Below are 72,089 nucleotides of genomic sequence, written 5' to 3'. Positions count from 1 at the left end.
TGTGTTTAGCACACTCTTACACGTAGATTATCCAATTTTAAAGTTCTCGGATTAATTAATTGACTTCGTTTTTCGCATTATTACATTTTGCATCGAGGTCAAATGTAATAATTTCAAAAGAGTTAGTTTTTATATTTTGCGTTATTACCTTCTGCGTTAATCTTGACGTAAAATGTAACAACGAAAAATCTAATAATCTCAGTTTATTACATTTTTCGTCGTTGTTATATTTAGTGTTGACGCATACCATAATGTTTAGCTACGACAGAGTATCTTAGACAGTTTTCAAATTTTTGGTAATCTATCATTTTAAATATGAATGACCATATCAAGAATCTAAACTACAAATCAATGATGGCTTTAGAAGTTGGAACTACATTTTTTTTCTTTACACTTGCACACCATTACAATTTTTGAGATCCATATCAATATTATATTAAATGAAGTATGTTTTCTTTAACAACTCTATAATATAAATGACATTTTCACAGAAAAATGAAGAGAGACTCTGAGTTGTTTAGTAATTGGTGGAAGATTCCTTGGGAGGACATCACACAGTCTTCGAATGTAAACACCAGATTCTCAAGCCTGTGTCTATCGGAAGCAAAAGTAAAATATTTTTTTTACACTCTGTAGGAGTTTTAAATGCATGTTCTCTGAAACTTTTTTTCATTATCTATGACATACGGCTAAATTGAAAACCTTTTTCCAAAGTAGAAAACTGGAACTGAATAAATTGTGTTTTGTACTTATCACATTGTATTTTATTCTTACTGAAAACTTAAAGTAAGGCTACTTTTCACTGTAAGCGTTACCACTGTGAAGAGTACAGTAAGCATGTTAAAATTTGGTAATTCACTTAAGGCCCTTTAAGTCACAAATAAGGGAAAAGTCTGTCTTGGAGCTCAATCAATTAAAAAATAACATGATTATAATGAGACAGATGATTTAATGATCAAGTATGCTTTATCATTTTTTCAGTTAAAAGGTTTATCAGATTGTGTGAGCATTTTGGATAAAGAAGAATTACGTATAGCATACTATAAGGTATGGTTTTTATTTTATTTTCTAAAACTAAAAACAATTGCTTGGTTTATAAGCCAAAACACCAACAATATGAGAACATGTTCATGCGCGTAAGTCCCTGGAACCAACGCAAACTTGGGGACACCTCTTTACGAAACATGCAGGGTTATATTTTATTGTAGTTGACATTACTTTCATTTTTGTCCACTGGTCATGAGTGGTAGGGCGTTCGCTTCATGATCGGTAGGCCCGGATTGGCGTAAAATCTAAGACTTCAACGTAGATAGTGACTGTTACTTTGCCTGGCATCCGGCGCTAGAAGCCTTCAGATGAGACCTCAAAAATCGAATTCCCGTGTCACGGTATAGGGGTCACTCAGCACGAAAAGAACCCTCACTACTAAATAGCTCTGAGTGCCGAGCATAGATCTTAATTTAAAGCCCTTCACAGGTATATGGTGATGTCTTTATATGAGTGAAAAATTTTCGAATGAGACGTTAAACATTATACAATCATTCAATTAATTTTTGTCCACGGATTTTGGGAGTACTCTTCATATGCGAGCTCCACCTGAGGCATGAGGCATTTTGAATCTCAAGTGAACATAAATGTATTTATATACATGTATAACAAAGACCTATGTTGTAGATGGGCTGCATAAATACATATATTTACATCCACTGAATATTTTCTCCTTTGTTTCTAAAGAAAACACTTGCCATTTATCAGTTCGTGAACAACACTAGGCATATCACCTGTACGGATTTCTTGATCAGTGGTTGTTCCATCAATTAAACGTACAATGACGTACATATCAATAGTACAATAATCAATCTTTTTAACCCTACTTTAAATGATTATTTATAAAGATATAAATATAAACAATAAATGTCTTTCTTGGGTTGTTAGTACGGAAATTAACGTCGCAGCTATTGCAGTGTTACGCTTACGCGGATTATGTATTTTTTCTGCAATAGCTGCGACATTAATTCCTGTACCAAAGAAAGCATTTTATTATATAGCTAATAAATAGTATATAATGAAAAACTACTAAAAGTCTAAAGAATTTTAGCGTTCAATATCTTGGCGTTTTATTGAACGCTGAGTTTGTATTACGTAAATGAGTATACCCGAAACATTCCAAATACGAGCGTTCAATATCGAAATGTAGATACAGATATCTTAATAGAAACACTTGATTTTGACTCATTATGTAACTTTCATTGGTCTTTTTTTCCTACAGGGAACCAAAGTTTCATTATCAAAATCAAAACGAAAACATTTTACAACGAATCGGAGAGTCTTTATGGAATTATTACAGGTATTTTTTTCCTCCTAAATGAAAAAAATGTTTATTTTAAGGATGTCATTTACTCAGGGTTTTAGTTGACAAATACGGATTCGTATAAAGTGCAATATCTTGCATCAATCTTGTTGTAGATTGACAAAATAACTACATTGTATGTAATAAATCAATATCCAAATTTATTTTAGATTTTATATTTCATTTTGTACGATTTGAAGAAAATATTTTAAGATCAAAGGTAGATTGGACAAAAATCAATAGTTTTTCATTTCATTTCTTTTCTTTCTTTTTTTTCTTACAATATTATTTTAAAAGTTGAGTTTCTTTGTGTTTTTAAATATCATTTTGCAAATATAATGTATGTTAGACTCAAGTGTTATTTCCGATAATTGGAATGACAAAAATCTAAAACAAAAACCATTCCAGACAAAATAGAAGAATTAAATAATTGATTGGGGCTATGAATCCGTGTGGGTTAGAGTTCCTTTCTTTAGATTATTGTAATATTAGACTAAAATTGGGTAGACTTTAGAAAATCCACAATGGACTCTGTTAATTAATTAGCAAGTTTATTGTACAATCTCTAATTGTTAAGTCATATTTATTAGCACTATCCTATTTTCATCATATTGCATTATCCAGATAGTTTTATTATTTATTTTCCTAATCAGACCTTTGGTGTTTATTCCAATTATCACGCAAGCCAATTGCTTGATCACATCATAAAAAAATAGACAGTTGTTCCTAAATTCAAATCAAATAGGTGATATCACCAAATCAAAAAGGTGATACCACCTATACGAATATGTGATATCACTTATTCTAGTTGAATGAGTGGTAATACTCTTTTGAATAGGTGAAGTCACCTTTTTGAAAGGTGATATGTGATATCATTATATAGCAATAAATACCAAAACGGCGCCTTATAGATTTGTTTTATTTATTCCTGTACCAATTAGGCAATATTTTATTTTAGCTTCGAGATGTAAATTGCCACAACCTGGCGAAATTCATCGGACTTACTGAGAGTGATTCAGGAGTATTTATAGTAACAGAATTCTGCTCACGTGGTGAACTAAGAGTAAGACCACACATTGTAGAAAAAGAGTTATTGAAAACTCTATCCACTGTACTAACGATTAGAAGTAATTTGTCCATTTGTTAAATTTTGTTTGAATTACAATAATCTATACTGTTTAGTTATGTAAGTTCCTTTGAAAATTTGCTATACTTAGATTTGCATCAATACAGTTTCTCTTAAAGTTAAATTGGGATGTTTTTATTGAATATTTAATTCACTAAACAATAATGTATCTTACTTACTGATAATAATAACTTAAAGGTACTTATTTTTCATGTTGAGTAAAATTTCGGATCAATCTAATTCTTCAGGAAAAAAATCCGTGACAATAAAAAGAATATCAAACAAGTTTATTATTGCCAAAAATATTTTCTATAAATTGTGATGTTGTACAGCAAGAATTAAAAGCTTATAGATATTGAATACGGTATTACAGAAGTGCAGATAGAAAATATTCAGATTAAAGAAAGACCATACCATAAACTTTTCTCTTTAGCTGATACATGGTACACACTTTATTAATGAATGGAGGTTCTCATGAAGTTATCATTGTGTGTATTGTCAAATTTTAATACTGAAATGAAAGCATAAGATTTTTCTGCTATGATGAAATTTTCTGAAAGAGACTTATAAGTCTGGCTTATGTTACCAAGATATGTAAAGAAAATATCTGACTTGCTACATGCTGTACACAAACAGAAAAAAACAACACATCTACTGCCAATATTTGATGACATTATTGAAACAAAAACATAATTACATTTTACTACTTAATGTTTGAAGCAAACATTGTAGTTGCCTACTAAGCTGATGATGACAGTTTCTGTGTTATATAATCTCTTATTTGCATTTTATTGTTTGTTAAAGAATCTTCATAAGTTTAAACTAGACTGAACATTTATCATACTGACATATAGGTACTTCATTTATGACACAAATTTGTAATTTTCCAGGATATCCTGAGCAACGAATCTTTCAAATTGAATGTGGAGTTCTGCATTTCTCTGATATGTGATATAATTCAGGTAATATATAATTATTCTTTTAATACATTGATAAATAAAACATATTGATTTTGATGAATGATTTACAGACAATCATGGAATCTGAAGAGACGTATAAAGATTATAAATATGTTGTATATTTATAAATTCTCCGTGTTGAATTTCGTTTATTAATATACATAATCTGATTGTCTTAATTATACTTATGTCAGATAAAAATATGTGAAGAAAATTAAGAAAAGAAATATTACTTTTTGCTTGCCGATGAAGATAATTTTATTTTTCATCAAGGCAATGGAGTATATTCATTCCTAAAATATGTGTAGAAAATTAAGAAAAGAAATATTACTTCATGCTTGCCGATGAAGATAATTTTATTTTTCATCAAGGCAATGGAGTATATTCATTCCTCTAGTATACGATTCCATGGTCACCTTAATAGCCAGAATTGCGTCATCGATAGTAGATTTGTTCTCAAAGTCACAGATTATGGGATTCGGTCCATCAGAGATTTCGATATTGACGATTGTCGTGAAGGTGAGGGTTGTAATATATATAACAAAACGGTACAAACTTTTACTATGCAATGTAATGTAAAGGACAAGGTATGGAAATTTCCGGATTTAGCCACTTTTTTAAAACATAAAAATCAGGGTTAAAATTCAGATAGCTTCGGACTTTGAAATGTAAATGATGCTTGCTTTATAGTAAGAATTTATTTTGATTCAAAGCATACACAGAAGCCAAAAGACGGTGATAAAGTAGAACATTTTACCAAATAACCTCAGTTCTGATGACAAATCCCGACTGCGACTGAGGTCGATAAAAAATAGGTAGCAACTGTTCCTTTGACAGGTGCTCGGCACTTTGAAATGAAAGTTTAGGGTCTTTTGGATGAAACCTTAAAAACCTAGGCATACGTTGGCACGACAAAGATTCCTCGCTGCTCATTGGCCCTGAGTGCTGAGTAAAAATCTAACTTTGTAGCCGTTCGCCGGTATTTGGTGACGTATATGAGTGAACAGTTCTCAAACGGGACGTAAAACAACATACAATCAATCAATCAATTCTGATGAAATTTCATTAAATTGGAGATATTTTTTATTTTGGAAAACATAGAGACAGACTTCCATGTTTGCTCTGCTCCCAAATTGTTGTTTAAATGGACTTTGAGATTGAATACTGTTCGTTATCTCCATATTTCATCTGACACTTGTGCATGAAGTGTTTGAATTTGGTAGATATGCAAGCTTGTTATTTGCGTTTTCTAAAACAAAATACTCTTCAAAATTAATGAAAATTCAAACAAAAAATGAGTAAATTAAAAAAAAAAACTGACAGATTTTTCGACCTTCTTGTGACCTCTTTATATCATCACTTAATATCAATACTCAATTTGTAACAGAGATGACAATATTTTCTTTTATTCTGAACAATTGTATCGTTCTGAGAGACACCCCCATACCAAGGTCAAAAGGAGTTTTAGTCTTTATTGTCCTTTCTCTTTTGAAAATGTTTAACAAACTCCAAAGGACGTTCCTGTACAATGTAAAGAAAAATATATATATAAGAGTGTATACTTGGCAATGATAAAAAAGTAGAGAGATTTCTTTGAAAAAAAAAATAGCGTCAAATCAGTGTAGAACAGAGACTTTTTTAAAGTAAGGCGTTCATATCAAATATAAAATTTTCTCTTAAAACACAATGAGACAAATCAATTTGAATTCCATTTTCGTAAAATCTTATTTTTAGAATGTCTATGGTTGGCCCCGGAGATGCTCCGAAAACATTCTTTAAAGAGAGAAATTTGGGAAATGCAGAGCGCTGACATATACAGCTTTGGTATAATACTGTATGAAATTCTGTCTCGGAAAGAACCGTTTGAGGATGATAAAGACTTTTTGACTTTGGAAGGTGTGTGTGTACATACATATTAACAAGTATAAATATAAACATATAATTGGGACGTATAATTTATGTTACTTAGACGTTACAATGCATTATTTCTCACTTTTCAATTTAATATCCTGAAAGTGAAGGCACTACTTTCTGCAGTTTTTAAAAAGCTTAATATCCTTCATAGATGATTTGTGATCTGTTTGAAAGACTGCAGCTAATAAAAAATCCTAATTGCAGAAATGTTTAGTCAAAAATACGTTATGCATACCTTCAAAGTTTATTTATTTATCTTGTGTTTTAAAAGGCTTGAAAATTTACCGATAGAGAGTGTTAAATCCTTGAACATAAATAATTTGCCTGAAGACACGTAGCAATGTGTTTAAAGTATTTGATCGTTTTAATATTTTCAAAAGATGTGCACCTAGCCGACAAAGAAATTCATAGACGGTCATTGAGAATTTTTAAAAAATGCTTTTATTGAACGTTTCTTAAAATAAAGTTACTATTTTCATGCTTTGTTTTCATAATTTTCTCCAAATCCATGATGTCAGGAAAAGTCAATAGAAAAAATAGAATTGAAGTTATACCGTTAAAATATTTTCATTATTGTATTCCTGGACAACATCGTATTTTTTGCTTTAATTTGACATACCGTTTTCAAACATATTCTATAGATTTATTTTTACTTTTAATGCATAAAATAAAGTTGTTCTAATTCAATTTTAGCATTATTTTGAACATGTCCTCTAAGTATATATTGGACTATATTAGGAATGATTCAAAACTGACAATTAATTTCCGTTTACTGTAAAACAAGTTTTATTGAAAAACCTGATCCCTCTAGTTCTTCAGTCACTGTAAGATTACATCAGGATGTAAGAAGATTAAAATTACAATGCTTCATTCAAGAAATATTAGAAAAGCTTAAAGACTTCGACGAAACACCATTTCGGCCGAGACTAGATATGGTGGAAATAGACAAAGACATGGAGATGTTAATGAAGAGGTGCTGGGACGAAGATCCTAAAGCGAGACCCACCTTCGCTGCCATTCGAAAGGATTCACGTAGATTACATTGGTAAAGCTGAAAAATTCATATAGACTACATTAGGAAATCTGATTTATTCATTTACTTACTAAAAAAAGTGAAATAATATACGTATCATGTGTTCGTCCTGGATTTGGTTACATTAAGACTTTCTTGAATAAACTAATTTCCTAATCACTGTAAGATAATAGTTAATTAGTTTCAAGTTTTTTTTATGCCACTGGTCCTGAATATCAAATACTTTCTACGTATTAATTCTAAGTCCTTCATTAGTCTCCAAATTTTCTTCTGAAGGAATAAATCTGGTGACAAGTTACTTGACACCCTTTTGTCTCGGATGGAGGAGTACGCAGATAACCTTGAGGGTTTGGTAGAGGAGAGGACCCAGAACTTGATAGAGGAGAAAATGAGATCTGAGGAGCTACTATACCAAGTTCTGCCGAGGTACCAAATTCAGATTGTCAAATTTTCATATTTGGAGAAATAAGAAATTCAATAGCATCAAAATATTTAAATATGTCCATCAAGCACTACATTTACAGGATTTGTCTATGGCCTGTCTATCCATGGTTTTCTAAATGATTTCAAATTCTTTATAATTCATTGACATAAAAAGCCAAGGAATACAATAAAATAAATTAATTTAACACCTCCTGGCAAAAAATGGTCTTCTTTGCTTCAAACTAAACATAAATGAAGTCAGTCTTTATAATCAGTAATCTCCCTCCTTTTATCTGTCATCCCTCAACATTCATTTTCTCTCTTTCTCTCACTCCTCCTTTTTTCTCTCTCTCACAGAAAAATAATGCCACAATGACAAGATTTATGTTCATTTCATATATTTTATGTTTGTATTATTATGTATTGTGTATTTCAATTAAAAAGATTGAAAATAAGGTTCTGTCGTTTTGAAATATCATATCGGATTGATAAAACAATAGTGCTCAACAGACTTAGCCTACTTCTCAATCTCAAGAAGTGTATATATCTGATTAAAATATTTAAAAAAAACTATAAAAATAATTTCATGCATTCTTCTTAAATGAATTGATGTCATTAATAGAAAACAGAGAATCCACTGACTGAATTATCTTATTTATTTCAAACTGTACGATACAATTTCTATGAATATGATAATTGTTAATGAAGGTTTACTAAACAATTATTCCAAATCATAAACCACCATGACACATGTATTTTTATTTGATAAAACAATAAAACTGACATGGAAGCTAACTTAATTATTTATTAGCTTTGAATTTGAATGTTCTGGTACTAAAGACTAAAAATGTTCTTAAAACTTCTTAAAACATTAAATTAAAAAGTGAAAAAAATAAACATTAAAAAAAATCTTTTAACATAATTACGATTGTTGTTCATTTTAGAAGCGTTGCCATTGAGCTTAAGAGTGGTCGAGTCGTAGATCCAGAAGCTTTTGCATGTGTGACCATATATTTCAGTGATATTGTTGGTTTTACCCAACTTTCGTCTGAGAGCACACCCATGCAGGTCACTGTAGCATAAATACAGAATTCTAGCTTGAATTTGTTCGATCATTTATTGAGAAAAATAATCTTATCCTTTACATGATACTTATTATTCACCGAAGAATAAATTTGAATAAATGAATATATAAGATTTTTTTTTACAAATCTAATGATGCTATAGGTAAATCATTTTTTTATATATAAAGTGTAAGATTACAAAAATGATTTACAACAACAATGATTTCTGAACATAGTTAATTTCTTCTGTAGGTAGTCGATCTGTTAAATGACCTGTATACCTGTTTTGACAGAATTATCGACAATTATGATGTTTACAAGGTAAGAATACATATTATAAACACAGTCAATTGTTTATGTGGTCAATATCTGAAACTGTTTTTACCTGTTAACTACGTAATTTCACATCATTCTTTATAAAAAGAAAATAGAGAATGAATGGAAAATATCATTTTGACAATGTTTCCGTAGATTTTCTTCCAAACTCTTTTTCCTTTTGTATTATTCATGCTTTAGGTTGAGACTATTGGCGATGCCTACATGGTTGTGTCTGGTCTGCCCCAGAGGAACGGTGACCAACATTCAATAGAAATAGCGAGAATGGCTTTATCTGTTTTAGAGAGCGTAAAAAATTTTAAAATCAGACACCGACCAGACATGCCTTTGCGCGCTCGGATTGGAATACATTCTGGTACACAGTTTTTTTTAAAATCACTCCTAGAAGCCAGATGTACTACATGTCATTTGAAATACATACCATAATAGAAAATTTCTTACTTTTGAAAGAATATGTATTTAAAGAATTTGTTTTTTTAAAATTTGGTTTTGATTTTGAATTTTTCCATCTATTTTTTGACATGAACGTTTGCTGTGGCTTTTAAAAACCCTTTCTTTAATATCTTTTTTTCAAATTAAATAAATTAAATAATAATTCAAATTTTACAAGTTTAAAGAACGGATAAAGTGATCTTTGGATCAACAGTAACTAGTTGTCAGATAAAAACTGTATATAATTGCTGTAACTCCAACAGGACCAGTCTGTGCTGGAGTGGTTGGTCGTAAAATGCCTCGATACTGTCTGTTTGGGGACACTGTCAACACGGCGTCACGAATGGAGTCAAACGGAGATGGTAGTATTAGTATCAACTTATAATCAACTTTGCTATTAATGTGAATAAAAGAAACAAAATTTTATTTTCTACGTCCGTTTGAAAGGCTATCACAATTGAAAAAAAAGTGACATTCTTTTTGTCTAGTGCATTCATATTCCAAATTCTGACAATTGAGATTTGCATAGTTATTAACTGATTCACTTTTTCGACAACGTTTTCTTGATAACGTGTTAATTAATCAAAGCGTTTAGAAAAGGGGAAATTCTATATAACAACTAATAGAAATATCTTTTATTTGCAAATTGAAAAATTACTGTTTAAATCTAATTTTGCGACCAATATCAGAAGACACATGTCATTTAATTATAAATAAGGTTTCAATTATGTAAAACTTATTAACTGACAAAATTTTAGTGCCATACAATTTTAGATTGTGAAGAACATAATAATTACCTTTGATATATACAAAATTGAAATTAAAATGTTTAATTTTGGAATTTTTTTAATAACAGCAATGAAAATACATATCAGCGAAAGCACAAGAAATTTATTGTACAGAAATCCCGAATTCTTTCTAGAAGATCGAGGGGAATTACAGATTAAGGCAAGGGTTTCCATCTTCATATCCACACATTAATTTTAATTAAATGTGAGGAAATAACTTCCAGATACAGAATAGTGTTTTTTAACATAGAATAAATAATATTTGTACTGTACGTATGTATAAATCTTATGAAATATTTTGAAATGTATGCAATCACACCTTGCATAAAGGTTACAAGAAGTTAGCGCAATCTTCAGAATAACACAATACGACAAAAAGTCTTCCTCATGGCTGCTTAGTTGGTAGAACACGAAGGTCGTGGGTTTGGGCCCCGGCCGTGACGAACCTAAGTCGAAAACAAAGAATAAGGAGCAGCCGTTCCTTTGCCAAGCCATCAGCGCATTGAAGTGAAAGTTGCGCGTCTTTCGGGTAAGACTTTAAAAACGAGACCCCATGTTACGACAGAAATTGGTACGACAAAGATGCCACAATGCTCCAATGGCCCTGAATGCCGAGTATAGGTCTAAATTTGAAGCCCTTTATCGGTATCTAACGTTGTGTCATTTGAGTGAACTAATCTTAAAAGGGGTGCAATAATACAATCTACCTTCTTCTGAAGTTCTTAAGATTCCGATACCAGTGCAAAGATTTTATGTTTATAGAAAAAATGCTAATTTGATTAACATAAAAACATTTCTTGGTGACTCAATAAATATAAATTTTCTCAACATACCATTTTCCCTGTAATTAGTAATGGTAAGCTGAAATAATACATGATTGTTAATATAAACAAATAAAACCTCTATGCTTACAATGCGTACATATCATTGTATTTCAGGGTAAAGGTATCATGAAGACGTATTGGCTGATACCTCCTACGTCACAACCAGGGATAATTTAAAGGCTCCTGGAATTATTGCGAATTATCGCATATAGTGTTGGAATAAAGACACCAGAAGACAACAGATGATGAAAAGACTATTGAAATACTTTTTTAATAAATGTTTTTATCAATTGTTGTTGCATGTTCTACATTGTGATATTTTAAGTTAATACATGTAACTTGTCTGTGACTGTAGCTTTTCGGGCTCTTAATTGTTGATTCGTAAAATCATAATCATAAAAATGAAACTAAATATTCCTAAAGAAAATACAAAGTTTTTCATTATATACATTGAAATGCTATAATTATATTTTTTTGCCCAGAGCATAATTAGGGTTAGGGTAATTGAAGTTTTCAGAAAAATTAAGCTCGTTTTAGCTTTTGAGAAGTGTATTGAAATAAATTATATTTTTATTCTATCGAGTTAATTCACTACAAACATACAACCAATGCTGGCTTTTAAGATTATCAAGATTAAAGAAGTCTTTGATATTTTTTCAAATTATCGAACCCGACATGTTTATATTTATTTTATGTACATATATCTACTATCATAACATTGAATAAATTGTTATGAACTCCTAAGCATCTCTATAATGAAACAATGCAGATGAAAATGGAATAAAATGCACATGTTAACCGAGTTTGCATAATTTGAAGACCCAAGACTGAAATACATCAATTAGGGTTGATTTTACCTTTAATCTTTTTAATGCGTTCTTCTAAAGTTCTTAGGACATTACCTGTCAGGGTTATAAAAATAAAATGACTAAGATAAAATTGGTCTTAGAACATGGTAAAACAAAGGAAATCTCTCATAAAATGATAAAGAACTATCAAGCATAGTCATAAATGACTTTTGATAGTTAATGAACACAGTACCAAACAACCTTTTTCATAATCAAAATTAATGCGAGGCTAAAGCAATAATAAAAGTGTTTAGAACAACTTTGAAGATTATTAATGAACAACTCATCCAATATCAACACTACAGATACGTTGTTATGACCCATTAATGTTGAGTCAATTTTTATGCTTCACAACAAAGGGTTTCTATTTTTAAACTTTATAGATAAAGCTTGTCTTTTTTAGATTTCTTTTTTTATTTCGTCTGTCTGTTTATCTGACCCTCTGTCTGTCTGTCCTACTCGGTTTATCTTAACTTTTGTAGATATTGAACTGAATTTTGTTATGTGAATGCATCTTGATAAGTGACAGATCACGTTTGCATTTCGTTCTGCTTCGATAGTTTTTGATAGAATTACACCCTTTTTCATTTTTAAGGAGAAAAAGATTACACATGCAAGTAGGGGACTAGATCTACTTATGCAATAATCTTAGAATGCTTACATTCCTAGTTAAATATTTCTAAGTTTTGAGTCCAATGTGAGTCAATCATTAAAGAATGTATTGATATCTGAATGATTTGACTTTCAGGCTGGTAGATCTGGACAGTGACCTTCGGATTCTAATTGAGTGCCAGAAGTAAAACATAAAACAGCTATCGTTAAGACACAGGCATGATAGTTTCATACACAAGTCAATAGAAAGTAAGACGCTTGATTGAAACTCAAGCTCAGAAAGACTACCGAAAGCTCGCATATATTATATAAAACTCCTATTTTAACGCCAAAATAAGACTGAAAGATGCCGCTTAACAAAAGTTTCACATTTAGACATGAAATTTTCCAAGCACATTGCTGCTATTTATTTTAGCTTCAATGTTAAATATTGAACGAATCTACGGGCTCGACGAATTCAAAGCTCTATCCAGATAAGTTTGTATTTGACGTTTATATATATTGAACAGCTTAAGACGGCTAACATTAAGTTGATTTTTTGATGTTGTGTTGTTGAATTCATCATCTGAAGTGTATGGCGATAGTGGACTTTCTTCGAAACAAATGAATTATGAAATTAAATGGCGCAAATAAAGCCAGCACTTCATAATCAGCATATGGATCAGTGTATATTAAGACTGATATGACTAATCATGAACCTGCACTCGCCAGAAGAGAATTTTTAATAAAATATTTGAAATACACTGCTATGTAAAAATTTGAACCCCCCCCCTCCTAGTAATCCCATCCTATTCCCGGGGTCTGAATTAAAAATCTGGGAATACACCAAGAGAGCATCATCGCACATTCATCAATGAACCATTTCCTTCGAAAAATCAAAACGTGGGGAAAAATCGAAAGAATGAACCTTCGTAACGCTGCTTTCTCGCCCCTTTTTAAATGCAGAATTTTTACCTTTTCAAATCAGAACATTGTTATATTATTGCTAAAGTCTTCAAGTATAGTCTGTATAGATACTCATAAAAGATTTTTTGGGGAAAGAGACTTTCAGTATACACATTATATCGATTAAATAAAATCGTATACTTCACTGTAAAATCCCGGTTTCGCCATTACAGCTATGTAGGTCATTGTATTATTTGAATGAGAAGGCGGAGCGTCTATCAAGCGTGCGATTAGTAGGAATACATTAATTCGTTAAATTATTTATACATTAAATACACAATGGAATTTGGAAACAGAACGTATAACGAAGGATACACTATTTTTCATACTTTAAAGAAACTTTAAAAAAAGAGAGGGAGAGAGATAATTAATCCATTTAAGCTTATTACATAATTAGAAATTTTTCATACATATATATAATTTTGCAAAATCCGAGTGCTACAACAAATACACGTAGGCGGTTGAATTATGATATAAATCTACACTCAGTGTATAAAAAATAGATAGTTAAGAAAGTGAAAATTTAAAACGTCAATTAAACGTCAGTTTATCGTCAGTATCATGGTGGATAAAGAAACATCAGTGTCAGTGTACTTTGTACAGTCCAAATAGCGGTTGTTTTTTTTTTTTAAAAAAATCCTATTTATTCATGCCAGAAAAGTTCATATGATCTTCCTCATTTAGGAATTCATTAATTGTCGAAATTCACTCCTGTACTTTTTGATTTTAACCAACTCTCTCCCTGTAGTAAGATAAATAATAAATCACTCCGAGGTATTTTTAACGCCCTTTTTCATTCGACTGATTTTTTTTTTTACTAATATCTACGTTGATCGTACATGTAAAAGGGTCATACAAATGCATGTTCTTGCTTTTAAACATTATGCTTTAAAAATACCTGCGAACATGGACTTTTTTTGACATGATCTAAAAAAAAAATAAATTGTGAAATTTTGTGCCGATGTAAAGAGTTATAGCATTTGCGTCAGAAGAAACCTGAAGCTTCCCTCTATTCAAATTAGGGGTGCTTTTTGTGCAAATGTATTCATCCAGTGACTTTTCATCCGATACACAGGTTTTTGAGCGCTCCGTACTTCAATTTCTTTCCCTTAAGGACTAAAGGTTTCTTCTATTGGAAGTATGCATTTGTGCACTTGTAACAAACAATTTATTTTTCTAAAGATATGATGAATCGGTGTTTTTCAAATAATGGACTATAAAATTAATGACAGTTTTAACTAAAAAAAAAAAAACCTTTCATATCTTCCAAGTCAATGAACGGAGCACTGATGTATATTTAGGAACAAGGGCAAATGTATAATATATACCCACAATAATTTAAATCTTAAAATTCTGTATTTATGAGACACAAGCAGTAAGTGCAAACTATATGCTACAGGACTTCAATATAAATTGATAGATACAGAAAAAAATCAAACAAAATCGACTGAAAATCTTAACGCATCTTAATCAAAAAAAAGTTTTCTCCCAGAATTTTAATTACCCATTTGAAAAATGATCTGACCATCGATAGCTTGCATACACTAGACACGATGTCGCATAGGTGTGCTCAAAGCGTGGAAGTGAATAGATTTGAGTCACGTGTTCAGTGATTTGTTATTCATGAGGTCAAAGACGGGTTGAAATTTGTAAACAAGGTGCCTTTACTATGGAGACAAGCACCCGTGATTTTGCACCTTTTTGGAAAATAACAAATGAGCGCAAGACAGTTTCAATTTCTTTCATGAATGTAAATGACTAGTATAACTCTTTACTTTGACCGTATTTACGACAACTTGAAACACCCATGCGCTCATATAAAAAATGGGCTTGCAAAATGGGGGTGTGGCCTAAAGTCTATGAGAAATCGATGTAAACAACATACCCCTGCTATATTAATCACATAAATACCTAATTACAGCGCAAGGAAGTAAAAATTGAAATTGAAATTAATAAACTACAATGTTTGATGGAAAGATTGAGGCAAAAATATGTAGAAAATCTTCAATTTAATTTTTTGTAAATTATAGGGGGGCCAGATTTGGACGTTTAAACGATTCATCCTTTCGGTGTTAAATCATATACTTTTCAATCGTCAACTTCCCTTACTTATGTAGCACTATACCCTTATCACCTGCTTATGGGTTTTTGTCTCCGAGTTGATTTGATGAGCAAGAGCATGCTCTACGTATGAACAATTTCTATTGACAAACAAGTTGATGAAACATGGATATCAACAGTCTCGTTTGAAGTCATCACTTTGCAAGTTTTATGGTCGATATAATGACCTTGTCATGAAATACAACCTCTCATTAAGCCAAATGCTGATTGGCGTTTTTCATACTAATTGTTAGGCCATTATTTACACACTGAATTCTCTAGGGATTTTTTCGTTTGTTTGGTTTTTTTATCATGACAATGAGCACACGGCGAGTGTGACCGTGGATGCTCATTCCTCCATGGTACCTGATCCCACCTCTTATGTTTTTGGGGTCCATGTTTGCTCTGCTCCTGTTTTATATTGTTTTAATGGACCTTGAGCTTGAATACTCTTCGTTATCTCCATATTTCATACTGAAAAGTTTTTGAAAACACTATTTATCATATACACAAATAAACTGTTATTCTGTTGCTTCTCTTTTATAAGTAAAACAACCTGAAGCAGACAAAAAAGCAAACATTAATCTAAAGACCAAGACCCATATCGATCATTGCCATGTTATTTTTGTGTTTACCTTAAGGAGGCTGGGGGGTCAACAAATTAACCATCAGATATAACTGAATTTTTTAGATATGATATCTTAAGCTGTGAACTATCATTTGGCAAAGAAAAATCTCATACATTTTAGTTTTAAAATTTGATCATTTTTGTATATCTTCATATGGAGCTCTTCTTCTAAAGGAGATCAATATAGTCTGAAAATGGCCACAACCACCCAACCCTCTTAAGTTTATTCTTTGAATTTGGAGAACATCAATCGTGTATATATCTATAAAGGTCCTGCATCTGATGTGATAAGGAAATTTTCTCATTAAATCTTAAACTTCAATATGCCAACAAAGGAATTGACGCGGTTAATATAAGTAATATTCTTAATCACAAAAGGGTCCAGTCTTGTATTCCACCATATTTCAAGTTAAAGACTACACCTTGTATTTCCTACAAATATACATCGACTATTGCTTCCAAACTTTTTAATTACAAGAAAACTTTACAGGGCCTGGATATCGAATATCTGAAACATAATCCTCCATCGTGTTCATGTTCTTCTTCGCCCTATAACTATAGTCCTGCTGGACACGTTATTACTGGTGACGTAAATATAGTTAATAATGAGGACCTTAGATCACTAATTTTAAAAGGTCCTAAATTTAGGGAACCCAGATCCTTCAACTGGCGTAAGAATTTCATAAATATCATGGATTCTGTAGAGGACTACGCCAGGCGATGGGCCAGACATGAAAAAGAAGACCTTGACACTTTGTCAGAATGGATTAAATGTATCAGATGTATGTTAAAATCGCGCATTAAAAAATTGAGAGGCAATATGAAAACCATCTATCCTTCTGTATTCAATAATCCAGAAGTGAAAAAAGAATTAGATAGATTACATGATCAGTACGTACTGGTCCCTGCTGACAAAGCAGGTAACAACATTGTCTTTGTTTGTAAGGCTCATTATATTAAATGTATTTTAGAGGAACTTGGATTTAATTCTACAAGTGGTAATCCAACTTATACTCATAGTTCCCTTTCTAAGGAAGAAATTCTTCAAAATCATATGTCAGTTTTGAATATTTTTTAATATTCCAAACAACCAAAATGAATTCGAATTACCATATTTATATTGGATTCCGAAACTTCATAAAAATCCTTACAAACAAAGATACATAGCGGGTTCCAGTAAATGTTCAACCAAGCCTCTATCTTTACTCCTCACTAAGATATTAACACTGGTGAAGGAGAAACTTCAAGAGTACTGTGCAACAATATATTCGAGAAGTGGTGTAAATCAGATGTGGATACTTAAAAATTCCAAGGAACTTTTGGAAAATTTGAAATCACAAGATTTTACCAAAATCAACAGCTTAAAAACTTACGACTTTTCAACTTTATACACAACCATTCCCCACGATAAATTAAAGTCCAGGCTTTTTGATATCATTGACAGCTGCTTTTTCAATAAAAATGGAACTCGTAAATATACTTACCTTGTCATTGGTCATTTGCAAAATTATTTTGTTAAAAAACATTCTGATTGTACACACAAGTACTCTGAAGTTGACATTAAAAAGATGCTTGAGTTTCTGATTGACAATATCTATGTGGTTTTTGGAGACCAGGTCTTCCAACAATCTATTGGAATTGCTATGGGTACCAATTGCGCCCCGTTATTAGCAGACCTTTTTTGTATTCATATGAAGCAGAATTTGTCCAAAATCTTGTACGTGAAAAGAAGAAAACACTTGCTGTGGCGTTCAACTCGACATTTAGATATATCGACGACGTATTGTCAATCAACAATGGCTATTTTCATTCTTATGTCGATACGATATATCCTGGTGAACTTGAGATAAAAGATACCACAGAGTCTGACACATCTGTTTCATATTTGGATATTTTACTTGAAAAAGACGTTAATGGTAATCTAACAACCAAGCTTTATGATAAACGTGATGACTTTAACTTTTCAATCGTCAACTTCCCTTACTTATGCAGCAATATACCTTCATCACCTGCATACGGGGTATATATCTCTCAGTTGATTCGATATGCAAGAGCATGCTCTACGTATGTACAATTTTTAAAACGAGGTAAATTATTGACAAATAAGTTGATGAAACAAGAATATCAGCTGTCTCGTTTAAAGTCATCATTTCGTAAGTTCTTTGGTCGATACAATGACCTTGTCAGCAAATACAATTTATCATTGAGTCAAATGCTGACTGACGTTTTTCATACTAATTGTTAGGCCATTATTTACACACTGAATTGTCGACAGATTTTTCCGTTATTTCCCGATCATGACAAGGAGCACACGGCGGGTGTGACCGGTCAGCAGGGGATGCTCACTCCTCCATGGCACCTGATCCCACCTCTGATGTTTGGAGGTCCGTGTTTGCTCTGCTCCTATTTTGTATTGTATAATGGACTTTTGAGCTTGAATACTGTTCGTTATCTCCATATATTTCATGATAGCACTTATTAACTATCAAATATAACCTTTCAATTTACAATAAAAATCTCGTCTAACATGCAATGATCCTGAGAATTAATCTAAGGTAAAACACCTTTCAAACACATGACTGTATAAACTTCAATAAAAGTTCTAATAATATCATAAAATAGATTATTGGCATTGTAAAACATTCCCGTAGCGTTAAAAATATTCTTGATGAAATACGAAGACAACGAGCAAAAGTATTTTGAAACAATATCGGAAGCAGAGCAAACAAGGACCTCTTAAAACATCAGAGGTGGGATCAGGTGCGAGAGTAAGCATCTCCTGTTGACCGGTCACACCTGCCACGTGTGCTCTTTTGTCATGATCGGGCAAACTGAAAAATCCGTACACAATTCAGTGTTTAAATAATGACATAACATTTAGTACGAGAAACGTCAGTTAGCATTCGACTTAATGATAATTGTATGTGCTGACAAGGTCATTGTATTGACCATAGAACTTGCGAAATGATGACTTCAAACGAAACTGCTGATATCCTTCTTTCATCAACTTGTTTGTCAATAGCTTGCCTTTATTTAGAAATTGTTTGTACGTGGAGCATGCTCTTGTGTATTGAATCAGCTTATGCAGGAGATAATGGTTATATTGCTACATAATTAAGGGAAGTTCAGGAAAGAAAAATTGAAGTCATCACGTTTATCATAAAGTTTTGTTGTTATATTACCATGAACGTCTTTTTCTAGAAAATATTCAAATATGAAACAGATGTGTCAGACTCTGTAGTATCTTTTATTTCAAGTTCACCTGAGCTGAAGTTCAAATAAAAAATTACTGTATTAAGTAATCTTTTCTGAATTCAAAATGAAAAAGTCAATTTAGTTGAATGATGAAAAAGATATTTTTGGTGACAATCCATTATGAAGAAGGCAGAGCGAGCTTTAATTTCATTTCACCTAGAATACACGCAAGTAAAACAATGTTAGCATTCAATAAATAGTTAAACTATGAAGAAGTTGCATACAATGAATTTTGCTATTTGTACAGAGTATGCATGGGTTCATAGAATTCATTAAGGATCTTTGTTTGAGATATAAAGAAACTACTCTAGAAAGATTGGAAATTTTTTTAGTAATCTATTGAAGTATGAAAATAATAGCAGTACACAACTACACACAGTACAAAATCAATTTATTCGTTTTCCAGAAAATCAATAAAAACTTAGGAGAGAGAGTCAAGCACAAGATATAGCCCATTTATAATGAAAAAAAAAAGTTTTACATTCTTGTAAATAATTAAACAGCTGTTTCAAATGCAATATCCATTTCTTTAAAAAGACAAGATACTCTGAGTGCAAAATTGAACATTTGTGATATCTGATTTACAAAATACTAGCTATCATTGTTATCATTCGATCTTTTAAGGACAACATAAAATTAACAAATTCCAGACATTCCGTTTATCCTTTAATGTTAACAAAATTTGCAAATATGAATAAATAACAACACATTTTAAAAAAATCATATAATATGGATAATTCAATTTTTTTTCACACGAAATCTTTTTCTTCCCTTTCCTGGCTTTGCATAAAAATATGCATAATATCATAATGCAAAATGGCTAAGGCAAACAATAAAATTGCACTCTGAGACAAATAATTTAACTTATATGGTAAATACTGACAAAACAATATTATCATTTTCTTAAGACCAAGAATTAATTAGTTTTTGATATTGACAGTGAAAAAATATCCCTCTGTCCATCAGATAACAATTAAGGACCAAAGCCTTCAAAGGCAAAGATAAGTCTACCTCTTAAATGTCTGGAATAGGTAAGCATTAATAGAATGAATAGAATAGAATAAAATATTGTGCATCCATCAATTTCTAAAATAATTCACTTAAATAATTTTTATCATTCCTTTTTTTTCCTAGAGGTCTTTTCAAATTCTTGCATTTTCACACATTTACTATCATGTTTTTTTACTGTCAGGTTTCATTTTTTTTCTCATTATTTTCATTGCAAAAACCAATGCAAGAATATACTTTAGCAAAACAATATCAAACAACAGCATACAACATGAGTCACAACACGATCCATATTTGGTATGATGATTAGAAGTGTGAAAAAAAAAAACCCAAAGTACATGTATAACCCAAGTTTACATTGTGATCTTCTTGTGACCCTGAGGTATACAGAATCTGATTCAAATTTTGGTCTTTATATAGGATAAAGAAATATCTTGCAAGGTGTCTTTTCAGTAAACTTCAATGGAAAATAAATTTTTTTTTATCAAACTTTGTCACGTGAATTTCGGAATGGTTCCTTTTATAAATACCTTAAAAATGTGCTTATATAGGATAATATACTGCCTATATCAAATACAAGGCAAAGAGTAAAATTAAACTGAGCTTCTGCTATTCAACAGCTACCATTCATGTAAAAGTTTGAATATTTAAAACCATTATTTTATTTCATTTTTTTAACAAAATTTAAAACCATTATTTTATTCAATATTAAAAAAAAAAAATTCTAACATCACCGAGTTACATATTTTCTGTTTCCTTTCCAAACTTTGTTTCACAACCTTGGATTTTAAATTATAATACATGTATCTAAATCATACATGGTCTAGTGTAGATCAACATATGACCAATATAAGATACAAGTGCATTAAAAAGCAGGCTAAAATCAACTTTAATAATTGTAAGTATTTCTAACTACGTATGAAAAACGTTCTTAAAACCTATCACAGGTTAATTCTGCAGGAATGTTTCGTCACTGAAGCTAAATCACATTAAAATATGCATGAAACTATGGAACATTTAAATATATAAAAAAGTTTCATAGGGAATTTTCTACTTAAATTATGATATATAAAAATGTTAAAATAAACAGTTAATGCTGGTATTGAACACATCCCATACCTGATTAAGTTGGTATCATTTTCTAAATGAAAGTACATTTATTAATAAACAATACGACTGGTATTTTATTCATGATATTCATTTCTTTTGAAGATTTTGTAATGGTTAGGTCAAATTGATACGTCCAAATAAATGATTTTCAAGAAATCCTAACAGTGAAGGTATGAATTTCAATTTCGATGACTAAAATTCTGTCTTATACAAAATCGATGACTTGTTTAAATTGATTTTGGAGGAGGATGGTCTTTGCTGTATTCAGGGGGATTAACTCCACCTGGCATGTCTGTAAATAAAGCAAACCATTTTATACAGAAAAAATGTACCTGGTAGTCAACTAGAGTAAAACTCATTTAGTACAAATACGAAATCATAGTGAATTTACCGATGTAGTAAAGTTTTTTTAGGATCCCAGTAACATTCTTAACAGTTCTTTGTAACATTTGACGATTATAACGAACTCTGATATAACAAATTTATGGATACAGCGAATTAATTTATGTCCCGTAGAGGTTAAAATGATGAAATTTACATCTTTTCTAATGAATTTTCAAAGATCTCAAAATTAAAAATATTGAACTGATTTTTATTTTTCGTTAAGTATTTAAGTACTCACCCTCTTAAAACTCTTGTTTTTGCTTCGAATCATAATTAATGCTGTTTTTAAAAACATCATCATTTAAAGTTCTTAACAGCAAACTATCATAATCATAATTGTATTTTGATTCTTACATAATTAACGGCCAAATTTGGCTTTTACCACTCCATGTCCTTTTCAAAAGGTCCACTCTTTTGATTTGCTTTGATAGTATGTTCTGATTGGTTAATTTTCAATAAGAGATACATACAGACAATGACACCCTAACTTTCCTAGATTCTGCTTACCCTGTCTGTTTCCTGGGTATGGAGGTGGCTTTGTTTCAAAGTGGTCTCTTGGCTGCTTAGCAACCTACAAAAAGAGAAATTAGATATCTTCTCTGGAAGCAAGTTCTCTTGGAGTCTTCATTATTCTTACAAATTCAGAAATGAAATTTATTCTGGAACTAAATGTAATTTTTATTTGCTTAAATCAATAAAAATGCAATCTGACCTTTCCTTAAGCATTTAATTTTACTTGTTTAGCAAAAAAATATCTATTTTACAAAATAAAAGCTAAGGCTTATGATTGCAATATAGTTACTGAGCTCTTCCTTTGAAAAATTCTATTAATACCTCAATAGAAGCCAAGTATCTGACCAATAAAATGAGTCTTTATCAGACTAATCTATGATATTAATTTTAACATGGTAACAATCCAAAAACTAATAATTAAATATTATTTTGAAACAAAATTAATTTATCAGCAATGGAGGCAGTGCCCTCTGATACAGTGACCCGTAAAGGACTGTAAGGAAGTTTCTTCATCAGACAAATCTGTAGAACAAATAAACATCCCAACCCAAGCCCTCATAGAGAACCCAAAATTATAATTTATAAACCAGAAACCCACAGCCTTTGATTTTGTGAGAACAAAATATGATCCTTTTCAGGCACAACATGGGACTAGTCAATTGTAAAAATGCCAATATTCCACTATAAACCATCCTCTAGCAACTGCATGGGAATCACAGATGTACTGAATAGTGATGTACAAACAGATCCACAGATAAGTTAAATCCTTTAGCTCTCTAGTTTGTTTTTAAAGGTGGGCCATAAAATATTATTTGAACTCACTACCACTAAGATTTAAGAAACATACATATAGAGGGTAACAACTCTTACATGTTTTTATACTACAGCAATAGTGCAATCATAACTTTATTGGGAAAATAATATAGTTTATCTTTAAACATGATTAATAAAATAAATAATTCCTGAAATCATTAAAGAGTATTTACTTGTAGTTCTTTCAAATTTAAAATTTCTCACCTTATTCTTACTGCCTAATATTTACTGTAGAGAGGATATAAATAATTAAAACATATTTCAGCTATGTTTTGTGGCCATGGTTACCTCTGAATATGGTGGGGGTAAAACACTGACAGATGTTTGTTCTTGGGCTGGTCTAGAATTAGAAACAGTTGCTGGAGTAGGCATAATGCCGAAGCCTGGGGTATTCCTGGCATTGGGGCGCCCTCTGTGGACGAAAGTGTCCCTTGGCATCATCAAGAGGCGCTGTCTGTGTTTGTAGTAACCACATCCTCCGAAACAGGACATCAGAATAAACAAAACAACAAACCTAGAACAAACAGGACATCAGAATAAACAAAACAACAAACCTAGAACAAACAGGAAATCAGAATAAACAAAACAACAAACCTAGAACAAACAGGAAATCAGAATAAACAAAACAATAAACCTAGAACAAACAGGAAATCAGAATAAACAAAACAACAACCTAGAACAAACAGGACATCAGAATAAACAAAACAACAAACCTAGAATAATTAGGAAATCAGAATAAACAAAACAACAAACCTAGAACAAACAGGAAATCAGAATAAACAAAACAACAAACCTAGAACAAACAGGACATCAGAATAAACAAGACAACAAACCTAGAAAAACAAACTTCAGAATGAAGAAAACAACAAACCTGCACAAAATTGTACATCAAAATAAACAAAATGACAAACCTAGAACAAACAGGACATCAGAATAAACAAAACAACAAACCTAGAACAAACAGGAAATCAGAATAAACAAAACAATAAACCTAGAACAAACAGGAAATCAGAATAAACAAAACAACAACCTAGAACAAACAGGACATCAGAATAAACAAAACAACAAACCTAGAATAATTAGGAAATCAGAATAAACAAAACAACAAACCTAGAACAAACAGGAAATCAGAATAAACAAAACAACAAACCTAGAACAAACAGGACATCAGAATAAACAAGACAACAAACCTAGAAAAACAAACTTCAGAATGAAGAAAACAACAAACCTGCACAAAATTGTACATCAAAATAAACAAAATGACAAACCTAGAACAATTAGGACATCAGAATAAACAAAACAACAAACCTAGAACAAACAGGACATCAGGATAAACAAAACAACAAACCTAGAACAATGAGGACATCAGAATACACAAGACAACAAACCAAGAACAATTAGGACATCAGAATAAACAAGACAACAAACCAAGAACAATTAGGACATCGGGAATAAACAAAACAACAAACCTAGAACAATTAGGATATAAAAATAAACAAGACAACAAACCTAGAACAATTACATGTAGGACATCAGAATGAACAAGACAACAAACCTAGAACAATCAAGACAAACAGAATAAACAAAACAACAAACCTAGAACAAACAGGACATCAGAATAAACAAGACAACAAACCTAGAACACTAAGAACAAATAAATAAAGAAGACAACAAACCTAGAACAATTAGGACAACTGAATAAACAAGATGACAAACCTAGAACAATCAAGACAACATGATAAACAAGACAATTAACCTAGAACAATCAAGACAACAGAATAAACAAGACAATTAACCTAGAACAATCAAGACAACATGATAAACAAGACAACAAACGTAGAACAAATAGGACATCAGAATAAACAAAACAACAAACCTAGAAAAAGCAGATTTCGGAATAAACAAGACAACAAACCTAGAACAATTACATGTAGGGCATCAGAATTTATAAGACAACAAACCTATTCAAAATTGAACATCAGAATAAACAACTGACAAACCTAGAAAGACAAGACATCAGAATAAACAGAACAACAAACCTAGAACAAACAGGACATCAGAATAAATAAGACAACAAACCTAGAACATTTAGGACATCAGAATAAACAAGGCAACAAACTTACACAACATTGTACATCAGAATAAACAACTGACAAACCTAGAAAGACAAGACATTAGAATAAACAAGAGGACAAACATTTATAGGAAACAAAAGTCAAAACTCAGTATATCACAACAATCCTACACAAAAAAATTATTTCTGTATGGTTAGGAAAATATTACATAGCCTCGAATTACATTCAATAAGCCAATAAGATTAGTAATTAGTTTTAAAGATCAATTTGAAATTTAACAAGTTCACACTGTTAAGCTATTAAAATTCACAGCTTCTTCAACAGAAATTTATTAAGATATATAGTTACACTGACATCTAAAGAAAAGGTAATTGTTTGAAAATTTTATTTTTAATTTCTTTTCTCAACAAACTCACCAAAAATACCAGAGATTCCAGAAGGAGATTCTATAGGTGTAGGAAATCGTCTCCTCATCATTGACACAGCACCGACCCTCACAACAGGACTCACAACTGAAGGGAGAAAGCATTCAAAATACTAACACAGAACAGTGTAACATGCTTATAGCAAATACCATTATCATGAATTACAGCGAAGTGATTTTCATTCCCCAGAGCTTTAAAATATACTGTGAACTTAACAGATATATGATCTACTTTTATAGCAAAGCAAAATTGTCCATCCTGGGGAATTCATTAAAAGCATGTTTTACTGTATCCTCCTTTGTTATAATATTAGGAACAACCATTTTTAACACATTATGCTATTATTAATTATATTATTTTTAAAAAAAACAGCAATTACTAAGCACATATGATGCAAAAAATATAATCGACATGATATTTTGCAAAACAGACCTATCCTGCACTTGGGAAATTATAAAAATAAATTATTGTAAAGCTAAATATGGAAGAAATTCCAAACAAGAGGCCCAGGGCAACAACACTCACCTGAGTCACTATGGCCCTGCTGTTCATACCTTTGTAATACTTTAATCACATACTGTGGCCCCATCTTACCACCAGGAGTCATGATTTGAACATATTTGAATCTACACTACCAGAGAATGTTTTCCAAATAAGAATTATTAATCATGGTCTTACTGTCCCTGAGAATTTAAGATGATTTTTCTTATATATTTCAGTGTAAAACTTTGATCCCTAATGTGGTCCACCTTACCCCAAGGGGTCATAATCTACTAATCATCTGATTTCTTCCAAGACTTCAGCTTCCCTTACAGAATAATTTAGAATCTAAACTTCCTCAGAAAGCCTTTATATAAAATTCCTTTTTACTAAACCCGTGATTCTTGAGAAGATTTTTACAGATTTCTTTTTATATACATGTACTTCAATGTCAAAGTTTGATCCTTTATTGTGGCCCCATCCTGTCCAAGGGTAAATAATTTGAATTTAGAATCTACACTTCCTCTGGAAGCTTCCACATATGTTTCACCTTATCTAGTCCAGTGGTTTTTGAGAAAAAGATTATCAAAATTTTTCTAATATATTTCCATGTAAAACTGTCATCCGTATTGTGACGCCACCCTACCCTCAGGGAACATGGTCAGAACAATTTAGAAAATACACTTTCTCAAGAAATTTCCACATAATTTCCACCTTTTCTAGCCCACTGGTTCTTGAGAAGATGATAAAAATTTTTCTTACATGTATATATTTCAATATAAAAATTTTATCCCTTATTGTGGCCCCACCCTTTCCCCTGGGTATATGATTTGAACAATCTAGAATCTACATTTATTCAGGAAGCTTTTACTTAATTTTCACCTTTTCTGGCCCATTGATTCTTGAGAATACAATCTTAATGGATTGATAAATATATCCCTGTTCTGCTACTTCATACTTACCAGACTAAAAATTAGTTGAATAAAAAAAAAAATTGTTATTTATATATAATTCACTCAAGACATGTCTTATACAAATTGTACTCACCTTTCCCCTGTTTTGGGACAAATAATACCTGAAACCTGAAAACAAAAAGCAATTGTTATGAAAATGTACATCTGTAATCATTTTTTCTGTTTTTAATTACATGGAAGTTATTAACAATTCAAATAAATTCAATTTAAATATATGTGTGTATGAACGTATGGAAAATTAAGCATTTAAAATCATGATGATCATTTCCTGAATACACTCTCAATTTACTCTTTATCTGTATCAAAATATTAAGTTTGTTGCTGTTAAGCTAAGATCTTTAGGGGTAAACATAAATTTAACTTAAAGCATTTGGAATCAGCTAGGCCAACATTTAAAAAAAAAACTTGATTGATGCACTCTGACTGACTTTTATCAAAGTTGGGTAGTTTTTTTTAAAATTATCTTAGTAATACATATTTATAATTGTCTTAAAAATCACAGCTTAAAAATTTCTTGACATTTGCTATTGCATTATTCATGTTATGCACAACACAGCTATAGACAGATTTAACATTTATTGTTTAAATAAAAACTGTCAATCTAAAGCATCTTAGAGAAATGAAAAAACCTTAACTTTAAAAATATATGATTTAAACAATTTATATTTTCTGCAAACAACAACAAAAAAATAAATAAATGCAACAGAATAGAATAATTAAAGTACTGGAAAAAAAATTATTGGTTTGGGGCAATTTTGATGGGTCTGCCGGGGCCATTCAAATTGTGAAAATTATTGTCATTTGTGGGAAAATTGGAAAAAAACTGGTTCCTTACTGAAGCAGAACTAAATTAATACAGTTGTACACAGAACTTAGTTCTAGTTTGTTTCGCTTTCACTTGTTGGCTATTAAGTATCATTGATTAATATTTTTTAGAAATATTTTGTGGTAGTAAATTGGGAAATTTACACTTTGCTTTTGAAAAAAAGGTACCTTTTTTGCATTGGGAACAGGGCTGTTCAACAGCCCCAATTATAGAGAATTGAGAGCCCTGTAAGAGCTCAATCTTATTGATAATCTATAATTCTGCTGTTAGATAAATGTACTTAGGAATTGTCATTCTCTTACACAAATTATACCAGTCTACTAATAGGTTTTTTTTCCAAACAGAAATATCACGTTTCATAATAGCAAGTTCAATGTATTCAGCAGATAATGGAAAACAGCAGGACATGTGTCTTTTCTTTCTTAAGATATCAAGAAAAAATTACTAAAAAAAAAAAGTTATAAACATGCACTGAAGCTTAATAGACTATTTTATTGATCTCTCTTGAAATGGCATTTTAAACATGATAAAAGAGAAATGAATGCCAAAACTCCCTTTTAAGCCAAGTGTATTGTAATGAATTAAAAAAAAAAATACACATATATGACATTTTAAGCCATTTAGATTACCATATACAATTGATACACTTGCTGCAAAATGCACAATTTTCTTGATGTACAAATGAGATCTTTTTACTTTGGAAGTTTGCTTAATTTAATTTTCTTGAATGTTGAAAAATTGTGAAATACAGCACATGGGCAGGTAAAAGATTTCCAGAGGAAGGGAAGTTTCAAAGCATATGTATAATCAAGACATTCTTAATCTGCAACCCCCCCCCCCCCTTCCTCTCTTTAAATCAACAACTGGAATGCTATACAGAAAAACTCGGTTATAACAAAGTCACTGGGACCTGTGAAATGACTTCACTATATCCGTAATTTGTATAAATAAAATTTATATACATTGTAGCTGGGTCCAAGAAAACTTCACTATATCCGCGAATTCGCAATATCCATGTTCATACTAAACGAGTTTTACTGTAATATGTACATTAATATCATGAGTACTATAAATAACTAAATAATATTGTTTAATATCAGCCATTAAGACAATAACTTCAGTATCAACTTTTTTACTTTTTCAATGAGATCCGAATTCAACAAAACAGTCATCAGTTTCCCTGTTAAAACTTACAAAGTCATTATTACAAACAACTCCAAATTAGGGGCCAAAAGAAAAATATAAAGAAAATTTGTTTTCCTGCAAATTTATACCCTGTAAAGTATTTTAAAGGATAAAATATATACATGTAAACACAAGTAACTATAAACTTTTAACTTAAGAATTAGTTACTGCACTACAATCTTTAAAAAATCAAACACATTAAGAAATGTGGTATTTTACATCAGATGATCCAAAATAATTCTTTAACAATTGAAGTCTGTATACAAGGGTATAAGCTAGTAAAAGTGCAGATTATTAATATATGAAATAATTTTCCTAGATGCAATATGGAATGAAAATCCTCCCCAATATGCACTTCATTAAATCCTTTTATACACAGAGACATAATTATATTAATATCTCTGCTTTACACCCTTCTTGAAATACTGAAGAAGTCATTTTGAATTTCTATATTTGACTAATATCTCAAACGTACAGTAATCTGAAAAACTGATGATTTCATGAGAGAGAGAGAGAGAGAGAGAGAGAGAGAGAGAAAGGGAGAATAGTAGGGTGTTTTACGGGTTGTCTTCAGAATTAATAGCACCACAAAGATGTTTTTAACAGTTAACATTTGGCATACCTCACTAAATAAGATCAACTGCACTAAAATGAAGCCATATATTTTTGAAAGTCCATCACAACTCCCCATTTCTCCATAAAAACTCTTCATTGCGTGTATTCCCAGCCTCAGCACCAAAATCAATTGTCTTTGTTTTCGATATTTCTTGCATTCCGAACCCGATAGAAATGTTGCAGAAAGCTCGAATTTCGATACTTACGCATTGCAAACGTAATATTTCCTATAAAACCCTTGTTTCAACTTTTGTACATATATAACTTAGAAATGTAAACTAAGATTCATCGTAATATGTGTGTATTGCTTGTTTACGGCATACCAGTCTATTATTACATATTCATAATTATAAAGACTGATATCATGTTTATAGTAACTGTAATACTATTGATTTTAAATAATTTTTACATGTATTTATTTTCTCTCAGCTCAGTAAGTGTAATTGCTATTCTCAAACAATATCAGACTACACAGCATCTATTAATTTTGAATTTTTTCGATTGTATGAATAAAAAAAACTTCAGCCATGATGGGAAAAATCATATCGTACGGATGGGAAATCGGAATGTTTTCCATAATCGATTATTGGAGTAATCGAATGCACAATAATCGACTAATAATCGATTGATTTCAAGTATTAAATTTGTTCATTTTTGAATGAAGAATAAATTAGTAAAAAAATTCTGGAGTGATTTCTAAAATACATTTTTGATATATTTTGTATCATTATATTCATTTATTATATTATTATTTAGGATTTAGTTAAATTCAAAGAAGAATGAATCCAAAATCTGGGAATAACTTCCTTTAAACTAATATTTTGATTACTCGATTATCAAAATTGAAATCGATTATCTATAATCAGTGGCCATTTCGATTAGATAATCGATTTAATCGATTAATCGGTACATCACTATCATATCGTTAAGAAAAATAAATAAATAAATATATAAATAAAGAGATATATATAAAACAAATAAATAAATAAATTTCATCAATAATAAGTCCTAAATTCCAAATATATTAGTGACTGCCAAAATAAATAATGAAAGCACCGTTTAATTCAATCAATTGCAAGCATTTCGGTACAAACGCACACTAATTTTATAGGGTTGACGTGAAAAAATAAGCCAGATCATTGGTACATATGTAGACACTACACACTATTGTTAAACTAAAATTCTCCCAACATTCAGCACGCATGCAATCAGTGCCTACATTGCACCTAATTTAAAAATGCAGAATTTCAACACCTTCAAATAATCTTTAGTGCCTTATATTTTTCTATTACATTGTATCATTAGTAAAATGTTAAGCTACTTTCAATGTTAAGTAAGGTTAAAAGCAGATCTAGACTTAAAAGTTGAGGAAGGTTTTTATTAGATATGGAATGAATATTTCATGCATAAATTAAAGGGATTAAAAAGGATTTGTGGTTTTTTGGAAACAAACGTTCAAGGGATCAAGCTAGGTCGTTTTATGATTCAAGACAGACAGCGCATAAGAGGATTCTGCAGGCAAAGTTTTATCAGAATTTTTGGGGGAAAATTCATAATATACACGTAGCTGTGGTTGCGCCAGCATAAAAATGGGACATATCCTTTGGATTATACTCTTAAATGAATGTTTTGCGCGCTTTGTGTTTGGATATTCGTTAACTGATGAGCAGAATTTACACACAGCTCTACTGACGGGGTATAACAAGGACCTGAGACCAGGCACAGACAGAAGTCACACACTGGTTATAAACGCCTCCTTTTATTTGTTATCTATCAACGAATTCGATCTAAACGCAGGGAAATTATCAGTCACTGGTTTCTTCCAAATAAGCTGGTTTGAAGAGAGATTTGAGTGGAATCCAGCCACTTACAACTACCTAGAAGCGACTGCAATTCCACAGAAAAAGCTATGGCTTCCAAATTTTATCAACACCAATCCTTATGAAGACATTCGAGGCCTTGGCAGTGACCTTCTTACTGTTGACGTGCAATACACTGGAAAATGTGACTCAGGTTTGCCATGCAAGCATATAAAGTAATATGTGATGCTGATGTCACTAAATTTCCTTTTGACACCCAGAAATGTCTTATGAAATTCTTCATTTTTGGGTATCAACCAAATGATGTAAGTGTGAATTTCGTGTCACCGCGTGTCGATTTGGACCTTTATTCCGAAAACGGAATATGGGATATCTTGGATACCGAAACGTACACACTGTTAAATATTCATTATGAATATGAAGATATTATTGTAAGTTTTCGTCTAAAAAGAAGAACAGCATACTACATAGTTAGCCTGGTATTGCCTATATCATCATTCTCTCTTTTGATGGGATTCGTTTTTCTTCTGCCAAACGAATCTGGTGAAAGATTGGGCTTTTCCACCACAGTTTTATTATCTATAGTAGTCTATCTGACGATTATCCAGGACATGCTGCCGGAAGCATCAGAACCGAACGTATCCATTCTAAGTTACATTTTGGTGACGTATGTGGTGAGCGGGGCCGTCGTTGTCGTCTTTGTTATCGTAAGTGCCCGGATACAAACATGTTCTTATGACAAACCGGTCCCTCAATGTCTAGCTCGCCTAGTGATATGTTTCAGAAAGAAAAGGACAGAAATTGACGTCGTGGAAAATCTGGAAACAAAATGTGAGACGCCTAAGGTTTATAAAGTCAGCTGGGCAGAAGTGAGAAGATTGTTTGATATGACTTGCTTCATCTTGTCAGCATTTCAATTTATAATCACGAGCGCAACTTTTTTCCCGATTGTGGCTGTATAGTGTTAGGACTGCTCATGCAAGACAATCTCAGGGGGTGCGTGATATGGAAGTAAAATGAAGACAGGAGCTAGCTTGGAGCCGCCTTGAGGCTCACCGATGGGCTCAGCTGTGAATATGCAGTATTTCTGACAGCTTATATTAATTCGAGCGTTTAACATTTAAAATGTTGAATTTATCAAGCTAAGAATGATATAATTTCAGCTGGTTGTGCTCCCGTAAGCTGTTGATCTGGCAGCTATAATTAAAGAACGAGGGTGCATTTAATTGGAATTCGGTAGGGATCTGAGCGAACTTGAAAAGTGAAAAATTCGTTTATCTGTTACATTGTAATTTAGCATACTTTTGATATATCGGGTTCTGTAAAATAGGAAAGGGGCTTTACCCGTTAGTTTGTTTTGATGCTAAAACAATACTTGAAATATGCATCTAGATGAGCCATTTGTCAAATGTTAAATATTTAAACACGTTTTTGTTTTCTTTTAAAATTTACTATTTCTGGGTCATCTCTCTACTGTTTTAAAATGTGATTTGTGTGTATTTTAATTTTGGGAAAAAAGTCATCATTTGTCAAAATGGAGAGAAGACCTAGATACCATAAAAATTGTCGTTTTAAATCCACATTATTTATGTATCGATGATACATTCAGCTCATTAATATCCAGTCCGAAAGATAGAGAAAAAAATTCGTATCCAGTCCAGAGCAAGGTGCTTAGGAATAGACAAGCTTTTGGTTCGATCCTCGCATTGACCTTTTTTTATACAATCAAGTCACTTGTCGGTCAAATATTATTTACTGATTTACTAAAGATAGGTAAATTTTAGTTCAGTTGCACAGAGAGCTAATTAAAGCAATTCTTCCAACCTATTGACACTTAAATGTAACTGTATTTAACTATATAATTTATCTTGTAGGTGTTTCAGTATTTTTTATGTGAAGTGTAGCTGTGTAAGGTATCGTTACTGTGAAGATCAGTGGACTTAAATATTACTTTGACTTAATGTAAATGTAACATTTTCCAATGTGCGTTATCTTTAGTCTGTCCAGCTGTGCTCAGTCGACCACATTATCTGTTTGACTTAACGTTTGAATTATAAATGTTTCCTACACTATTCTGCAGATCACACGCTTATAATACGCCCATCTTCTTTGAGTGTTAGGAAAAGAAAATTTACAGTAAATCAGAGGTCAAGAGATCAAAAATATTGGTACCAAAAAAGAGGCCCATTGGCCACATCGCTCACCTGAGCACTTCTGGGGAGGGTCATGATTTAAACAAACTGGAATCTACACTTACTGAAGATGCTTCCATATAATTATGTCTTTGACTAATGATGGATTTAGAAGATTTTCAAAGATTCCCCTACACATTTGCTCTTTTATTTTAGCTCCTCTTTACACCCGGGGACATGATTTTGACAAACTTGAATCTGCACTACCTGAAGATGCTTCTATATTAATACGACTTATCATGGCCTTGCTGTTCTTGAGAAGAAGATTTTTAATGATTTTTCATGTATACAGGTATTCCTATGTATAACTTCGATCCCTTGTTGTGGCCCCTCCCTACCCTGAGGGTTGAATCTGCACTACCTGGGGATGCTTCCAAATAGATACGACTAATCAAGGCTTTGCAGTTCTTGTAAATAAGAGTTTTAAAGATTTTCCTTCTGTATTCCTACGTAAAAATTTGATCGCCCGTTGTTGCCCCACTTACCCTCAAAGTCTTGATTTGAACAAACTTGAATCTACACTAACTGAGGATGCTTCCATACAAATATGACCAAACATGGCTTTGCTGTTTTTGAGAAGATTTTTTAAGATTCATGTGTTTCATTTGTATTCCTATGTAGCACTTTGATCGCCCAATGTGATCCCAAATCATCCCACCCTGACTCCGGGGGTCACAATTTGAATCTAAACTACCTAAGGGTGTTTCCACATTAGTTTGATCTTTTACTGGCCCATCGGTTCTTGAAAACCAGAATTTTAAAAGATGCCATTAATTTTTCTCTTATTCTTAATAATATTATTTCCCCTTGGAAAAAACCTGGCCCTTCCTTTGAACAAACTTGAATCCCCTTTACCCAAGGATATTTTGTGGCATATTTTGTTGAAATTGGCCCAACTGTTCTTAAGAAGAAGTTGAAAATATGAAGTTTACAGACAGACAGACGCCGGACAAAATGTAGTCGGAAAAGCTTCCTCAAGGTCATGAGGTCCAAAAATAGTCAATACATTTACCCAATATAAGAATTGCTGTAAGAAATACACATGTCTGAAATATGAAAGTCCATGCACCAAACGTTAAAAATTATGCCTAGCAAAGGCTAAAGTTTTTCAAATGTAGATCAAACTTCAAGGTCACTGGGTCAAAAATATTGGTACCCAATGAAATGTATTGTCACAAGGAATGCACAATCATACATGTCAATCACGTATACTGAAGCAGTTCCTTTAGAATGGAACGTTCTGAGCTTACATAATGACACGCCCATTAATGCTTCATTTGAATACTACGTGGCACTATCCGGATTCCATACATATTGGGTTTTTTTAATTGCCGAATGTTCTCGCAGAATTCAAGATATTTTTGTTGTTGAAATATTGAAAAAGAGCAATCAATTTAAGAAATCTAACTAAAGGTGTATGATCCGGATTGGGCCGTGTAGTTAATTCACTATCGCATCATCGTATCATCGAGGTTTGGATTGATAGTGCGATAACGCGATAATGCAATGACGATGAGGCGATGGTGCGATAGCGCAATGACATAACATGATGAAGCGATAGCGCAATGACGCCATAATCGTGATAGCGATGAAATGATAGTGCGAAGACGATGAAGCGATGTTTACTATCGCCCCATCGTGTTACCGCGACGATGCAATGCCGTTGAAGTGATGTTACTATCGCACCATCGTCATCGCATTGTCGCGCCATAGAATCATCGTCATCGCGTTGTCATTCCATCACTTCATCGTCATATTGGCATTATCGCGCAATCGACCCTTTAGTCGCTGTTCGATGGTGCAAAAGTGAACTATATCTGGTCCTATACGGAAGTTCTATGGTTCCTTAGATGAGCTTCTGTGGTTATTGAACTGAGCTTCTGTGGTTCATGAACTGAGCTTCTGTGGTTCATGAGCTGAGCTTCTGTGGTTCTGAAGCTGACTTTCTGTGGTTCTTGAGCTGAGCTTCTGTGGTTCTAAGAGCTCAAGTACTGCTTTGTACTCCTGTGTCTATTCTCTTTGTTTGCAAATGATCCAGTTACCCTTTACCAAAAATCAAAATTTTCAAATGCTGCAGTGCTAACAGTGATATATGCTTTAAAACAACTCCAGCATTATTGCAATAACTTTAATTAGTTTTGATGAAGCACTATCTGATATTGAAAAGTAAAATGAAAAAGAAGATGGGCGTGTTTGGTGTGTGATCTGCAGGAATAAGGCGTACGAAACATTTATAGTTTAAATGTCTACGATTTGGTCGGCTGACCACAGCTGGACACACTTTACAAAGTTACGCACATGGGAAAATGTTACATTTAGTTTGAAATACTTTGTCGAATTTAATTTATCAGTCCGCTTATCTTAATAATTATTACATGTAAAACTTAGTAACGCCTCACCTAAGTAATAAACACCTATAGGGTATAGTTAAATGCAATTACATGTATATATTAAAGTATCAGTAGGTTGGAAGAATTGCTTTCGCTTTCTGTGCAACAGAACCAGAATTTATCTATTTGAAAATAAATCAGTACATAAAATTAAACTGACAAAAGAATTGGTTGTTTGTACTAGAAAAAAAAAGTATTAACACTCCATGCGAGGATCGAACCCAAAATATTTCTTTTTCATTGCACTGGACGGGTTGCGCATACTACTGAGCTATCACCGCTCCATACACTTTACGGTTTTTAAAGCGACAATGAAGCACCGCATTTACACATTGGAATTTTTTTTGGAAAAAGTTCATTTTTTATTGTCTCTGGGTCTTCTCTCCATTTTTTACAAATATTTGTTAGTTTCTTTGAATTAAAATGTACACAAATAACGTTTCAAAACCATGGAGAGATGACCCAGAGGTAGCAAATTTTTAGAAAAACGTGTTTGAAAATGTAACATTTCGTACCAAATAACTCATCTAGCCAATTTGCAAGTTCTTTTTTAGCAAATCAAAATACAATATCGGGAAAATATTTCCATTTCCTATTTCACAGGAACCCGATATATCAAAAGAATGCTAAAATTTTGTGTGACAGATCAATGAAATTTTCACTTTTCAAGTGCGCCCAGATTCCTGCCGAATGCCAATCAAAAGCGCCCTCGTTCTTTAATATTTTAATTATGAACATGTAGAATTTCTAAATACACTAACTATGTACTGTATGTATTATTATGCACATGTATCTCAAACATGGTACAATGTAATGATATAAGATATAATGTGTTATAAAAAATAAATTAAAAGTTATCCAAAAATGATAGCAGTAAATATGACAATCATTAACATATGCAAATCACCATGCCTAATCAGTATACAATTAATAAAATCAGTTTGTATAAAAATGATGGAGGCACAAATTCTGTCCACTCGAAATTTATAATCACTTCCTGTGAGGAGCGTATTAGGACTTCACGGCAGCAAAGACGGACACCAAGAAAGTAATCAAGATCGCCACCACTCGGATGTAATGTCGTCTGACCCATCGTGCAATCGCCTGTTTTGTCCAATCATTGCCTACAAATTAGGGATGAATACCAACTTTAATGTAAAATATTTCATATGAGAAATGCATCAATAGCTTTTTTTCCCTTCAAGTACAATATTATTATATTCATCATTCTCTGGTCTAATAGAGAGAGAGAGAGAGAGCTTTAGATCCAAATTATTATACATGTAAATATAAATATATGTAAATAAAAAGTCTATGTGATTAAAACTTAAAACACATGCGCGCATATCCATGCATATTTTTAATTGCTTATTACCGTTTCAGTGTATATATGCGGTGGTAACCGTAAGTAATTAAATGGTACAATGTGGTGATTCTTGAAAAAGTGGCTTCGATTCACAACATTCCTTCCTTTCCATTTTACCAGGAGTCCGTGTTTTCTAAGGGGTGGATGAGTGGGTGAGGGGTCCAAGGTCATATTTTACTTTACAAAACTTTGAAAACTTTGAAAATATAAGTCCTGCCCCCTTACCCCGGCTAGGTCTGCGCATGAACCTAGGCTAACATATTTATTGTATATTCACCGACAATACATGTACGAAGCGTATTTGAAATGTACAGATACTGTATATGCACTGACGTTCGTGTGACGTGAATATGAATACATATTATACAATTATTGCTGTTTTTTTAAGGTCAGTACGATGATTTAGACACCTGATGAGTACAATATTCACCTAGCCCGAAGGTATTTCGAAGGTGTCTAAATCATCGTATTGACCGCAAAAAACAGCAATAACTGTTTTATTAATATGATTATCTATTTTTGGTCCAATGTAGAATAAATAATTCCTTATATTGACCTGGAAATAATTCCTTATATTGACCTGGAAGGTCACGTGCAGGTCAATATATAGAGAATATTACATACTAAAATTCATAACATATGTCATATCAGCCCGAGTGGCCCCATATCAGCCCGAGGGCTGATACGGGGCCCGAGGGCTGATATGACATATGATATGGATTTCAGCATGTAGTATTCTATTTATCATATATTTAAAATACTTAATAAGCGAGTTCATAAAATCATTGAAGAATATTTCGTGCGTGTTTATGACCTTTTCCTTTAAAATCTAATAAAGCAAATTTTAGGTCTTTGAAAACAAATTAAGTCCACAGATGTTGGTAAAGAATTATTTTACATGTATATTTAAATAAAATCAAGTTAATTAACTTTTAAACTTTAAACAAACGTTACTTCCGGTTTGATATGGATTTTTGCCCGCCGGTCCGATACGTGATATGGATTTTCGGACCGGTCCTTGATATGGGGTATTGTGACGTCATCCGTATCGCACAGCGCAGAATCGGTGTATTTATTACTAAGTATATGATAAAACGTAGTATTTTTCTAACATTGTTGGATCTCAGCCAATCAGAGAGATGGGAATTATTCAATCATATAATAAATCTGTATAGTCAGTGGTTCTGGAAGTCAATGTTACTGATGAATTTGCAATACCTTTCTTTGTGATGACGTCTTTCTCCAATAAAATTTTGATCTCTGGGCCCATGACAATAGCTGTGTAGATGACCGAGAAGACGCATGAACCGACCGGGACCAACCAGAGTGTCCGGACAGGCGAGGAGGAACTTAAATAGTAGACAGCACCGGAACTCATAGCCATGCACAGAGACAGAATGGGCTGTCAAATATAGATATTAATTTTAGCAATTAATTAGGTATTATTCTGATCAATTCATTAATGACGATAAATAATTAAATATACAACATTAAAGACCCATGGAAACAGTTGCACTTCACTTGCCAATTTAAAACGTCAAAAAATGTTCTCCCCCCCCCCCCCCCCCCCCAGATTAACGCAAGTTTGGAACATTTTGGCGATTTTATGGAATTTCAGGGTTTTTCCTAAATTAATTTGTCTGTTTTTCCCCTTAAAGTCACTAATTTTTAGACGTGTGGATAATACAGTTTTTATCACGTCAACTTTGAGACGATATGCTTGACCTAACTATATATATAGACGCCATTATGAACTCTGTAAAGAAATACAGGGCACAAACAATAATGATGAAGCTTCTAAAAACCTTATCCCTTAACAAACTTCTTACATTGTAAAGGCGATATAAACTACTAGTCATTTCATTGAGATTGAAAAACGTGAAGCATCTATGGAACGCCAAATTAACATATATTCAAATATTTGTACCTATCTTCAAATAATTGTACCTATCTTCAAATGAATTGAAGATAGGTACAATTGAATTAAAGATAGATACAATTGAATTGAAGATAGGTGTAAATAATTATACCTATCTCTAAATAATTATACCTAGGTACAAATAAATTATACCTATCTTTAATGGAATTACACCTATCTTCAATTCAGTTAAAGATAGGTTCAATTGAATTATACCTATCTCTAATTCATTTGAAGATAGGTATAATTGATTAAAAGATAGGTACAATTGATTTGAAGATAGGTACAATTGATTTGAAGATAGGTACAATTAGAACATATCCACAAAGGATTTGAAGATAGGTACAATTCAATTATACATATGTTCAATTCGTTTTGTGTTATTGAAAATAATGAACGCTCCCTAGGAGACAATATTGAACATGGAGGGAAACGCACAGAGCATACAGAGCGACGGCAACGAGGATGAAAGGAGAAATAAAGGTATGTTAAAATGTGCAAAAGGATTATATACTTATTAAAATACACATGTATGTCAATAAGTGAGCGAAAAAATATATATGCTCGAGTACCCCGAAAGTGTCGGAGATCGGTAGACGTAACGGAAATGACGTATAATGAAGGGAGTAGTTATTATTGCCAATATCTTAGTAATTAAAGATAGGTTCAATTCAATTGTACCTATCTTTAAATCAATTATACCTATCTTCAATTCATTGCATTTGTACCTATCTTCAAATCAATTGTACCTATCTTCAAATGAATTAAAGATAGGTATAATTGAATTATACCTATCTCTAATTCATTTGAAGATAGGTACAATTGATTTAAAGATAGGTACAATTCATTTGAAGATAGGTACAATTCATTTGAAGATAGGTACAATTATTTGAAGATAGGTACAAATATTTGAATATATGTTAATTTGGCGTTCCATAAGCATCTATAGTAGTCACGAATCCAGAGTTATTTAAAAGGGGACCAAACAGGCCGGGGTCATGAGGATCCAGAATTAATAAAACCCTTATTGGTCTACGGAGAAGTCCCCAAGGCCTTTTAAGAACAGATTTGTCAGCTATTTTAGATACATGTATTATATATGTACTTTATATACATTAAAATTTAAAAGCAATATACATGCATTCAATGACAAAAAATTGATTTATCTTTATACTAAGTTTTTGGTCACAAAAAGGGGATCAGGCCTAGAGACCATAAACTGAGAACAGACTTTAAAAGTCAAAATTTTGATTTTGAATATCTTGAGTTTTATTCAACATACATACTTAAAAAATTGCAGGTTTGTATAATATTCCAGTGTATACTGACATGTGCTTAAAATTTTGTTCCATTATCAAAATTATTTCAAAAGTTATATTGATTTGAAATTTTTACTTAAGTGTGTTCTCGGTTTATGGTCTTGGGGCCGGGTCACAACCCCCTTTAAGTCCGCCAAGTGTTACTAAATAGGAACTCATTAGATTATATATAAGGAGTAATGACTCTCTGCTTTAAATGTCACCAAAAAAAAAAAAAAACAACAAAACAACAACAAAAACATTCATTTCCATCACAACAAATTGCATTAGACTCAAAATATATAGCGCAAAGAATGGGTAAGTCAATAATTCAATAATTGTATAAATTGTATAGAGCTTAAATGACTAGTACACGTCTATATCATTATTAAATTATATAAATTATTTGGTCTTTATCAGAAATCACTTTATGCAAAGATGGTAATTTTCATCCAAAACTGAGCTATAATATGTAAACATATCTCCTTAAGGGGAGGTTATAGGGTGGTTGCAAGCATATATAGTTGCACTGTAGAAGTTGTATATATACATGTAGGACTCCAATGTGCGATGGGACTCCAAAGTCCGATGGTCTGCGCCAAACCCCGATGGTTTGACACGCCAAAGTCCGATGGTGCGGAAAAACAATTGACGTTTGTGGCGTCATAGTACTACTGCGCCAAACTGCAATGCCGCGCAATGCCAAGGTCTTAAAAATAAGTATAAATAAATATCATTATGCGAAAACTAACCCTAATCTCTCGGATAGGTGCGAAACTAACCCTAATCGCTCGAAAAGTGTGTAACAACTATAACCTAGATAACTTGGGTGGATGCGAGACTAACCCTAACACTCGACTAGGGTGCGAGGACAAACCCTAAATCTCTCGGGTTGGTGCGAAGCAAGGACTAACCCTAATCAGTCGAGTGGTGTGCGAGGACTAACCCTAATATCTGCTGGGTGCAAGCAATAAGCAAAATCAGTAAAATTGTATGCGAGGACGAATACTGAACTGATGGCTTTTGAATGCAGGACAACGGCGTCAAGGATTGAAGTCGGAATATTGTGACGTCATAAACGTTGATTGTTTCTCCGCACCATCGGACTTTGGCGTGTCAGACTATCGCACTTTAGCGCAGCGCGTCTCATAGGAAACGAGCCATCGGACTTTGGCGTGACCATCGGACTTTGGCGTCCGTACCGACATCAAACCATCGGGGTTTGGCGAGACCATCGGACTTTGGAGTCACCATCGGACTTTGGAGTCTTACATATACAGTTAAGTTGAAAATTTACTAAATAATATCTGATTATAATAATGACTTTTTGCTTTAATATAATCTGTTAATCAAAGTAAAATACTTTAATATATTTATATTTTAGACCTCATATTTATTTTTTAAATAATACTTTCAGTTTTGACTTACTATAAATATTGCCCCCCTTTTGAAGCTGGTGGCCCATTGTTCCCAGAGAGAATGTATAGGCAGATCGACTCGGCTTGGGGCCTCAACCACAGCCACGTAAAGGCTACAACCGGCAAAAATCCCCGCGAACATGCACGTGAGGACTTGCAAACTCTCAACTGGAGATATTCCCAGCTTGATTACGTTTTCCAAAAGGTCCATTTTCTTGCACGGTGAAAAGAGGACGCGAGCAGATGTAAATAAAAATCTAAATTTAGATATGTTAATGATGAGGCGCAAAGAGGGGTGCAAATGAGGAGCAAATGAGATCCTACATTATGATATAGAATAAGAAATTACAAATGGAGTTAATTCCTTATAGGTACATATGCCATGTTTCTCTTTTGGTATTTAATGTCAAGGTAAAAGCAAATATGAACAGTGGGTCACGAATAGAATAGCTTTTAGGCTTCACAAATTCCGGATTGTTACATATTCATTGAGTTTGGTTTCAATTTTATCGAGAGAGAAGCGTTTCCTACGTGAGATTGATTAGTAAAATAAAAATTTGTGGGGATGATGTATTTATATCTCTGAAATGGAAGGCAGAAGCTTTCAAAATCCTTTTAAAGATTGGACTTTAGATCAAAATGACACAGAAAATGTAGAAGGCTAAAGTAGACATACAAGGGGTATGCACAAACTTTATTTGTTCACAGGAGTTCGCAATTTTATCAATAAAGTCAATAAAAATCACTCGATTGACCAAGCCATGAGCTATGCGTTAGCAACGCATTGCTCATGGCTTGGTCAATCGAGTGTTTCTATTGACCTTATTGATAAAATTGCGAACTCCTGTGATTTGTTGATATGCACAACCGGGGAACCTTTAACCACAGGAGTCGGTAATTTTATCAATAAAGTGAAAATAAATGATAAATAGAGAATAATACATGGCAAAATCTGTATCACACCCCATATCAACCCGAGACTCCAATATCAGCCCGAGGGCCGAAGGCCAGAGGGCTGATATTGGTCGAGGGTTGATATGGGGTGTGATACAGATTTTGTCATGTATTGTTGTTTTTATTATATATTTGAAAATAGTGTCTAAAAATCTTACATAAACTTGTAAATTAATTACCATTTTTTAAATAATCGAATGTGTTCTGTTTTTGTTGAATTTCCGTTTCTCATTTTTTTCCCAAAGGCAATGCATTCAGCGATAAGAAATGAAATAATTATAAATTAAACAAATAATTATTTTGAATAGCATAAGATATCTGATGAAGTAAAATTACAATTTAAATAAACTTCATTAACAAATAGAAAAAGTTCCGAGGTACTCCGAATGAAAAATACAGAGATGTTCCGGAAAGGTGTAATAAAGGGTGTGATAAAGGGTAAAATAAAGGGTGCTGATACAGGGTGTGTAATACAGGGCGCGTGCCTGTGTTCATATCAGGGATGCAAAAATCCTGTATTATATAACAAATATATAATAAACAGACATAAATCCCACCAGTGAGCTTCGCGAGCATAGCCTATAAGGCTATATACTAAGTATATAGGTCCCTGAATGTACACAACATGTATTGAATAAATTTTTATTACAAAGGGCTAAAAATTATTCTCAGTTTCTGTATCAAAATGAAATACTAATTTAAAAAAAGATCAGGGACTTCGATTTGGGGATCAAAAAGGCCCCCCAAAATCACACATGTACTCATCAGACCTGCAGAAGTTAGGTATTCCCCTTTTCAAGTTCTTCCTTGTAATCTTGACGTAATTACCCAAGCGTACTGTTATATAATTTACTGCCGGATAAAGTTAAGGTTTTTACCATGCAAGATTAATGTGGCCAAATCCATTATGTGCTTTAAGGAACAGTGATGATTCTGTTTTCAATATTTAGTGGAATTCTGCTAATTTGAATCCAAAAATCCAATATGAACGAGTGTTTTCCGATGTTTTCAGTGTTTTCTAATTTTGCATCGATCCATGTCTGTTTCTGTCCAGGAAGTTTATTCAAGTTGTTTAGTCTGTGTTTTGTTCTAGTCTGTATCATTCAGATGTTTAGTTTTATCTCCAAGTAAGGTAAACACAAACGTAAGGATGATTCAGACTTCCTTTCAGTGGTGTGGCGGTTTATTCAGCCAGGTTAGGATGTAACAGTTGTTGAACAAACTGTCAAACTTCAATATTTGTCACTCATTTAAACCTTTTTAGGACTCCATAAAGCCCTTACTTTGGCACCCCCTAGACCCCCAAAATATTTCAGATATTTTGGCCAATTCATAGAATCATCACTGAAGGAACATACAAAAACTCAATACATGTGTGCATGTATGATGTAGGCTATATACACACTATACACTTTCTCATCACAGAAAAGAATCTGCTTATTAATATATGTGGCCACTAGAGAGGATGGAGCAATTGCAATATTTTTTTTCTTACATCATTAATAATCAGGGTTGTCCCGTGGTATTGAAATAGCAGGGTACATCAAAAAAGTAGAAGGGGTCCTGGGGATCCTTCCTTAACAGGGGGTTGAGGACGACTTCCAGAATATCCAGGGAATAATGTCACTATAGGCAGGGAAATACACCAGCCCCTGGGTCTTAGGTACAGCCCTGAATAAATCTGGTAATAATTCTGGTATCAGGAAAACTCAGACCCCTGAAAACCCATATCTTATTTGAGTACAAATATTAGAATTTCTCCATGGCAGGATTTTCTCAGCATTCTAGTAGTTATGGAATACATGTATGACTGTCACAGGGTTGTGGATAACCACTCGCCCACTCGCAAATGCGAGTAAAATTTGCTGTGGGCAATTGGATATAAAAAATCTGGTCGCCCATATGGAGAATGATTTTTTCCGAAACATAATCACATTTTATAGATTTGTATGTACATTCAGTTTTAAGAAAATTAATGCTCTACTAACCTGTATTATTTGTGTCACATGCAAGCATACTAGTCAAACATGCATATGACTGATCAAACATGGCGATTTTATCAAAGCGATCAAATTTGCAATCTCTGTTAAATTTGATGATACGAGAGCAAACGTTTGAGATTGTTCTTATAGAAAATGTAACAATTGGCTATGGTTGCCAGACACTCCATCAGGAGTAGTCGTAGAATGAATTTGAATTATCATGTCAAATGCACACAATAAAAGATCAGAATCAAACTTCATCACAGGTTGTATGCAATTTATTATTTATTATGCCCCAGTGTTAAACCATAGACGCTTCAGTTGTATGGTTAAACACTACAAAATGTAATGAACATATTATTGGATCTCAGTTTTTAAAAAAGAGAAAACCTGACAAAAATTCAAATACTACAAATATATTGATACCAGGAATTTAAAAAAAAAAATCGTTAAAAAAATCAGGAATTTTTGGTTGTTATTTTTTTTTTTTACATATAATGTGGGCCTGTGGATCACACTGTGGGCCTGTAAAATTTGAAAAGTTAGGAGCCCACATGGCCCCTAAAGTTTCAAAAGTTAACCACAATCCTGTGTCATGAAATCAAGAAAAATTTTGTAATTTGTCTTTGAAACACTTGCAGGAAGATTTTTCTCTTAGATAGGGGCTACAAAGTGCTGAGATTGGAGAGTATATTTGTGTGACAGGAAAGGAGAAAATGTCACACACCAAACTGGTTTTGAACCTAGGTACATTATACCATCTTACATATATCTCCCTGCACACTGGCAAACAAATAAATCTGCACCATTACCACATCATAATTCATTGCTTTCATAAATATCTTTTTCCCAAAATATGCAAACCCAGAATTATTTCAATTGTTTTCATTAGGGAAACTAGATATGCAAAAGTGTAGATAACATATTATTATAAATTATTTATTTATTTAACAATTGATTGACCCCTGTAAAGAGAAATTCAAGAAAAGATACCAGGAATTGCTTGAGAAGGTGAAAAGAGGAATACAGTCTGAAGATAAGGACGATTACTCAGTCTACACAGGATCAGCAGGTCAGGTTGATTTGTTTTCCTTTGTTAACTGTCTGTCATTTAAGCAATAAAATGTCTTTCCTTGGCTGTAAGTTTGGGGATTAATGTTGAAGGTGTTGCTGCAATCTGCAATAACTGCATTGTTAATTCCTGTATTAATCTGTTAATTAAGAAAGAAAGATATTTTATTGTTTATATTTACATGATTTATATAAATAATCATATGAATTAGATTTATAAGTATGTTAAGTATTGTATTATTGATTTGTATATCATTGTTTGTTTCATTGATTAATGCTGTAAGAGCCAATGCACAGAAACTTATGTGGCTTAATGCTTAGCAGCGTTAAAGTATTGATAAATTACCGTGGTTTTCATAAGAAATAAAGGAGATAAAATTCAGTGGATGTAACTATTAACATGATTTAGCTATAAGTTTAATCAATTCATCTGATAAGTATACCTCAACTAATACGGTTAGACAGAAGTTTTATGTTTACTTATTTAATGTGGTGGTCAGGCAGGTCTGATCTCTCTCCCTGGTCTGGTCCATCAATTTTCTCTCTGTTACATTTTGATTGTGGGTCTGTCTGTCTGCATGCTGTCTATGTTATTAGGAATCAGTTTTAGTTAAATTTTAAGAATAAGTATGCCCCTGAGTAAGGTAATGACTAGATACACACATTCACACATATTCAATATAGTCATATTTCTAAATGATTTTAATTTCGAGAAGGACATACACAATATACTGTTGATACAACATTGATTTTTTTTTTTCAAAATAGCAAAAGTAAATGAAATTTAAGTTTATTACATGGAGCTAAAAATATATATGTCTGTAATTGTGGACTAAATAAATGAAGAAAAAAAATATCCAGACAGCCACAATTTGCAAAACTTGTCGAGTTTTTTTTTTTTTTTGTGTGTAATAATTTTAATTTGACAAAGATATAAAGAAAAGCTACTGAGATATATATTTTACTCAACTGACTTATTTTGATGGTGAAATCAACCCCCTTTATAATAATTTTCTTAGTTTATCGTTACTATTCCTGATAAGAGAGATATTACTCTATTTTATAAATTTAAAATAAAGTCCTTTATACTCCTATGAAATATGTATATGATTTACTTCATATAACATGGTCGCCCTCATGGGGTAATGGTTAGAGTCTGCTCTAGAGTGGCGGAGTAAGGAGTTGATCCTTACGTTGCGGGTTCGAATCCTACTGTGGGACGTGGAGATCGGTCCTTTGGATGAGACTCTATAAACAGAGGTCCTGTGTCGCAGTAGGTGCTGGCACGAAAAAGATCCCTCACTGCTCAATGGCCTTAAGTGCCGAGTATAGGACAAAATTTGCAGCCCTCCACCGGCAAGTGGTGGCGTCTCCATATGAGTGAAAAATTCTCGAGAGGGACGTTAAACAATATACAAACAAACAAACAAACAAATCATGTAACATGTCTGGCATACCTGATTGAAATTTATACTTTCTGACATAAAATAAAAGAAAAATAGCAATTATCATATATAATACTATGTCATTGTGCTTTTGTATATTTTACAGGAATTGCTTTACTTTACCTTCATCTGTATGAAATCAGTCCTAACAAGGGAGATCACTCATTTCTCCACACATCACTGGATTACATTAGGGGGCACCTTGGTCATCTGATAGGAAGGAGACAGACCTTTCTGTGTGGTGATGCTGGACCACTAGCTCTGGCCACTGTAATCTACTCACTTCTCGGCCGTCACTCAGAATCTCAGATATATCTCAAAAGGTATTGCAGAATCTTAAATGTAGCTCAAATGCAGTTCAAAAGATATTTCAGAAGTATCTTTGGCTGGAATGACCCTCTGATACAGTGGCTGCAACGTTATTGTCATGTAGAATCGTTCGTGAAATGTACGCAATCATTTGTGTAACATGAGAGATCGTGTGTGAATCAGGCTCAATCCTTTGCAGTTTTAATAGTGCATGATCAGCGTTAAGAAATGTGCAAATTTTGTTTTTGACAGTTTTTATCAGAATGTTATTAGTAAAACAAACATTTCGCTTGTCTTGTTTTTAATGGAAATAAAATGTTTTCTCTTAAAATAGCATAACTTTTAATGATGAAAAGTATTCAAGTATTTTACAATTCTTTTTACTGATGTTAATTAAGGAATGTTTTTAAGTTTTGTGTGAGTTATTGGTAGGTAAATCACACAGACTTGTCACGTAGGCATATTTCATGAAGCATGCTAGCACTTTATGAAAAACATGCCTACGTGCAAGTCTGTGTGATTTACACAGCAGGCCTATCGGTGTATATATAGTAACAACTGTAAAAGTCACGCACGATGAATGAAGTATTGAATCATTGGTGATCAGTGTTCAGTTCTGCTCGAGCGGGTCCAATTCAATATAACAGATGAACAGATGAAGACACATTTGAATTGAGTATTAAATAACAGCAATCAAAGGACATTTTTAAAATGATGAACAAATGAAGAACTCCAACGATGGTATAAATACGAATCACCCTTTAAACTTTATGAAAAAATGAAAATTCCAGTGTAGAAAATATTAATCACGTTGGGCGCCATTGTCACCCCATGGGTAATGGTCTAATTGAACGTTTTAACCAAACTTTACTTAAAATGTTGGGAACTTTAGAAAATTACAAGAAAGATGATTGGAAATCTTATATTTTACCGTTGGTTCATGCTTATAATGCAACCAAACAAGAAACAACTGGTTTTTCTCCACATTATTTAATGTTTGGTTGGCATCCAAAGTTGGCCATTGATGCATTTTTAAATTTAGATCCTTCAGAAATGTCTGATAAGCCAGTTAGTCATCAAACGTATGTTGACAAATTGAAGAAAAGATTAAACTTTGCTTATAATGTCGCAAGATCTAATGTCGAAAAAAATACTACAAGACACAAAGAGAACTATGATAATAGAGTCCGATTCTCAAAGTTAGAGATCGGAGACAGGGTTCTAGTTCGTCTTTTAGTAAAGACTGGAAAAAGTAAACTATCTGATAAATGGGAAAAAGATCCATATGTTGTGTTAGATATTCCCGATAGTGACATTCCTGTTTATAAAGTACAGAAGTCATCTGGCAAAGGATCAGTAAGATTACTTCACAGAAACTTACTGTTACCTTTTATGTTCTTGTCAGATGATGACTGTCTTACAAATGATAAGACCAAGAAAAGTAAGAAAACTGTTAAACAAAAGCACTCCAACCTAAGACTTTGGGGAGAGAAGACGCTCTCTCTCCCCAACACAACTTTATCTCACGATAATTGTGAACTTTGTCTAGGATTTACGGTAAGAAATAACTGGTAAATTATTTCTAAGGATTCAATTACTATTCAATATCTATTTGATCATTTTATTTCAATCAAGTATTTTATAAATTCTCCAAATTTATAAAATTTAAATTATGATCCGCGTAAAAGTGTGAGTGAGGCGAGAGATATTTAATACCTGTTGTTATATTTCAGGTCACCCTTCCTTCTATATTATAAAATTCCACAATCGTAGAATATATATTATATATAAACATCGAACCCAGCAGTCGTGTTGTGTTGTATTTTACCACATATATAAGGCTGTGACACACCAATAATTCACACTAAATATAAAAACATTCCTTATTTACATTTTACATATTTAGAAACATCAAAATATACTCAATATTTGAATTTCTAGCTGCCCTATATCATTACATTTTTATTAAGGTCTCTGTAGCCTTATTGTGACATCACTTTAGCGCAAGTTTCTCTGTGTATATTTCTAAACGTGAGTATACACAAAAATCACAGTTGGCTTTGTAGAAGAACACAGCAAATGTAAATATTTATATTTTAACTGCTAACCGTGGTATAGATATTTCTATATCAATACATCAAAAAATATATCTTTACAAAAAATCAAACAAATTCCAATGCTAGCATTTATTATTCATTATTAAGTCGGCGAATATATATGACATAATTGATGGGGTTATTTCTATCATTGATATACTTATTTCATTTTTATAAATTATGCAAATGAATGAAGTGTTTCTTCAAAAAAAACATGGCTGATTTTATAGATGCACAAATAAAAAGAGGGATATACTTTGAATTCATTTTTATTTTTAATGCCAAAATCATCCTATATTATTATTTTTCAATCTTATCATCCATATACTGCATCATAAAGTCCAAATAGAATCAAAACTCACAGACCACTTATATCATCTGACCATATGTGGCAATCGATCATAAATTACACTTTGACATATCGAGCAGATAAAATAATTCCATTTTTCTTTTTAATAACTTGGTGAATTAAATAATTATTTGTAATCTAAAATAACTAAATAAGTCATTTAGTTTCCAAAATTTCCATTTCTAAATATTTTCCCAGTTTTCTTATGTTGGTGAATCATATAAATAATTATTTTTTATCTAAAATAAATACGGTCCAATCTTGTTATCTTGAACCCGAAGGGACCGAAAAAATACTTCGAGATGACGGAGGGTTCAAGATATCCAGGGTAAAATACTTAAAGAAATAAGGGATTGGTACTTCCAAATCTCATCGACATATCCATGGTATTTGAGATATCAGTGTTCGAGATACTGAAGTTCAACTGTATTTAATCTTTTTTTCCTTTCGAAAAAATATCCATTCCTAAACATTTTTAAGTATTTTGCATGAAGAATTATGCATTTGTGTTAGCAATTTTGATTGTATACATGTAACGTGTAGAATCATGTGTGTGAAAATCTTTCTTGTCACAGGTTTAATTGTTTGTTAATCATGAGGAATCGTTAGTGTAACATGGTTGTTTGTGTATATTGTCAACAATCACTGTAAGAGAGATAACTTCCCAAGAAAGAAATTCCAATGTGTCAGATAATTTATTTACCATAGTTTTATAGTAATGAGGACCAATAAATGGTCAATTCATTCATAACCATGATATGTCACAAACATTGACTTTATTGTCTTTTGCCAATATTTTTGTAAGTTATTTTACATAATTATTATTTTATCAAAAATTCCGACTTCAAAAGCAACACTTCATTACATTTTCTACAGTGTAATATGAATTTAATATGCATGACCATGATGACACTAAATATTATTTTCATATTTATCTCTCATTTTTGATTTTATGCAGTGATAATGAATTATTGCTCTTCCTACAGTGTCAAATTTTCCTCATATCATTTAAAAATACATTGTATATGGTAAACATGGCAATTCTTATATGCAAGCGGGTATTACTAAAATTCTTTTAAATCTTACATAGTATATTAATTGTTTCTGATTGGTTAACAGAAAATCTAGGGAAAATCTGCCTTTTTAATAAAAAAATCTCATAGTTGTCAAATACAGTCTTGTATTGTGGCTTTGCCATTTATTTACTATTCAGTGTTACTTAATGTAACACGTGAAAAAAAGGAAAAAAGAAAAATATTGTTGAACATGATAGACACTTTCATTTTATGATTTTAATAGACATGCATAACATTTAATAATAATTGGCAGATGTGCATCAATGTTTTAAATGCTGCTTTCAAATTACAATGTACATGTATCTTTTCTCTTTCTATAGTGAAACATACATTGATAAATTTTTAGCTGAATGAGATATATTTTACAGGAATATATCATTTATTTCACTGCTATTGGATTTTTTTTCACCCTCTCAAATTGTTCATACCCATGCACTACTATGGTGCAAAAATCATAAAATATGTATAAGTTGAATAAATTTTAACACACTTTTCTATGCATAGTATCAAATTAATCCTCTCTAAACCTTTCTCAAGCCTAAGTTAAATTGACTTAAAGTCATTTGAAAGGGAATGTGTAACTTTTATCATGTTCATTTACTGGGTATTATTGTCCATATTTGTCCCCCACTTTCACTGAAGGTGGGGGATTATTATTCTAGTCTGTCTGTCTAGCTGTCTGTCTGTCCATCTGTCATTCTGTCTGTCTCTACACTCATTTCAAGACAGTATCTCAAGAAACCTTTGACCTTTTGCAATGAAAATTTATTATAAATATATCACACCTCCCTATAGATCACCCCTATTGATTTTTAGATGAAAAGGCCAAAGGTCAAGGTCATCAAATCATACATTACAAATAAATTTTTCCAGATGATAACTTTAGTTTTCTTTTAGCTTTCTTCAATAAAATTTTATATCACTACCCCTATGGCCTTAAGAAAACTCCTTTGATTTTGAGGTCAAAAGGTCAAGGTCATAAATTTATACATTCACTTTATGTATAACACTTTCGTTTCTGGGCGATATCTTTAAATGCCTTTGAGCTTAGCTATATAATTAGATATACATGTACAGTCAAATCTCAGTATTTCGAGTCCAGCCCCCCCCCCCCCCCCCCAATAAAAAAACCTTTGAAATAACCATGATTCAAAATATCATTGTTAAAGAACATAAAAAGGAAATTGTGGGGAATTTTGACTCATTTCCAGATATCCATGATATTCAAAATACTAAATTAAGTTTAACTGTACAAACAGCAAAAGGAAGCTAGAAAGGTATAAAATTCACATTGAATTGTAAAAGTTCGTATAACTCAAGTGAAATATTCATGATGAAGATCCATATTCATATTAAAGAAATTTAAATGCGGATGTTATAAAGTAACAATGTATGTGTTATGATTTTTAATCAGGTTGACAGATCTGGGTGAAGTTGTTTTAGCAGACAAACACTTACCTGATGAGCTTCTATATGGCAGAGTGGGGTATATTTATTCCCTCCTGTTTGTACAAAAGAAGCTGGGTGAAGATGTCATTGATAAAGCTCTTTTAAAGGTAATTCTAAACAGTCAGAGGGTGTGATAAAAATGTACATCGGCATCTTCAATCTTGTTTTAATTAATTCAAACAAAGCTTCTTGAGACGTTATATAAACCCCTTAATAAAGACTGGAAATATTTTGTTGTCATACAAAAATAAAATCATGATGGTGAATAAAAGTGTACAGTCTACAGTTTATTCCGTTTCAGAGGTTGACAAGGACTGTGCTAGAGTCTGGTAAAGATTTAGCCAAACAGGAAGGCTTCAGACATCCCCTGATGTACCAGTGGCATGAAAAATACTACTTAGGAGCAGCTCATGGATTGGCTGGTATCCTTTATATATTGTTTCAAGTACGTTTATCATAGATTCTGTGTTCTGATTTTATTTATATCTTACATGTAACCATATAATGTTGAGAATCATTTGACTTGTATACTAAGTTGTATAGAGGTATACCTAAATTATAAGATTTGGGAGATGTATTTACTATAAATGGAAAATAATTATTGTATTTGATATCTTAAGCATATCAGCTTTCACCAATGACTTTAATTTATTAATTTGATCTCCATCAATAAAATGAGACACTCCTTCATTATTGATACATTTGTGGTACTTACTGTTATCTGGTTAAGAGTGTTTATTGTTATAAGTTATGAAGGCTTTTTCCCAAGAAGATAGAATTAATAAGTCTGTGTTTTTTATCAGGCCATTCCATGTTTTTTCTCTGTTTGCATCCACCCATCATTCAAAAGCCTACCTAGCAATTTGCAAAAAACACACTAGTCAAAAAATAATACACAGACTTTAAAGTCATAAAAATGATGTCATTCAACAGAATTGATTTTATAAATCTGTTTTAAACAAAGTTGTATTCTGTAGCAAAATCAAGAAATAAATACTGAAAATACACTTACTATGACATATTGTACACATTAAATGTTTAGAGAAATTGACAGAACTCAAAGATTTCAACCAAAAGAACTAAGTTCAGGACTTCTGATTTTGTTTGTTTTTTCTTATACGGGGTGGAAAAACACAAGGTGCACACAGACACTAAACACAAAAAAATCTGAATGGCTTTAATATTACATAAGGGATCCAACCCAACCCCCCACCCCCCACTCTGTCCAAGCTGGAGGATCCTTCGTCAGGCCCTCTTTGATGTGGAGGATCCTTTGTGAAGCCCTCTGTAGAAAGCACTACAGATACACTCTGTAATTATGTTCATTTTTTTCGCAGATTAAAGATCCACCCCTCCATGCTGAGGTGGCTTCTCATTGAAACCCTATGTGGACTTCATTACAGATTTGAAGATTTGATTTATCTTTTTGTATTATCAGATTAAGTATCAGGCCTCCAGGCATAGATACACTCTTTAATGAGCCCCCCTGTTTACTTCATTATAGAATAGTTTTCTCTTTTTGATCAGATTAAGGATGCAGACCTACAATCTGAGATTGATTCCCTGGTGAGGCCCTCTGTGGACTTTATGCTGTCTCTCCAGTTTCCTTCAGGAAACACTCCCTCTTCCCTTGGCAGCAGCACTGGAGACAAGCTTGTCCACTGGTGTCACGGAGCCCCTGGGTGGATCTACATGTTTATTCAGGCTTACAAGGTTAGTTAAACAGAGCCTCTAGGTGGATCTACAAGTGCATTCAGGCTAACAAGTGTAGTTAAACAGAGTTCATAGGTGGATCTACATGTTTATTCAGACTTACAAGGTTAGTTACACAGAGATCTAAAAGTTCATTCAGGCCAACAGTTATAGTTAAACAGAGCCCCTTGATGGATTTACATGTTTATTTAAGCTTACAAAGCTAGTCAAACAAAGACATTTGATAATGAACTGCAACTGTGCTTTAATGAATGAAATGTTTACACTCAGTTACAAGAAGCTATGAGAAATGAGTAACTCAACAAATGGTTCAGATTTCTCAGGGATGTTTTCACTGAAAATTTTTGAAATAATAGTTTTTGACTTTGTATGAAAAGATGTGAATTTGATAAGGCATTATTTTTTGTAGAGATATTCTGACAGTAAGTATTTAGAAGCTGCTAAACGCTGTGCAGATGTCATCTGGTCACACGGACTCCTGAAGAAAGGTTATGGCTTGTGTCATGGAACTGCAGGAAATGGTTATGCCTTCCTAGCCATGTATAAACTGACAGGAGAAACAATCTACCTACACAGGGCTATAAAGGTATGTCATGATGTAACGGGAGGAAAAACTCTACTTCCTAGAAACTGTAAAGGTACAGTTGAACTTTGGTATCTCAAAAACCAATAACTCAAATACCTGTTATGTGTTCAATGATGATATGAAGGGTATGTTGAATTAAAGTATTAAGTTATTCATAATTTAACAGGAGAAAAACAGCATTACTGTACTTTCTTAAGGCTTTAAAGGTATATGATGTACAATCTGACCAAAGAAAAACTGTACCTATACCAGTATCAGCTTTAAGGTAGTTGGGGGTGGGAGACTGCGAAAAGGATTCATTCAGTCCTCATTATCTTGAACTTGATGGGACTGAGAAAGTACTTCAAGATATCCAATGATCATTCACTAAAAGCCAATCTGCAGCTAGATGAACAAGCTAATTCAGAGAATTTGTGTCCCCCGCTTAAGGAAAAAAAGGAGAGCATGCGCAGATCTAGGAGAGGGGGGTCAGACCTCCCCCCTGGATTTGCAGAGTTATTAGATGTATATACTAAAACACATAAAAAATGCCAATAATGACAATATAGATTAGATTGCTTATTCTTTAAAATGTGTACAGAAGATTCTTTTTATATAAAGTATTTATCACACTGTAATGATTTTATGAGAAGTATGGTATTTTATGAAATATGGTATCGTCCGGGATTTGAACCCCTCTCACATTCAATGCAAGAATCATACCCCTAGACCAGAAATTCACTTGACACTGATACAAATCAAATGCAAACAGAAGGTTACATATACATGTATATATTTAGGTTCAATATTGTCAAAATTTTACACAACACATGATGTCTAATTTAGCCTTTGCTAAACAGTTTTAATAGATGTAATTAGAATATAAAGACAACAACATGTATTATATGTAATAACTCTCCACATGCTCCTGTGCTAAAAATGGTGCCATGCAACTTCTAATACAAATTGGGAGTAACTCTAAATCTTTGAGCGTGATCAATGCCATCAAATTTCCAATTGACTTAAAAAAAAAATGACCAAAATAAAAAAAAACGGGTGGGACACTTTGAGATAGGCGGAGGTGGCCATTGTGAGTTATGGTATAAAATTTCATTGCAAAAAGCTCAGAAGCTTCTTGAGATATTGCCCGGAAATGAAAGTGTTACACACAGACAGAATGTATGAATTTACGACCTTGAACTTTCACCTAAAAATTTACAGGGGTCTTCCTTAGGCCACAGGGAGTTGTTATGTAAAATTTCATTCCAAAAGCTCAAAGGCTTCTCGAGATATTGCACTAAAACGAGTGTTAAAACAGATAGAATTTATGAATTGATGTCCTTGACCTTTGACCTTTTGACCTCAAAATCAATAAAGGTCTTCTTTGGGCTATAAGGAATTGTTATGTATGATTTCATTGCTAAAGCTCAAAGGCTTCTCAAGATATCGCACGGAAATGAAAGTGTTACAGACAGACCCAAATAAATATTCCCCACTTTCAGTGAATGTGGGGGACAAAAACATTTCAGGCATATTTCATTTCTTGGCTACTACTGGACCAGAAAAGATGAAACTATTGAAGAATCTAAATTGTTCGATTCATGACCCCTGGGGTAAGGTGGGACTACAATGGGGGATGGAAGTTTATACATTGAAATGTATAGGAGAAATCTTTAAAAATCTCCTTTTTAGGAACCACTGGGCAAGAAAAGATGAAACTTATGTGGAAGCTTCCTGAAGAAGGGTAGATTCTATATTGTTCAAATTACTCCCCCAGGAGTAAGTTGGAGGGTCACAATAGTGGATGGAATTTTTACATTGAAATATATAGGAGAAATCTTTTAAAAAGTTTTAAAAAATTCTTTTCAAGAGCCACTGGACCAGGAAAGAGAAACTTATGTGAAAGCTTCTTTTCAAACTGTGGACCCTTGTGAGAGGGGGCTAAAATTTTACACAATGCAAGTGTACAGGACAAGAAATTTCTTCTCCATAACTGCAAGTCCATGTAAAGTCATACTGATATGGCATGTGGATTCAAATACTCTTGGAGTTAGGATGAGGCCCTAAAATTGTGTCACAATTTTTTTTTGTGAAAAAAACATTTTAAAAATTTCTTGAAGAACCAACTAACTCAAGGGAATGTTTTGGCCCATGGGCCTCTTGTTTTCATATTTTTGCTGTCATAGGGCAAATTTTTCCAATAGATAATATTCAGAAGTAATGCATAATTTCGCTCTTTTTTGAGAAAAGAAGAAAAAAAGTTGGAGGACTGGGGGTTAAAGGGTAGAAAAAGAAGAAGTCTGCCTCTCCATATTCATATGTCTGAAAAGCAGTTGATGTGACAACTGTATACACTGTAATCACTTATTTGGGGAAGGGGGTGTCAAATTTTCGTGGTTCTAGGAAAAATGACTGGTTCTAGAGGGTTTGATTTCGTGGATAAAGGAGAAACTTTGTACTGCAGTATGGGATTTGAACATTTCATTGGGAACATGATTACATTGGTTTCTTCAAACCATGAAAACAACGAATATTAAACTCCTAAATGAAAATAAGTTATTTCACAGTTTGTCAGTGTCAAAAAAAGGTGCTCATTACATTGCAGGTGGCCATAAGGCCCATTGTCAAATTAAATTTGACTTTAGACCTGTTGTATATTTTCCCGTGACAGTTTGGACATTTTGTATTTCAGTTTGCGGAGTGGTGCTGTGATTTTGGAAAACATGGATGTAGAATTCCAGACAATCCATATTCTCTCTTTGAAGGTAAGTGAACTGTGAAGAGACATAGGGGGAAAACATGAATTTAAAGTGAAAGAAACCCCATCCCATTTTCTTTTGTTGAAGGTAAGTGAACTTTGAAGAGAGTGAAAGTATTCATAGGGAAAAACCAGACACACCACATTCTGTCTTTGAAGGTAAGTGAACCCTGAAGAGAATAGAAGTTATTGTAGGGAAAAAACGTAGATATAGATAACCAGACAACCAATATTTTTTTCTCTGATGGTTATCATGAGTACACTGTGAAGACAAAGTAATACATGCAATATGAAAAACATTGAAAGACACTCCTCCACTGTAGATGAGTTAGACGGGGCAAATTTACATGTATGGTGATACAGAGTGCTTTTACATTTTCTCTTAACTGCAAAGTTTTCTGAGAATCTAGTAACTTGACCATATGTGTTCTTGCGTTCCTGCAAGTGAGCACTCATGATAAATACTAAATAAGTGACCATTTTTGCTAAAAATGTCAGAAATGCTAAAAAAGGTGATCAAAGTGAACATGGACACCAAACTGATCATGGATACTAAAATAAGTTATCATGAATACTAAATGTGAAATCACTACTTTTCGTGGGGATTTAATTCTCGTTTCTGATGTATGAAAAGACCCTCGAATTAATGACCTCCATGATATGTAAAATGTCACATATCTACTCAACAATTCGTCATCTACGGAATTAAATCCTCACAAACCCACATTTTTTTTCTTCAGATCACAAAAATTTGACCCAACGAAAATATACGATTTTACAGTCGGTGATCATAAATCTCCGTTTCCGTTTGGAGAAGGTTAAATAAGTTTGCAAATTTCAGTCAGGTTGATAATGAAAAAAAAAAAAGAAAATGTTCTGCTTTCTTGTGCCTTTCATTATAAAAAAAAATGTACAGTTTCATTTCATTCATGGATGTTGTGATCTAAACACATATTTGTTTTTGTTTCATTTTGAATATGCATTTCCTTCCCCTTCTGATACTAAAATGTGAAAGATGTTTTTTTTAAATAGTTTGATCCCTTCTTGATATTGAAGTCTTGAAAAAAATAGCATGTAGAACTGCAATTAAAGGCTGTTTGTAAACATTCCATTACTGCCATTTACGTATTTATGTGTCATTTAGGATATTTTCACAATTTAACTTGCATTAATTATAAGACTCATTTTTGTCATTCTTCCTTTTAGAAAATACAATTAACTTCCACAGCTCATATAGATCCTCAAACTGTGTATGACCATTTATGGCTATCATTTATTTCAGTACAAAAAGAGATAAAAACAAGCTGTTTTAAAGGTCAAAAGTAAACACACTTTCCATCGTGTTACACGAATGTAATAATGTGATAATTTGTAGTGATAATTTGACGTATGTATGTCTGTCATACAGGTGCCAATAGAAAAATAAAAAAAAATGATTTTTTGTCTCATCTCTTTCAGGTATGGCCGGGGCAACTTATTTCTTGTCTGACATTTTGAATCCAGAAAATGCTTATTTTCCGGCATTTGAGTTGACCTAATGATAAAAAGGACAAGTCAAACTATCTTGAATTTTTCTTCATTTTACATTTTGTTATATGTTTCACATTCACTTCAATCGTTGAAAAATAAAGAATGAAAAGGTATTATGGTTTTTTTTTTCTTTTTTTTTTTATTTTACATGTTGTAATTGGAAAATCTGACCAAAATGAACTGTATTTTCAAATTCACAATGTTGGGAAAAATGATGAGTAACAATGTATTTATCTATTTATTTATCTATTTCTTTATTTGTTCCAAGGAACTTTTTGAAAATTTGAAATCACAAGATTTTACCAAAATCAACAGCTTAAAAACTTTTCAACTTCTTACACAACCATTCCCCACGATAAATTAAAGTCCAGGCTTTTTGATATCATTGACAGCTGCGTTTTCAATAAAAATGGAACTCGTTAATTTACTTACCTTGTCATTGGTTATTTGCAAAATTATTTTGTTAAAATACATTCTGATTGTACACACAAGTACTCTGAAGTTGACATTAAAAAGATGCTTGAGTTTCTCATTGACAATGTCTATGTGGGTTTTGGTGATCAGGTCTTCCAACAATGTATTGGAATTTCTATGGGTACCAATTGCGCCCAGTTATTAGCAGAACTATTTTTGTATTAACATGAAGCAGAATTTGTCCAAAATCTTATACGTGAAAAGAAGAAAACACTTGCTGTGGCCTTCAACTCGACATTTAGATATATCGACGACGTATTGTCAATTAACAATGGTAAATTCCATTCTTAGGTCGATACGATATATCCCGGTGAGCTTGAGATAAAAGATACCACAGAGTCTGAAACATCTGTTTCATATTTGGATATTTTACTTGAAAAAGACGTTAATGGTAATCTAACAATCAACCTTTATGATAAACGTGATGACTTTAACTTTTCAATCGTCAACTTCCCTTACTTATGCAGCAATATACCTTCATCATCTGCATACGGGGTTTATATCTCTCAGTTGATTCGATATGCAAGAGCATGCTCTACGTATGTACAATTTCTAAAACGAAGTAAATAATTGACAAACAAGTTGATGAAACAAGAATATCAGCAGTCTCGTTTAAAGTCATCATTTCGCAAGTTCTATGGTCGATACAATGACCTTGTCAGCAAATACAATTTATCATTGAGTCAAATGCTGACTGACGTTTTTCATACTAATTGTTAGGCCATTATTTACACACTGAATTGTCGACAGTTTTTTCCGTTATTTCCCGATCATGACAAGGAACACACGGCGGGTGTGACCGGTCGGCAGGGGATGCTCACTCCTCCATGGCACCTGATCCCACCTCTGATGTTTGGAGGTCCGTGTTTGCTCTGCTCCTATTTTGTATTGTTAAATGGACTTTTGAGCTTGAATACTGTTCGTTATCTCCATATATTTCATTGTATGCTGTTAGTTTGAGATTTAACTCTAGCACTGAGCTTTTCTAAACAATTCTTGTTCATCTGTCAGTTATCTGTTAACTTTTCACATTTATTTTTGACTCCATCTTCTTCCCGACATTCAAGGTAATTTCAACCACACCTGTCGCAAAACATGCTTGAGTGAAGGGAATTTGCAAGAAACGACAATTATAAGTTTAATGTAGGAATATACAGACTGAGGAAAAACATTTTTCTCAAGAACAGAAGGACCAAAATAATAGGATAAATTTATATGCAATAATCTCACTGTAGTTTAGATTTCTAAGTTTGACCACAATGGAGGGTACAGTTTTATTTTGGAATATATATATATATATATATATATATATATATATATATATATATATATATATATATATATATATATATATATATATATATATATATATATATAGGAACTATATAAATATAAAATCCACGTTTGATCATGGATTCAAATTTGTTTGAATCTAGACACTTAGGATCAGGGTTAAGGCCGCAAGAAGTAGTTAAGGTTATAATCAGTAATGTTTTCGAAAAAAAAATCTCATTAGGAATAGTGCCATAATTTTATATGTAATGTTGAAATGCAAGTATTTTTTGTAAGGGTTACATCTAATTAACATGCTGGTTCAAAGATTTCATGAATGTTGTTAGAAGACGACATGTGTCCATATCCGTGTCAGTGGGTGATATTTGCTGATTGACCATACTTCTATATATGCCGATATATGGCTGAAATATTGCCGACTCGGCGGCGTTAAACAATATCAATCAATCAATCTATATATGCCGCATGAAGCTTGATTTAAATTCTATCTCCCATTTCATTTTTGTGAATGAAATTCTGATTTTGGATGCTTTGATAGTTACTTAGACCTTGAATTGTCCATGTCGCTCTACAGCATTTCTATACCCCCCTTTTTTTCCATGACATCAGAGATTTAAATCTTGAAACAATGAAAGCTAATAGCAAGATTTTGTACGTTTTTAACAGCATTTAATCAATCATAATCATATAGATTTTAATATCAATCCTGCAATGTCATAAAAATAGAATAGACCAATATGCAAAAGTCGGCGATATTTTATCAATTAACAATATTTATTTTCATTCCTACGTTGATTCGATATATCCCATTAACCTTGACATTAAACACCACTGAGTGTGACATATTTTTGGATACTTTACTAGAGAAAGATATTGATGGCAAGTCTGGAGGTTTCAGAGCAAAAAGGGGGAAAATTATGTCATATAATTTTGACGCAAAGTAACACGACGCCGACAGAAAATATACTTTGATTTGAGATACACAAAATCAACTGAGCATTTGACTCAGGTGAGCTATTAACGTAATATAGATAAAAGATTAAACATACACGGCATGATAGAAGTTTGCGGTTGATGTAATCCGAAAACACGGGGAATTCAGCTCTGCACTAACTTTGTGCATTGGAGGAAATAATATGCTGGACCTTTCAATCATTTTGAAGAGGAATATCTAAATCGGGGCCATTTTTCCAAAAAGTAAAAGTTTTTTTTGGTGGGGGGGGGGGGGGGGCATCAAGACCAAGAATACCTCTTAGCACAGAATACCTTACTTAATGGAAAAACGCATTTTTGGAAATTTCAAAATTTCTCTGCAATATTTCGGCTCTTCACATCTTTATATTTAATAATATGTAATATTTACAACTTTTTGGGCTTTTGGGGCTTATCTAATTTGAATTGAAGGCCACAACGTTAGAGACTTCTTTTCATGTAGAAGTTTTTCTAAAAAAACTTCATAAGAATAAAAAAAATAGTTCTGGTAACAACGGGACGAAATTATTACCAATGAGAATTCCAACATATTGATGGAAGAGCTGGTCTCCAAATACTACATATAGATGTCGTCAATGAGAAACTCGAACATTATTTTGATATCCACCTCAAAGTACTTGTGCAAAGAATTAGGGTAATTTTAAAGAAAAAAAGCTTGCAAATGACCATTGACAAGATATGCAAATTTTAATTGAAAGAGCACTTGTCTATGATGTCAAAAAGCGTAGTCTTTAATTTATCATTGGGAATGGTTCTATGAAATGTTGAAAAAATCATGCAGTTTGATGCTAATGATTACTTTTCAAAAGGTTCCTCCGAGTTTGTACTTTCGATAATTTAATAACATGGCTTCTCGAATACGTTGTTGTCGGTTCTCCTGAAGTTTCTTCCTCAAAGCTGTTAACACTTTAGTAAGGAAAGAGGCTACATGTGCAACATTTGGTAGAACCCTCATGTATCTTTGTAAAAAAAAAAATGAAGTTTAGGAATTCAGTATAACTATGACAATTTGAATTCAGTTTGGATGTACAGAATGTAAAAAAAATACCCAAAAAAAAAAATCCTTCATTGATGCATCCTCTGGCATAAATACATGTAATTTATAATATTTATGAAATTTTGTCGCCACTGGAAAGTTCGGTTTTCCTTAAAATTTTACCCTTTTAATAAAAGTTATTGAAGGTCGTCATTGTTAACTATATTCATGTCACCGGTAATGACGTGTCCAGCAGGACTACAGTTGTAGGGAGAACAGGATTTTGCTTCATAAGTTCGATATCTATTTAGCCACTTTCTTCCCACAAGTTTTTTATTAAAATAGAAACTTTGATGTTATATGACTGTTTTGGGAGGACAGCTCTTTAGAGTTCTTTTTGTAATCAAAAGTTTGGAAGCAAAAGTCGATGAATATTTGTAAGGAATATATAGTGTAGACTTCAACTTGAAATATGGTGGAATCTTTATGTATATTTAAGAATTCCACGATTCAGAAATACATATACATGTTCTTTCTGGTTACTGAAATGTACGTCAGACATTTTTATACTGCAAACATGATTTTGTTGATGAATTGCTATTTCAATCCCGATTTAGTATTCCTGTTTGGTAACATGACTCAATCAAGTGACGAGTGGTCAATACTTTTTTCTATTTAAAGTATATATCCAAATCTTATCCCACTTCTTTACGCTGTCAGCCAGTTGGATATATACTTAAAGATTCTGCACTTCTACCAACAAAGAAGCAGCTGATAATTTGATTTAAAAAATTGCCTTATGATTGCTTAGCATAAAGTACAGTGGGACTTCCTTTTTATGGCGTATGGATTACTTACTAATTGATTGTTAACGTTTGTTCGTAAATTTCATATTTTATTGGTATTCATATACGGGCACACCGATTAATTGTTTTTTGACGTCAAATCAATCCTCTCCAAGTGAATTATGTGGGCGCTGTCATACAAACCTGCAATAGTAAACATGTTAAAGACCAAAGTGTAATAAGTATGTACTTATTTCAATGTGAATATCTAATGACCCTAAAGGTGCACTGTGTTTGTAAGACGTAAAATAGATAACATAACTCTTAATTATGAATGAGTAAACCAGGAAATCCTATTTTTTGGCAAGTTATTTTCTCATGTGAAAATTTAGAATTATATATTTTATGTAATATACAGATGAGCATATTGCACTTGCATATATAAATAGTTGATTAATTGTTCAAAGAACGATGTTTAAAGACATTTATTTTAAATTTTTTATATTTGATTCTTAACAGCATTTATGGAAAAGAAACCAAAAAATGGCTCGAAAGACTGAAAAAAAAAAGAAACTAAGTAGACTTGATCTTTGTCCTTCATGAATTAGTCAAGATCAAATGTTAAGGATTACTACACAAACGAAAATGCACGACTATGATTAATATCAATCTAATAAAGTACTGAAAATAATGCAACTACAATACATTTATTCCTACTTGTGTAATTTGACAGATGTTTTTTACTCACGAACTTTCTCTGTTTTTTTAATCATTCTTTTATCTCGTGTGGAAAGGCGCTTTCCTTTTGTGCTTCAGCATTAGATATGGATTTGTCAATTTACTATAATGAGCTATGAAACTATATCTAAACAGTGATAAAGAGACAATTTTGATGTGAAAAATAAGTAAAGGAGATGGGCGAACATAGCGTGCAGAAAGCCTATAGCTTCAGAAATATAAAAATTCATATTCAGTTTGTGAATTTAATATTTAGAGTAAAGTTCTCATTATTGAAATTTATGAAATTGTGATAAACAAAACTTTTTTGAAGAAAATTTTCTCGGCAAAATTTATTCTTTTATTAAAAAAATTAATGTGGTATTCGTGGGGTTCGAACCCCAGCAATAAAAATCCTGAGTATTATTTTCTTTCGAGACAAGCACGCTAACCACTAGACTAAACAAGTCCTGACGAACAGTGGCATTGAAATCATGTTTGTGATATGACCCTTGACTTAATGGACTTCAAGTATTTCTCGAAAAGATGCGAATGTTATGTCATAAAAGTATATTTTTAAGGTATAGTGGGTCATTGCTCCATATTTTTGGTAATCAAAAAATGTATATTTTTATGCAAACTTTGAGGGTTAACTTTCAAAAAGGTGGAGCGAAGACCCACTCATATCGAAAAATAGTGTTATAGTATGCGTAAATGACTCTTTTTGCCCGCTTTAGTGTGTGTCTAATATTTCACAGGCAAATAATTTCAATCTTTGAGGGATTTTTGCAAATTGTAGAGATTTTACATAAAATACATTTTAATGTTAGACGAAATATCAAGAAAAATTTTGATATAATTGAAATTTAATTTTCCAATTTCATGTTTGTCACACTATAGGCTTATCGCTCGTCATGTTCACCCATCTCCTTGGCAAAAGTTTCCATGCATCCCTTTTGAAGTGATTTGTTGAAGTGTTGAAAAGATAAAAATACGTCAGAAAGATAAAGTTATTGAAATAATGACCAATCATGATATGTTTTTGCCATTTGCTAAAACTTTTGCATGTGAAAATAAATGTGCAGGTAAGTTTGAGTTAGACTGTAGGAGCAAAGGGAAGTTGTCATTTTGCTCATAATTTTACAACAGCGATTCCATGAATAAAGTGCGAGGCATTCACATGCAGATATAACCAATGTCTTTGCGTTTATCATTATACTTAAGCAATGTGTTTGATAATGTGATAAATAGCTAAAAATGCTATTTTTTGCATGTTGGCTAACATGAATTGACGACAGATGGATATGTTGGTAATGATGTTTTTTTTGCGTATGATAAATTGCAAAGGCATATTAACACACACTCCTATTTAGAAAACAGGACCAAGAGATTCACACATGTCACATTGCAAGAACGCATGTTTGACATTGCTATTGATTTCTGACAATGGCGTTTTCGCAGTAACATACTGTGCATGGGATGAATTCACGCGTTTTGAGGTTTTTGCGTCGTAATCGTTTTGTAAGAAAGCCAATAACATGATGAAGTTGACAGGAGGGATAAGAAAAATCAGCCAATTGGATATATACAATAAGGGTCTGCATTTCTACCAAAAAAGAAACAGATGATAATTTGACTGAAAAAACAAGATGTGTTTGTGAAACACTGATGCCCCCGTATGGCAACTTATAGCGAATGTTAAACTTTCTCAAATGCAACCCAAAGTAAGGTCTTGCCTCGAGGAATATACCTGTGAAATATGAAAGACCTAGCAGCAACCATTGAATAGATATGGAAAAGGTTAAAGTTTTTCAAAAGTGAGTCAAGCATTAAGGTCATGGTCAAATTGTTGGTATCCAAAGAAAGGTCTTGTCACAAGGAATATGCATGTGAAGTGTGAAAAGCCCTAGCACAATTGTTTAAAAGTAATGACCAAGTTTAAAGTTTTTCAAAAGTAGGTCAAACTCCAAGGTTAAGGTCAAAGGGTCAAAATTGTTGGTATCAAAAGAAAGGTCTTGTCACAAGGATAACATATGTGAAGTATGAAAGCCCTAACACCAACTGTTCAAAAGTAGTGAATAAGATTAAAGTTTTCCAAAAGTAGGTCAAACTCCAAGGTCAAGGTCAAAGGGTCAACGTTCTTGGTATCGAAAGAAAGGATTTGTCACAAGGATTACTTGCATTAAGTATGAAAGCCCTAGCACCAACTGTTCAAAAGATATGGTCAAGGTCAATGAAGATAAAATTTTGCAAAACTGAGTCAAACTCCAACGTCAAGGTCAAAAGGTCAAATATGATGGTACCCAAAGAAAGGTCTTGTTAAAATAAATACACCTATGAAATATGAAAGCCATATCTCCAACCAATCAGAAGTTATGGGCAAGGTTAAAGTTTTTGCGGACAAACAGACAGACGGACGGACAGGGCAAAAACTATGTCCCCCGAATCTTCGATTATGGGGGCTAAAAAACATTGGCTGATGACTGCTTAGCATTAGGTACAACGGGATCTCCTTTTTATGGCGTATGGATTACTTAGTAATTGATTGTTAACGGTTGTTCGTAAAATTCAAATTAATATGATTATATTTAGAAAACAGAACCAAGAGATTCACATATGTCACATTGCAAACACGCATGTTTCACATTGTTATTGATTTATAACGACGGTGTTCTGTGCAAAACATACTGTGCATGGAATGGATTCACGTTTTGAGTCGTTTTGAAAGAAAACCAATAAACATGACAAAGTTGAGAGGAAGGGATAAGAAAATGGGATTTTTTTGTAAGAGACTATGAACAGGATACTAGAATTTCATCACGTGGAGATCATAGTATGCATTAATACAAAATCACACGTGAACAATAAGCTATAGCTCCAACTAAAAAAAAACTATACGGCCTTGAGCTTATGATTTATGCTTATGTATAAGCCATCTGATAATGAAACCATTCATATGATTGCTGCACTTAAGGACATATGATACCGGTTTCATCAATCATAAAATAACAACTAAATCCATGTTTATATAAGTAAAATGAATAAGTTAAGCCGTATTAAGTTTCCTTTTTATTTTACTTTAAATGCTTTTTTCTGAATAATATTGTCCTATAAAGTGATTTTATTTTATAGAATTATAAGGATGAAGGCAAAAATAAAAAAATATATATATACAAAGTCTACAATTTTTTGATGCTTGAGTTTCTGATTGACAATAATTATGTAGTGTTTGGAGATCAGGACTTCCAACAATCTGTTTGAATTTCCATGGGTACCAATTGCGCCCAGTTATTAGCAGACCTATTTTTGTATTCATATGAAGCAGAATTTATTCAAAAACATGTACACGATAAAAAGAAAACACTTGCTGTGTCCTTCAACTCGACATTTCGATATATCGACGACGTGTTATCAATTAACAATAGTTTCATAGCAATATACCCTTATCACCTGCATATGTGGTTTATGTCTCTCAGTTGATTCGATACGCAAGAGCATGCTCTACGTATGAACAACTCTAAAACGAGACAAGCTATTGACAAACAAGTTGATGAAACAAAGATATCAACAGATTCGTTTGAAGTCATCATTTCGCAAGTTTTACGGTCGATACAATGACCTTGTCAGCACATACAACCTATGGTCAAATGCTGACTGACGTTTTTCATACTAATTGTTAGCCTATTATTTATACACTGAACTGTCTACGGATTTTTCCGTTTTTTTCCCCGATCATGACAAGGAGCACACGGCGGGTGTGACCGGTCGGCAGGGGATGCTCACTCCTCCATGACACCTGATCCCACCTCTAAATTTTGGGGATTGTGTTTGCTTTGCTCCAAATTTGTATCGTTTCATTGGTCTTTCGAGATTGAATACTGTTCGTTATCTTCTTATTTCATTTTATAGAATTATAAGGACGAAGGAAGAAGAGAGTCGTAACGAAATCGTTCCTTATTGTTGGTCAATGCGCCCCATAATTTTAGTCAAAGCGCCCCCTGAATTTTCCAGAATATGCGCCCAAAGGCACTTGACATTACATATTTTTCTTATTTAAAAAAAAAAATCCCATATCTACGGAAGCGTATTAGTGCCATTTTGACAATTTTTATTTTTTAATTTCTACACTTTAATGTGTAAAATTTACACTTTAATCTGTAAATTTTAAAATTTACACTTTAATGTGTAAAATTTACACTTTAATCTGTAAATTTTACACTTTAATGTGTAAATTAGACACTTTAATCTGTAAAATTTACACTTTAAAGTGTAAATTTTACAGATTAAAGTGTAAAATTTACAGATTAAAGTGTGGAAAATGAAAAATAAAAAAGTGTCCAAGTGGCACTAATACGCTTCCGTACATATCTAATAATTAGGTATGGGGCTGTATTTTTAATAATAAGAAAAATATGTAAAGTCAAGTGCCAGTGATTTTTTTTTCATTTATAATAATTCTAAGTTTATTTTTTATATTGTGTAACATTTACATTTATTTATTGACTGAGTAATCCCATTTGTCAAACATCTTAGTTATTAGTTTGCTTATAGTCAGTAAAACATCCAATATAAAACAGATGTGGCAAACTATGTTTTCTTTTTATTTTGAGTTACATACTAGGTCATATCGAGTCGAAATATAAATGAAAATAACGATCGTTAATTGATAAAACGTCGTCAATATATATAAATGTTGAGCTGAAGGCCACAGCAAGAGTCTCCTTCTTCTCATGTATAAGTTTTTATACACTGTAATTATTTCTGCTTCATGGGAATATAAAACAGGTCGGCAAATAAAGAAAAACAATTACTGAGCCCACCCTAGCAGAAAACGAACAGGAATAGAATTAAAACAAATGTTTTATTGATGGATACAATGCATATAATACGAAAATTAATCCTAAAACATGTGACTTTGATAATAATAATAATAATAATAATAATAGTAATAATAATAATAATAATAATTATTATTATTATTATTATTATTATTATTATTATTATTATTATTATTATTATTATTATTTACAAAGGATGGATTCTTAGTTCTCTGTTGTATGTCTGTCTGAATTATCTACCCAAGAGAGATATTCTGCAGCTATACCCTAATTGACATTGCTTCTAAATTAGGTTGAACAATACTGATGTTTCCCTTTACTTTGTTCGAGATTACATAAAAAAGAAAAAGGATACTCATTTCATTGTAAAAGTGATGTGTGAATAATTTACAAAAGTGTTTAACTTTTTTTAAGATCATATGTTCAAAATCTATAGATGTCTATGTTACATTGTAATATATTTCATTTCCTTCTGTGCAAAATCAAAAAAGCATTTATTTTAATGAAATATTATTTAATTTTTTTTTAGCTTTTTCAACATATCTTAAAAATGTTGATTTTCGCATCTTTGTTGACAGTTACACTTTTTCAAAGTTATACTTTTTTGATCTCGTGAACTGTTTTACAACCTAAAGAAAATGTTCAAATACACACTATACTTTATAGCATGTTACACTGCAAGGACGAGTAAATTAATTACGTTGTTATGAATATGAAGATAACGTACACTGATCATGATTACAGGTCCTTTTAAACAATGTAAATTGTGAGCAGAATGACACAGATCTCTAAACACAGAGTTAGGATCAGGTACAATAATTATCATGACAAGTTTGCTCCCATTTTAGATCAAATATTTATTAGATATTTGTGTTTATGTTTTGTGTGTTTATGAATTTATTGTAGTTAATAAGCATCTGAATTAATTGATATGATTGACGCATTTTAGACAAATGATGGTTCAATACATGTTACTTGGTCATTTTATGTTAAAATAACACACCCACCCACCCCTTGAAAGGATATTGCTATTATTGCATCGATAATATTGTCTGAAGATTTTTTTTATGATATTACTCGGACAATCTTAATCAAGAAACTTCTAAATAAAGATAATCACCAAGTCTAGTTGTGCATACAACATTTAAAATACTTCCATTGCCGTGAAAGCAAAAGAAATATGACGATTTTATTTCCTTCTGCTCTTTCAATGTTCTTAATTTTTTTTTATAAGATTATTCGTTTCATAATGTCAACTTATTTCTGGGCATAATTAGTATCGGTTGGACCAGCTTGTTGCACAAACTATGTCACTATTGCCATGGAAACCAAAAGAGGGGCTTTGCTGAAGGATTTTCTGTAAAAGTATTTTCAAATACATATTATTGATGTGATGTGTCTCTGCAACTTGGTATTTTAAATTTTAGAGATGGTTGTCTTTGGCATGAATAAAAGAGTGAATTTCTGAAAGTTTGATCTGTTTGGCATGAATAAAAGAGTGAATTTCTGAAAGTTTGATCTGTTTGGCATGAATAAAAGAGTGAATTTCTAAAAGTTTGATCTGTTTGGCATGAATAAAAGAGTGAATTTCTGAAAGTTTGATCTGTTTGGCATGAATAAAAGAGTGAATTTCTAAAAGTTTGATCTGTTTGGCATGAATAAAAGAGTGAATTTCTAAAAGTTTGATTTGTTGACAGAGCGTTAAAATAGATGTTGCTTATTCTTCCTTTATATCTTTTATGGCATAGGTCATTCAAGGTAAACAGAAAAAGGTCATTCAAGGTAAACAGAGAAAGGTCATTCAAGGTAAACAGAGAAAGGTCATTCAAGGTAAACAGAGAAAGGTCATTCAAGGTAAACAGAGAAAGGTCATTCAAGGTAAACAGAGAAAGGTCATTCAAGGTAAACAGAGAAAGGTCATTCAAGGTAAACAGAGAAAGGTCATTCAAGGTAAACAGAGAAAGGTCATTCAAGGTAAACAGAGAAAGGTCATTCAAGGTAAACAGAGAAAGGTCATTCAAGGTAAACAGAGAAAGGTCATTCAAGGTAAACAGAGAAAGGTCATTCTGGGGTAGCACTTGCTATTGCTTGCAATAGCAAACTTTAAATTGATTCTATTAAGGTATTCTAACGCAGCATTTAAAGTTTGACGCAAATGAAAAACTATCGTACAAACGACATTTAAAGTAAAAACGGAAGCAGAAAAGACGAAGATAACGACGTTATATGTAAATGTTGACTTCGAAAAAAAAATGAAACTGGATTTATT

The 72,089-nt window shown here is 32.4% G+C and overlaps 4 protein-coding genes and 1 pseudogene across 4 annotated transcripts in view; 3 read left to right on the top strand and 2 right to left on the bottom strand.

Annotated features, from left to right (window-relative positions):
* Positions 1-11,426, top strand: part of LOC133193576 (atrial natriuretic peptide receptor 2-like) — a 25,237-nt gene extending 13,811 nt beyond the window's left edge. Inside the window, exons 7-20 of the mRNA XM_061329537.1 lie at positions 982-1,047; positions 2,270-2,347; positions 3,309-3,413; positions 4,367-4,438; positions 4,807-4,954; positions 6,170-6,331; positions 7,226-7,394; positions 7,659-7,808; positions 8,750-8,873; positions 9,122-9,190; positions 9,386-9,560; positions 9,901-9,999; positions 10,494-10,585; positions 11,364-11,426. Of these exons, the coding sequence (XP_061185521.1) occupies positions 982-1,047; positions 2,270-2,347; positions 3,309-3,413; positions 4,367-4,438; positions 4,807-4,954; positions 6,170-6,331; positions 7,226-7,394; positions 7,659-7,808; positions 8,750-8,873; positions 9,122-9,190; positions 9,386-9,560; positions 9,901-9,999; positions 10,494-10,585; positions 11,364-11,426 (1,572 nt within the window). The remainder of the gene's footprint in view (positions 1-981; positions 1,048-2,269; positions 2,348-3,308; positions 3,414-4,366; positions 4,439-4,806; positions 4,955-6,169; positions 6,332-7,225; positions 7,395-7,658; positions 7,809-8,749; positions 8,874-9,121; positions 9,191-9,385; positions 9,561-9,900; positions 10,000-10,493; positions 10,586-11,363) is intronic.
* Positions 11,427-20,011: 8,585 nt separating this feature from the next.
* On the bottom strand, positions 20,012-30,148 carry LOC133193831 (WW domain binding protein VOPP1-like). Its single transcript, XM_061329761.1, has 6 exons — positions 30,053-30,148; positions 27,493-27,527; positions 25,957-26,052; positions 23,754-23,979; positions 22,647-22,710; positions 20,012-22,047 (listed from the first exon to the last, which is right to left on the bottom strand). The coding sequence occupies exons 1-6, from the start codon at positions 30,140-30,142 to the stop codon at positions 21,983-21,985; spliced, it is 576 nt and encodes a 191-aa protein (XP_061185745.1). The 5' UTR covers positions 30,143-30,148; the 3' UTR covers positions 20,012-21,982.
* A 1,486-nt stretch (positions 30,149-31,634) lies between these two features.
* LOC133193575 (acetylcholine receptor subunit alpha-like) lies at positions 31,635-32,827 on the top strand (annotated as a pseudogene).
* A 4,098-nt stretch (positions 32,828-36,925) lies between these two features.
* LOC133193830 (uncharacterized) lies at positions 36,926-42,665 on the bottom strand. The gene is made up of 3 exons (XM_061329760.1): positions 42,458-42,665; positions 39,032-39,215; positions 36,926-37,571 (listed from the first exon to the last, which is right to left on the bottom strand). Exons 1-3 carry the CDS (start codon positions 42,656-42,658, stop codon positions 37,459-37,461), a joined length of 498 nt encoding a protein of 165 aa, XP_061185744.1. The 5' UTR covers positions 42,659-42,665; the 3' UTR covers positions 36,926-37,458.
* A 3,675-nt stretch (positions 42,666-46,340) lies between these two features.
* On the top strand, positions 46,341-59,857 carry LOC133193574 (lanC-like protein 2; the record flags this gene model as incomplete). The annotated part of the gene is made up of 8 exons (XM_061329536.1): positions 46,341-46,455; positions 48,006-48,222; positions 53,144-53,285; positions 53,480-53,623; positions 54,706-54,891; positions 55,301-55,477; positions 58,149-58,221; positions 59,673-59,857. Coding segments are annotated over 8 exons (1,134 nt in total), but the record flags the coding sequence as incomplete, so codon positions are not given.
* Positions 59,858-72,089: the final 12,232 nt, after the last annotated feature.

This window comes from Saccostrea echinata, unplaced genomic scaffold (genome assembly GCF_033153115.1).
Source record: "Saccostrea echinata isolate AGI-Se365-2 ecotype Australia unplaced genomic scaffold, CSIRO_AGI_Sech_v1 ptg000028l, whole genome shotgun sequence".
Classification (NCBI taxonomy): Eukaryota; Metazoa; Mollusca; class Bivalvia; order Ostreida; family Ostreidae; genus Saccostrea; species Saccostrea echinata.
This window is presented reverse-complemented; position numbering and strand designations above follow the sequence as displayed.

Coding starts and splice junctions, on each gene's coding strand:
- LOC133193831 (XM_061329761.1), bottom strand. CDS start 30,142: ATGAAGAGTTTTTATGGAGAAATGGGGAGTTGTGATGGACTTTCAAAA. Junction 23,980..25,956: donor TGGAATCTCTGGTATTTTTG/GTGAGTTTGTTG, acceptor TGTTTGTTCTAG/GTTTGTTGTTTTGTTTATTC. Junction 22,711..23,753: donor TACCCCCACCATATTCAGAG/GTAACCATGGCC, acceptor CTCTTTTTGTAG/GTTGCTAAGCAGCCAAGAGA.
- LOC133193830 (XM_061329760.1), bottom strand. CDS start 42,658: ATGGACCTTTTGGAAAACGTAATCAAGCTGGGAATATCTCCAGTTGAG. Junction 39,216..42,457: donor AAAGGGGGGCAATATTTATA/GTAAGTCAAAAC, acceptor TATATTTGACAG/CCCATTCTGTCTCTGTGCAT. Junction 37,572..39,031: donor AGACGTCATCACAAAGAAAG/GTATTGCAAATT, acceptor CCTAATTTGTAG/GCAATGATTGGACAAAACAG.